Source organism: Macrobrachium nipponense, chromosome 6 (assembly GCF_015104395.2).
Source record: "Macrobrachium nipponense isolate FS-2020 chromosome 6, ASM1510439v2, whole genome shotgun sequence".
In the NCBI taxonomy this organism is placed as follows: domain Eukaryota; kingdom Metazoa; phylum Arthropoda; class Malacostraca; order Decapoda; family Palaemonidae; genus Macrobrachium; species Macrobrachium nipponense.
The window spans coordinates 57361542-57421541 of NC_061108.1; the positions used below are offsets into that span (position 1 = coordinate 57361542).

The 60000-nt window shown below is 37.4% G+C and overlaps 1 protein-coding gene across 3 annotated transcripts; it reads right to left on the minus strand.

Annotated features, from left to right (window-relative positions):
* Positions 1 to 4410: 4410 nt before the first annotated feature.
* On the minus strand, positions 4411 to 37979 carry LOC135216877 (uncharacterized). Of its 3 annotated transcripts, none has more exons than XM_064252395.1 (3): positions 26025 to 26223; positions 17102 to 17292; positions 4411 to 6796 (listed from the first exon to the last, which is right to left on the minus strand). In XM_064252395.1, exons 1-3 carry the CDS (start codon positions 26100 to 26102, stop codon positions 6301 to 6303), a joined length of 765 nt encoding a protein of 254 aa, XP_064108465.1. In that variant the 5' UTR covers positions 26103 to 26223; the 3' UTR covers positions 4411 to 6300. The 3 variants fall into 3 exon arrangements, with proteins under 3 accessions (XP_064108465.1, XP_064108467.1, XP_064108466.1); XM_064252397.1 differs by lacking the exon at positions 26025 to 26223 and adding an exon at positions 23745 to 23865 and having other exon boundaries at positions 4412 to 6796; XM_064252396.1 differs by lacking the exon at positions 26025 to 26223 and adding an exon at positions 37841 to 37979 and having other exon boundaries at positions 4415 to 6796.
* Between the last annotated feature and the right edge of the window lie 22021 nt (positions 37980 to 60000).

The window sequence follows — 60000 nt, forward strand, 5'->3', positions numbered from 1 at the left end:
GACATAGCTATACACATTCTCACAACTAAGACACCTTCTCATAGAATCTTGCTTAGATTTGGTCATGCTCACAAACTTGCAGATACTCCTGTGTATCAGGGTTTTTATACTTTGTAGGAATAAAAATCTTTAGGAAAAAGTTTAATAAAAGCCTGCGGATTTTAATTTTTCAAGGTAAATCAATAGATTTTGTCTTAAACAAAAGTTAAGTCAATATCCTTCATGAGATAACCATTAAGATCCTCAATCAATCCTTTGACTTCCACCACTCTCCTGTCAAAATGCTTGCAACAAATGCAAAAAGAAAACTGCCTTTGCACTCATTTCCTTTGCTTCAATCCTTCCATTGTTCAATGAAAGATGAGCCAATTTCCTTCAAGTTGGTAATCTGTAACAGCAAAGGCCAGAAGTTGGTAATCTGTAACAACAAAGGCCAGAAGTTGGTAATCTGTAACAGCAAAGGCCAGAAGTTGGTAATCTGTAACAACAAAGGCCAGAAGTTGGTAATCTGTAACAGCAAAGGCCAGAAGTTGGTAATCTGTAACAGCAAAGGCCAGAACTATCTTCTTAGTCAACCCCGTTCTTTAAAAAAAAATAACGTGGCTTGTAACATCAGGACCATGCATATAACCACACCTCCAAGCAGAAAATATGTTTTTCTATGTGAATTTAGTATGGTCATGCCTGTGGTCTTGATAACTAAATTTTAAAGATGGAGCAAAAGTTCTACTTTAAATGATTCTGAGCTCTCTTTCCTTCAAGTTGGTAACCAGTAATATCAGCTGCCAAGCCTTTAATCATCACCTATCAGCCACATGGGCCCCCATCCTTCCTTTTCCAAAGTTAGAGTTAAAGCTACAATTGTTCTTCACAATTAAAGCAAGATGCCAAGTCTATAGCTTCCTAGTGGCCACACAAAATACTTTTAAAGAAAGGCAATACATAATTACTTAGTTTTGTTATATTTACAGCTGGAGCTTTGAATAGTTTTAAATAAAGGCAGAGTAAAATCTCTCTGCAGACACTGCTGATATTCTCCAGCTGTGAAAGCAGAGTAACTTTGTAGACTGGTGCTCTATGTTCAGCATGTTCAGCTCAATAAGATGAGTTGGGGTTATTTCTTGCCTTCGAAACACGGAGTACCAACAGACCTGGATACCACTAACCTTTAGCCAACAAGAAGTCACCTGGAACATCTTGAGTCCAGTGGGAACATTCAGTTGATAACTGCAAATCAGGCTGAATAGAGGAAAGATATAAATGTCCAGATGAGCCTAAGGGTATTTAAAGGAGTGCACCAGAGCAGCCCAAGGGTCTGGAACAGTGGATCAGAATGCTTGGAACTATTTTGTTGAGCTGTAACATAAACGGACTGATCACTGGTGGTTTTCAGGGCTTTAACATCCTTTCCATTACACAAGGCTTTGGAGATCATCTTGTCCCTGCAACTTGCCTATGGCAGCTACCTATTATACTGAGGTAGTGCAGAAGTTGTATATAGTGTGACTAGGTCTAAACATTAGCTCACACTTGAAGGGCGGTCACCATTTTACAGCACAGACATATGAACAAACAGAGCAAAAGTATTTCCTAGATTCATGGTGGATGAATATCTAGATACATGCATCCTTCAGGTCTTAAAAAAAATAAATAAATAAATACACCATCTCTGATGGAATCCAACACATTCCATACAGTTTTCACTTGAAGAAAGTTTAATAAACAAAATCAGTCAGGGATGAGAGGTCAATGACAGTCTCCAACTTCCCTATCCTCTCTACTGTAAGAAGTTGGGGGTCTAATTAATAAAAATTCTCACACATTCCTCTCCAATATTACCACTTCTCCCAACAAGGCCATAGATTTGGGCAGCTCCACAAGTAGTCTGGAAAATTGATCAGTATAACAGAAGGAAAGTGAGGGGAAGGGGGCCAGGGTTAGCAGCCCTTGAAAAGTAGTCTGTCACCTTCCATACAGAAAGACTAACTGGATCTCCAACTGTTGTCACTGCCTCATTGCTAATTTGCATAATAAGCATCCCCCTATTCATGGCATCTTGAAAGGGGAGGAATACTACCACAGCATCAATCTTACTACTTCTTCCCCTTTCTTCCCTGTTGGGCTGAACCTGAGAGGGGAGGGCAGGTGTTGACCTGAAATGGCTATGGCTCCTGAACCTCTTTTCTAGGAAAGGGGAAGGCTAAACTACTTGTTTGGGTTCTCAGGGATAATCTGTCTGGAGACTAACAAGATACCAAACAGTAGAAAAGGGTGTCCTGACAATCAGAAGGGTTCTTCTTCATAGCTGGACAGTTCTTTAGATCCCCAAGTCTTGGATGGAGGTTCTGATCCTCTTCACATCGACCAGTCTGACAGCTATCGAGCTCCAGGATTTTTACCCTCTTGTGCTGATCATACAAAAATGGCTCTTTTGCCTAGATATTTTGAGCAACTATGATGGGCAAGACAGACAGACAGTTTAATGACAACCCTGTCAGAAGGCAACCAACAATTGAAACTTCTTTCTAAGCTGGCTCCCTGTTTTCTTCAATACAGGCAATTTAACCAGAGGGCCATTGTTGTCAGACAACTGTGACCCATATACCAAATTATTCAACATCTCCAAAGTCAGTAGTTGGAAATTTGTCTTGGACCTTTGTCAATCCAACTGTAATGCCAGTTAAATATCACTTTCTGTCTTGCTTTCTTTAGCAACCTGTGAAGGCCTGTATAGATGAAGGTTCATGGCCTCACCATGCAAACCCCAAGTTTCTCCTTGCTCCTTGAGACCTGGCAGAGGTTATAAATGCATGAGCTGTGAGGGTGAATACTCCTCCAAGTAGTTGTCCGACTGCAGCTGAAGGACCTGTTTGTTGAAGATTCTGGAAGACTTGTAACTTATGAACACTGCAATCTCCTGAAATCTCCTGATGAATTTTCTCTACCTGAGCTACTACTTAAGTCTTCTTCCAAACTTTGGCAAGACAGACCTAATATTCATAGAGAGATGGGGTACAAGGTTTGGCCCACATAACAATATCCCTAAGGACATTATCTTCTGTGATTAGAATCAGATTTTAAGCCTACTCTATAGTCTTCCAGTCCCATCTACAGAGTTGTTACAGAGTACTAAAGACTTAGGTTCTCATCTTCTATCAGTGTTAGTTTCATATACAAGTTCAGACTGCAGCCATTCTACTGAGTGGGAAGGAACCAACCTCATCAGCCTGGAGTGATCCTCCCTAGTACTGGTAAGCTCTTTATATCCAACTGTTAGATTCCTCTTTCCTTTGCCAGTCGTGTTTAGCATTCCTGACACTCAAGAAAATACAGGGCTAGCCACAGGCTGGACCTGATTGAATCAGACTGTTACTTCTGGTTGAAGCAAGTTACACATCAGCCTATTAAAATTTGAGGACAGTATTACTAACCCTTCATCCCTTCCAAACTCGTCTGAAAATGCAATGTGGGTTTTTCTTATTCATAATGAATTAATGATTATGTTTGTAACAACACTGTGTCGATGCTCTCCTCATATGGGAAGGAGTCAACATACCTCAGTGGTGTGCACCTAAATGTTGGAGTTCTAGATATGGTCAGAGAATGACGTTAGACTGATCCCCTGATAGATCTGGGACAAATAAAATATAGAAATAATTGTCCTCATCACCTGGGCAAAGCTCTACTAACCGAATGGCCTCTTTGCCAGATAACAGACTGCTGGCTAGTGTTCCAGACTCCTACACTAGACATAGTATCTAGCCTGGTTGCCTCTGCATTCAGTCACCCTGACTCTCTTCCTAGTTCTGGGAATGCACTTTAGTTCTTTCCCCTTGACCATGCTATTAAATTTTGAGCATCCACATGCAAACAGCTGGAGTAAGTCGGCGAAGCCTCATAGTCTCCTTTATCAAAGTGACAGACAATGGCTTGATTATAACAAAACTTACACTCTGCCAATAGCAGATGACATTTAAGGATATTGTCATTGTCTACCACCTAAGAGCACAGATCTGCCCCGGGGCAGCTAGTCAAAAGCTGATACATTGATCTAATGTATTCCAGAGAGGGTAACAAATATGCCACAATTTTAGGAGGAAGGTTTAATCAGGAATGTTGAGGCTGCCTTAGTGTATTTTTTCTAAACTAGGATGCTTGTCTGCTTCAACATATGCTTCCCTGGATCAATTTTTCCCCTCTCTGGCTTCCAAGGGACATCTAGCAGAATTTCCACTCTTTCTTTCAAGCATTTCACTCAAGTAGTTCGGAGAATATTTGCCTCGAGTTTTCTTGTCATCCTCGAGTCGCTTCACCTAATCTTTGCCCTGGTTGACACTAAAACAGGTAAATCTGAAAATCTTTTTTCATATCCTGTGACGGTTGCAATGATACATCCCATTCTGAACGATGAAGGTATGTATCCTAGGAGAGCGTCTGGGTTCCGAGCATCTCAGCTTTATGGACCTTATGGTGTGGAGCTATAACCTCTCCTAGCTCTTACCACTGTTATGGTTTTCCTTCTATCATGGTGTCTTCACCACAAGGCCCTCAGTCAACTCGCATAATAATTTAAATTTCTTCAACTACTAAATATGAAAAGAATTTTGATCCTTCAGTTGTAAAAGGCTAGAACTTAGCGGGTATGGGCAGTCTCTCATCTTAGTCGCCTTAGCAATACATTTCTTGAAGAGCAGAGCTTTAAGGGTATTGACTTCTATGCCTTGTTTATGGGGTCTTTATGTCTGGTTTTCATTTTAACCAGCTTTTAAAAGAATTTCTGCCGTTTACTACAAGGTTCTAGCCTTAATCTTGATCCCTTGTTAATATGAAAATCTTGTTTTCTGTGCTCAATCATGTAGAGGGTATCCTACCTCAGGGCTCATGTTCTATCATTCTTACAACAAAAGTCTTGCTCACCTAACATAGCCAGGTGTAAACCGATGGATGTATCTTAGACAAATACAACTTTGTCTTTTTCAATTTGTTATTAACAATCTTGTTTTCATTGCAAATTTACATAAATAATTTGTGCAGGTAAAGGAATTCAGCTATTGACTAAGTGAAAATCGAAAGTTCATGGACAGTGACGTTACCTATAGTACTAGCTTTTGTACATAATGAACTTTTGCATTCTTTAAAAAAACATTATCTGCTCAATGTATGCCTGATTGGTTTTCCTAAAGATTCTGCCACATCACTAAAAAAATTCAGGGTAGTTTCACCTTATATCTACGGAAAATAAATCTAAGTTGAACAAAAGAATGGCCACAGTACTTGAACAGAAAACATGTTTACTTATGAAAGTAAGAAGAAAGATAAAGATTGCTGGAACTTTAAGGAAAAGTATGCATTACAATGAATACTAATTTTGCCAAAAAAGTAAATACCTTTGTGTACCATGAATAAAAACATTCACTGATTGCTTTCATATTTATTTACAGACGACTATTTACATACTGTATATGACTCAGAATTTTCACATGAATATAAATAGCCATGCTGTCCATCTTATTCAGTACTATAAAACTCTTGTAACTTATGATTTATGTTTTGAGTATTTACTGGTATCTAGTACACTGGTGTAAACTATACTATCCTCGTCTTTATGTAATCAGTTGCATTTAATATGGTTTTCACCCATATCAATACCAGTAGTACATACTCTACTGATAAGTGCAAGACTCCATTCTACATATTTTGTATAATGCATGTCATGTATGCAGTGTGAGTACTGTAGACTATGACTAAAATTCTACAAATTTGAAAAATTCACAGCCTGCTTCTGCAATTCATATTCTTCGTTTTACAGTACGTACTATAATATACAGCCAGAAAATCCTTGTAATGGACAGTACTACAGTTAATCTCATTACTAGTTTAACTAAGTAGATTTTTGTTTTATATGAGCATAACAGTTTTCACACTATGTAGTAAATTTGCATATCCATATTGCTGACCAAACATTTTAGCGGTTCTCAAAACTGATCCTTGTATATCTTGAATACGTATATTTCTATGAAATACTACCCATAAAATATAAATAACTTGCCTTTACCAAATTTGGCATATAAATAATAATAGAAGATATAACTTTCAATCATCCGACTGGATTTGAATGCTTTGTGATAAACGCAGTTGTGATATTTTCTAATTGCAATATTGAGATCACCGAACAGTGTTTCATATTAATATTACTGCATTACTTGTATTTTTTGTAGAATATTATTACAATACTTAAAAGGGGTTTCATTGGAATTTTCCTTCAGGATAAGTGAAAAATATGAAAAATTAGATAACTGGTCAAAGCTGCACTATCATACTTTGATGCAATTCAGAAATGGGTTGAGGGGAAGCAATCAAGTCACAGCCTTGGTAAACAAATCTCAACAACTGCCGTCTTAGTTCAGGATTGCTCATGATTGTTTCTGCTACTTGATCTTCTTCTGAGTCACTGTAATCATCACAGTCAATATCTTGAATGTCACAGCTTTCTTCTAGACCCCCAAAATCATCCTGACTTTCATTCAGGGGTTCATTATCCTCACTTTCTTCTACTAACGTGACTTCAAACCCAGCAGTGACTGTTCTTGGAGATATGGGATAAAAAATGTCTTGTGGATACATCGGCATATGGGAAGTTGTAGCACTTTGAGTTGTTGTACAAGCCAATACAGCATTACTTAGCTCTTGTGACAGTTTACTAAGCTCCACATGAGCATGATCACGAGTCAAATGAGCTGCAAGACCCATTACAACAGGATGATCCAAGGACAGCTGCTCTTCTTCTAGCAAGAACCTGCAGTACGGAGAAAAAAAAATCATGCTGTAAAATGCTTTTAAACAGAAATAAATATAATATGCCAATACTGATTAAGTAAAATTTGAATTTTGAACTTTTCTTTAACAAAAATGAGAGGTGAATGGCTAGATTTAATAATTTTACAAATGCTTAAGTTGAAAAAATTTTTTTTCTTAAAATGTGGCAGGTCACTGCCACGTACACCAAGGTAAAACTCTGAATCAAAGTCCCAAGCCAGAAAAGTGGTTCTTATTTGTTAAGTAAGTCTGAGTAAATTTATGGTACAATGGGTTCATTTCAAGCACCCATCAATTGCAGATTTGGCCAATTACCACGAGGCACTGTAAAATAAGGTGTCCATAAGATGGACAAATTCACTAAAACAGAATAGCAAACAGGATGGTGAGACTTCAACTCCTTGTTTGAACTTGCTGGTGTCTGTCATCTCTTAGGATACCTTGAGCCATGATGCCTCATTCCTTTTCTGTCACTGGATGTTTCTATATCCCTAGCTCCATCCTTGGTCCTTCTAATTGATTCTTTGTCTTGTAACCACAACTTAATGTTCATAATCATGTGACTATGTTGTATGATCTCATAGAGATTATGAGTAGATTAATATCCATATGGTAAAAATGTCGTTTAAATAACATGACTTACCTCTGCAAAGTTTGAGAGTTGTCTGTGATAAGCCCTTAATTCTTCTACTGCCCTGATTTGTTGGCTGACAACAAAAGAGGTCTTGAGACCCTATCAATACTGGTCTTAATACTAAGCCTTAACCTTTATTGCTCTAACTATACATTCAGTCAAGATGGTAGTGTCCAAACAGAATTAAGACTTCACAGTTTATGTCGAAATTCCCCTTCAAGTTGCTGTCAATGAATTCAATCAAAGCATGATGAATAACACATTGGTAATGTATTGTCCTCCAACATCCAAAGGAAAATTCACTCTCTCTCCTGATTTCTCTGGCTTCAGAGTATTTCACTGCAGCTCACACCAGACTCAGTCTATGTACTGAATTTTGAGAAGATATTTCTATCTCCCAAGTTCTCATTCAGCCTCACTGTGAAGAAATATGGCACAAAACAAATTCAAGATCTGTTGCAAGTATCTAGGTACTGTACGTATTTTGGATGAAAATTCTAGTCCTATGTTTATTTCCCTACAGATGATAGTAGGAGCTTAAGTGCCCCAATATTTTACTTTCCCTTTCCCTAACCAGACCAAATGGTTTGAATTCTGCAGACTAGAAATCACTGTAAAAATGGCAACCACAGAGGAAAAGTATAATGTTCTGAAGAGAAGTTGCTTAACTGCAGAAATGTCACTTAATCTGTTAGAATTGGGTACAACAGACTTTAGTAGTTCTTTTGAAAAAAAAGCTTTATATTAAAATAAAGTGACAGATAAAGTCAACATGATGGGATGGGATGGGATGGGATGGGTTACCTTGTATAACCAAGCTTGATAAAAATCTTGAAATAATCTTATGCCATGCAGACACCTGTACTTGTCAGGACCATTACAACTGTTATGTTAGATTTGCCAAGGTTAAATGTGAAAAGAGTTTACTCCTCCCTGGTGTGTCTTGTATACTTTCTATCTGATAACCCCATTTGATTTGTCATCATCATTGCCCTTTCCCGTGGTTTTTTTATGATCGTTGTTCTGTCACTTCCTTATCTACTTCTCACTACGCATCCAACAAACTCAGTCTATACTCTCTTGACACCTCCACGTTTAGCATCTAACACCAATGAAGGACCCACTCTTTTCAACAAGCAATTATTCTCCAATTTATCCATGTGACAGAACTACCATAACACATTCCAGTCTATCCTTCGCCCAAAGATAACTTATTCATCACTTATCTCAAAACTTCTTACTCTTCACTACTTCTTATTAGACATAAAGTATAATGTGTCAAATGATTCATCTCAACAGCTTCAGACTTTTTTTTCTTTCATTCACTTTCAACCTACACAATTCGCTTCTAAAGAGGAGATTTGACTTAACAATCCTTCCTGTTAAATACTGCAAGTCTCTTCTCATTCTTTTGCACGGAGCATGCTATGTCGTTTCCCTTTCTTCACCTCTTCTCTCATCCTATTATCATAAATTCTGTTTACTCACTACCCATATAATCATTCATTGTCCATCTTTCCCGATTCCGTTTACCCTCACAACGATAATTTTGATTCAATTTACTCTCACCTTTTCCCTATTGCAAAACATTTCAGTATTCTTTCATGAGTTTCTGCAGTCTCATCAACATCTCCAATCAGTACTACTCTATTATATGCAAAGATCAATCATTTCACACTCCATTTACAACTTAATGTTTTATCCCACAACTTTGCGTCTATATCATATGTCCATTTTCTGTCTTGCATTACTCTCCATAAAAGTACTGAATATTCATGGAAACATTAAACAGCCTTGTCTTAGACTTACTTTTATTCTAAATCAGTCACTTTTCAGTGTACTACAGGAATTATTCTAACGCAAAAAATAATAAATATCTGAACCATTTTCAACAACTTTCCCATCGATCTGTCATCAATCTTACTTTCTCAGTTAACATATACAAACAATGGCCCTTTTATACTAAGTAACCGTATGCCCCTTAGACTTCTTACGAGTTTATTTATCACCTTTACCATGATACAAAAGGACAATCCTCTCATTTTTCCTACGGAATCTTTCCCCCATCTAAGTACTACCAAACACTTTAGTCAGCCACTTCCATCAGAAGATCCCTGATTTTCACTTGTATTATCAACAACTTCTGGTTAGTATCTTTCCTCTACTTAACTCTTCAACACTCACATCAACAATTAAGCATTCTCAAATTCAAACTAGCCCTTCCCTTCCACTTTTGCATCACTTGGATTTTCCTTTTTTCTCTCTTCCACATTCAATTCATTTCCAAATGTGCATTTATTTTAAAAATGACAGGGAAAAATGTTCTGTTATAACATAATTCCATCTAATAAAAGGAGCCCATAAAAATACCAAAATATAGAAAGTATATAGGTACTATATTTCAGAGACAGTGCTGTCTTTCTCTTCAGGCAAGTCATGAAAGAGAAAAATTACAGAAAAGGCAATATTTATACCAAGACAAGCTGTTTTGACTAAGTCACTCCGGTTGATCATTTCTCTTTATCTATGATATCTGAATCCCAAAGCTCTAAGAGATATTCATTACCTTTCTTTGTTTTTTCAAAGGTGACTCCACCATCTGGCTTTTGTACCAACAATTGCTGCTATAAATTATATGTGACAAATTCCAGCTTATTCTGTGGTTATGGTTATTCATATGGTTAAAAATAGCCGAGCTATGGTGTCCATACCTAACTGACCGTTTATGTTCTATTACTCTCTGGGGGAGTCATTTACCTTTAAAACTGATATAAGACTGGGCTGTCATTTTGTATACTTCTGTGTCTTTGGGGATTGGTTTTTGTTGGACATTAATCAGGGATTTGGCTAGGGTACTTGGCTAGCTAAAGGCAAAAGGGTTAGAATTTCTGAGAGTTCGTGTCACCGTCTTAATCCTGTCCAGGTGTGGGATTTTTATTTTATTGTTGGGTGTCTCTCTGATCTTATCTTGAGGAAGTTTGCAGATTACATTTGCTTCATGGATTGCTTTCTGAATTATATGGTCAGGGTACTTTAAAGATGAAAGCTGCTTACGAATTAGTTCAATTTCCTTTTCCAGGAAATACGGGGAACAAATTCGTAAGGCTCTTAAGAATAAATTGCTGGCTACGCCGATCTTGACAGAAATGTCATGATAACGTAAGTAGTGAATGTACGAAAGTGAAAACGTTGGTTTTCTGTATATGGCAAATTTGTATTCAGCCTTCTCTAATCATTAAAACATCAAGAAAAGGAATTTTGTTGTCTGTTTCCCATTCAACTTTGAACTTGATGCTGAGCACTAATGCATTTAAGTTTGAAAGAAATTAATTGAAACTGCCCCACCTATTTCCCAAAATATTAGGATATCATCTATATATTTCATCCACAGCATGTCTTTAAGTTTTATTGCATTTATTACAATAGTTTCAAAATATTCCATGTATAGATTGGCTAAAACCAAACTTAAAGTTCTACCCATACTACACCCTAAATTTTACTTATAGAATGACTTCCAAAATGAAAAGACATTATTAAGTCCTGTTTTAGCCAATCTATACATGGAATATTTTTAAACTATAGTAATAAATGCAATAAAACCTAAAGACATGCTGTGGATGAGGTATGCAGATGATATCCTAACATTTTGGGATAACAGGTTGGGCAATTTCAATTTATTTCTTTCAAAAGTAAGTGCATTTTTGGCCAGCATCAAATTCAAAGTTGAATAGGAAACAGACAACAAAATTCTTTTTCTTGGTTTTAATAATTAGAGACATGGCAAAATACAAATTTACTATATACAGAAAACCAACATTTTCAGTTTCATACAATCACTACTATAGTTATTATGACGCTTCTGTCATGACTGGCGTAGCCAGCAATCTATTCTTAAGAGCCTTATGAATTTGTTCCCCAGATTGCCAGGAAAAAGAAATTGAACTAATTCGTAAGCAGCTTTCATATTTAAGGTACCCTGACCATATAATTGAGGAAGCAATCCATAAAGAAAACGTAATCTTCTACTTACCCCACACTCCCCCAAGATAAGACCAGAGAGACACCCAACGATGAAATAAAAATCCCACACCTGAACAGGATTAAGACAGTGACACGAACTCTCAGAAACTAACCCTTTTGCATTTACCTATCCAAATCCCTGATTAACATCCAACAAAAGCCAATCCCAAAAGACACAGGAGTATACGAAATCCCATCCCTGGATTATGACCACTCTTATATCGAGTTTACAGGTACATAACTCCCCCAGAGATAAATACAACATAAACGGTCAGTTAGGTGTGGACAACAGAGCTCAGCTATTTTTAACCATATAATTAACCATAGCCATAGAATAAGCTGGAATTTGTCACATTATTTATAGCAGCAATTGTCGGTACAAAAGCCAGATGGTGGAGTCAGCTTTGATTAAACAAAGGTAATGAATATCTCTGAGGGTGCCTAGGATTCAGATATCATAGATAAAATCTTCCTCTAACCAACGCTTGAGAAGATTATAGAGAAATGATCAACCAGGGTGACTTAGTCAAAACAGCTTACCTGTAGATCTCTTGGTAAAAATACTTCCTTTTCTGTAACGTTTCTCATTCATCATTTACCTGAAGAGAGAGACAGCACGGTCTCTTAATTATAGTACTTATTTTCTATAATTTGCCGTTTTTATGGGCTCCTTTTAGGCAGTCCCTGGTTATTGGCGGGGTTCCTGTTCTCGGTGGGGTGCTCATAAGGGAAAACCGCCATTAACTGAAACGTGGCGATATATGGTGCTTATGGCGCAAAGTGTCCGTTAATGGCGCCTCTGTTAGGTATGTTATGGCGCCATAACTCTATTAGTATTGGCACCTTTTGGCGTCGATAACCAAAACTTGGCCCATTATGGCACCATTAATTGCCAATTTTATGGTTAGACAAGCGCCATAAAACTGGATCGCCATTAACCGAGTCTGCCGATAACTGGGGACTGCCAGTATATGTACTACATATTTTACTATATTTTGAGAAATTGGATACATTTTATATCTTGTATTTGCCATATTTGATTAATTTTTCAAAACATTTATTATTATTTTTTTAAGTTGAAATCCTATTAGAAGGCAAACTTTTTCACAGTTCAGCAAAGAATAAACAACTTACTCTGTGCATTTTTATCTTCATTAAATTACTAAAATACATGTTTGTTTTTGCTTTGCTCTCTGAAAAGTGCAATCGTGTACAGTACATAATCCTAAAACCCTGGAGCTTTCGAGGCTTTTGGCCCCTGGACCCCCACCAGAAGATGATGCAGAGAGTTTATGTTGCTTTGGTCTGGTACTAGAGCAGACACTGGTAGAGCTTTATGAAGAACATCTAAAGAGAGAATTTATCTCTTATTTACACACCTGGATTCACTTATAAGAGTACAAGGATGCACCTCCCCTGGATTCTTGCGTCAATATCAATCAAACCACTTTCAGCTACAAGAATTAAATTACCTGGAATACGCTAGAATTCACATAACAATACTCCTGCATTACTTTATTCTTGCTCTCTCTCTCTAGAGGTCTAGAAAAGGCATTCTTAGTTGAGCAGATCTCGAAAAATATACAGGAATCGGGATGAGTAAGATTCACTCTTACGACAAAAATACCCCGTCAGTGTGTTAATTGTTATCTACACAAAAGCAGATCTCTATACACAATCTGCTAAAACGGATGAATGCATTTGATATGCAAGACAAAAGTTCCCGTTAAAATCATCATCGTAAAATCAAAGAAGACGAATCCCTGAGGGTCGACGGTGCATAACGAAGCAAGAGGAAGACTGCGTAATCAGCAGTGATCAGCGAACTCCAATATTGGTGACGGAAGGAAAATGTGAAGCATTCAAGAGAATTCAGTAAATACAGAATAACAGTTAACCGAACGACAAAAGTAAGTCGTATTGGATTTTTTAAAAATTAATTCTCTCTCTCAAAGAAAGTATAATTCTTTTTATATTCTCTCTCTCTCGAAATTTTTTTTATTATGTATAATAGATAGGTTTAATAATACGCAAGATTTTTTGATGAATTGTTGAATACTGTTAGGAATAGTCCATACAATTTACGATCGATGCCGGACAGACATATCCGACTTCGAGTGCCAAATTCACGAATACCATTAGCTCAAGAAAATACTAATACTACTAACACAAATAATAATAATAATAATAATAATAATAATAATAATAATAATAATAATAATAATAATAATAATAATAATAATAAACACATTTCAATTTAGAACAATGGCACTAGCAGCAATCATTACGCAAGCCACTTGTTTCTGTGGAAGAGTAGATAATTCAAATCTTGACAAAAATGGTCTAGAATCATACTCTGTAAACCAGTGGCTAGCTGATGCAGACAGTCGCATATCTACAGGGGGAATAACGAATGAAAGAGCTAAAGTTCAGAAAAAGGTGATGCACTTAGGACTTTGAATTCAGTTAGATTCAGCAAAATAACCACATACGCTGACTTTAAACGAATTTGTTTATCAATATGGGAACCAGTAAGTCAAAGTGATACCATAAATAATATTGACAAATTTCTTACACAACATTTTGATGGAGAGTCAATAGCAAATCTTCAGACAGATGTAGAAGAATCGATACACAGAGTAGTCACAGATTTAAAAAAAACTAGTATCACCATAGGAAGGAAAGATGATTTTGGTGATGACGAAGATGATTTAGTTAGCTTAAGACACGTTTTGAATTATTTGTCATTTGGAACCATGTATAATGCCCTTGGAGAAAAGGAAAGAAGGCTTTCAAGAAAGTTTAAATTGGTCCAAATAATGATACCCTTGTAGCCTTAATATCAACGAGACAATAAATCCAAAAGAAATTTGTAGCGATAACAGAAACTCAAAACGAGAAGTAAGGTAGAAATATAAATAATTCATATAAAAAGAAGTAACCAGTATAACGATAATTCCAGACAATTAGGGAATAGACAAACTTTCCTTCAACTGAAATATGCACAATATAATAGAAACAAATGGAATCCAAACCAGAAAGGAAGACGGAATCATTCAAGGAATGGTCTACTCATAATAAGATATAATAATGGTCAATATTCAAACACAAATAATTCAAAGCCAGTGAATAATCAAGCTCAAGGAGCTAGACCAAAAGCAATATGTGAAAACTGCGGGTATACCAATCATTCCACTAACGAAAGCAGAAAGCCTCGAATCTGTGCAATTCGCAAAAAGGCCGGGCATTTGACTAAAAACTGTTGGTTCAATACTAAGGACGCCAATAGGGAGAGCGTCAGTAACAACATTTACCCAGATACAAATAAGTCTTCAGACTTCAAGTCAGTGACAAGTAACCCCTTTACAGAGAAATGAAATTAAATCCCTTCAGGGTGATGAAAGAGATAGAGTAGAAACAGTTACAATAGGAAATGAAGGTTCATCCGCATTTTCCTAATCACATAGCAAAGAAGTAATATTTTCCATGAAAGAAGAAGAAATAAACAGAAAGGATCTGCCTATTGTAAAGATTCGACTAAATGGAAAGACATGTACTGTACTCATTGATTCAGGTAGTACTGTAAATATAATTGGCAAAATAACTTTAAACCAGATATTTTGGCATTGCAGAAACTAAGATTCAAGGTCTAAGTACAGTAATAAGAGGAATTGTGGGGAAAGAGATTAAAGGTCTGGGGAATGAGAAACTAGAAATAGAAATTTTGTCACACAAGTTTATTGAAAGTTTTCTAGTTTTAGAAGACAATTTTTTTCCAGCACAAGTATTGTTCTCAATAATATTAGATAGTAGTGAAGGAAAGATTAGTCTGAAACAGGATAATCGGAAGAGCAGATGTTTTACGCTTGACTAAGAAAAGTCTCACCCAAATCTGATCAATTTGTCTGAGACAGTGTCGACAAGCGAGACAGACATATGGGAAGAGCAGATAAGTAACAAGAATAAACAAGATAAAGTAGAAACAGATAAAAAAGAGGAATTCCCACAGTTAAAGAATAACGAATTGTTGAGATGTGCACATACAGATGATATATACTCAAATAGAAATAATTACTCAGATATAACTAATTATGATGACCAAAACACTGATTCTAAGGAAAATCAAGGCGCCTCAGATATAAATAGTATAATAGAAGTAACAGAAGAAACCACTGGAGATACAGAACTCTGCTATTTTTCAGACATAGAAGAAGAAATATGTTGTGTTAGCACAGCTGATGATAATAAAGTAAAATTTATACTTAATAGATGAGTAACTTTGTATCCAAAATGTTTTTTAAAAATTTATTTGCGATCAAACGAGGATGTAGAAGATAAAGATGTTCTATTGTTGAATGAAGAATTGCCAGACTTTGTCAGAATGGATAATTCACTACTAGTCCACATGGATGGTGGTAACTGTGAAGTCTATGTCCAAAACTATTCAGATAACAGACTAACACTATACGCAGGCACCGTCTTTTGCATAGGAATCCCTATTAACAATCCTTTACTAACAGTAGAAGAAAAAGCATTTTTCTCTATAAATGGCCAAAACTCTAAATTAAATCAGGAAGTGAATAAAACAGATTTTCCAGAAACTAGAAACAAGTTAATTCAAGTGATAGAGAAATACAGAAATGTAATAGCTTTAGAAGGAGATAAACTAGGAAGAACAATGTTCTACAACATAGAATTTTGTTAGATGATGGAGCCAAACCATTTTTTATTCCTAATTACAGATTACCAATAAGCCAGAGACCCATAATTGACAATTTGATAGAGGAAATAAAAAGAGATGGAGTATTAATTCCTCCTAAATCTCCATATAATTCTCCATGATTACTTGTTCCAAAGAAGGATGGTAGTTGGACACATGTAATTGACTTCAGAAAGTTAAACTCCTACACAGTTCCAGATCAAGTGCCGATGCCGGTAATTCAAGATATGTTAGCTCAATTAGGAGGGGCCAAAATATTTTCATCCTTAGTGGATATTGGCAAATACCTCTCGATGAAGAATCAAAACAATTCACAGCCTTCAGCACACATAAAGAACATTTATAGTTTGAATTAATGCCATTTGGACTCACATCATCCACATTAACTTTTGTCAGACTAATGTTACAAATTCTAGGACATGACATCATACCACCCCTCAAGCTAACACAATTACCTGGGTCAAAAGTAAAGTGACACTCTACCCTTCGCTGAATAATAATTTCTATATATAAAAAAACCCTCAGATTTGTATATGTAGTTATGAAAAATATCAATTACTTTCAAAATTTGTCATTTCACTGACATTATGATCTACTTGGTTGCCAGCTATAACTACAGTTAGCTTGACATACTGTAGTTTTTGTCAGTCTGGAGTGGCCTATCTGGCTTTACCAAGAGTGGCTCAACTGCAAGCAAGCAGTTTGTAGAATTATGTTGAGTTCTTTACACCAGAGGTTGAGCAAATTTTCAACTGTTGTGATTTCAGTAGAATCTGCAATATAAACAAGTATGCTATAATTCATGTATCTTGGAGCTGCATAACTAAAGAACAGCCAGAGTTCTGGAATAAAGAGAAAATAATAATCTGGTTACAATATTGTCTATGCCAAGAAAACACTGGCTTACAAACCTGAGAGTTTCTTTTAAACAGTCCTGATAACCTGCAACAACATCTGGATCAACACTGTCTACATGTTGAGAGGTTGTTGTACTTTCAGGAGATTGCGCTGTCTCCTGCACTGGTATGGTCATTGCACCAGGGATGCTTGCTGAAGCACTCTGACTAGATTCGTCTTTACATGGTGACACTGGCACAGGCATCTGAAAATAAGTGAAGTTTATTTAAGATAAAAAACCCATCACTAACCTTTGGTCAATTCAAAGCATAATTGATGAGATTTTAATTTTCATTTGTATAGGTCCCCATAACCGTTTTCTGTTGAAAAACCAAACAAAAAAGTAAGAACTTGTAAATTTCTCTTACATTCTAGGTTCTTTAATAAAGCTATCTTAGTTTTGTATATTAGTTTAGTTTACAGAAATATTCACTAATAAAGTATTGGTGAAGTTTCATAAATCTGTAATTTAAATTAAAACCATGTAAAAAAGTATTTTCTCCAGGGTTTTAGATAATGTATTTTTCTGAATGAGTCTTGCTGCTCTATTATGATAGCTGTATTTTCCACGTTAGGGGAAATGATTTTTGAAAAATAAAAAATTAATAGGCTCATTTAGTTTGAACCATCTATTCACCCATCCCTTTTGAGTGGTTTGAGCATCTAAAGTTTTCCATTCAGTTTTTTCTCTGTCGTCGGCCTGTACTACAAAGGTATTGGAGAGTGTTCACATGATTTAATTGATTGTATCATTAGCTGAAATTTGTTTAGGTTTTTCTGTGTCGTATATTTGTCATCATATGATACCTTCCAAAGACAAGTCATTTCCAGACTGTAAAGTAAATGGGTGCATACCTGGCTTTACTCCTCACTTATGACATAAGGGCTTTTGATATGGCTATGGACACAATTAGGGCAGTATGATTGGAAGAGATTTGGTCATTAAATGAAACTGATTTTCCTTTACCTAATTTATTTCCTTAAAATACAGAACAGAAACTTCAGTTTTCTTTATCACGATATAATTCTTCAAGTCTTATCCTCCTTTACCTAACTTAATACTACCACGACCCCCTGAAGAACCTAAACCTAATTCCTAACCCTGAATCTATACTATTTCCTCCCTAACTATCAGAAGAACCTTAACCTAATTAAAGAACCCTAATCTAATTCTTCAATCTAAATCTACAATCCTCCCATTTTAATACTATCAAAAGAACCCCTTCTGGATACTAAAGTTTTCCCTAAACTATGGTCGTCGAGACTTCTTCAGATTGAAAGTGAGCTTGGTCTGTATCAATCAGTTTTGTTTTGTCAATATCCTTCTTTCTATTGGAGAGATCAACCAGTATTTTGTTTTCTCCTTTTAACTGCTGTTGAAGTTTATTTGCAGCAAGTGTCGAGATCGGCACCTTGTAAGGTTTGGCATCATATATGGAGGAATGGGGGGAAGGGTGGCACATATCATGTATTTGTTTCTGTAATCTAGCAGCTTTGCGTTCACTCCCTATATTCCTTATCACTTTTCTTTCACTTTTACTCTACTTTCAACCATACTCTTTTACAGTAATTGGCCTCTCTTATAACCATAACTTCTCAAGCTGCTTAACCCTTGGTTTGAAGGGGAGCAACAATCTTCTGACTCAACTGCAAGTAAAATCAAGAAAATAGAAAAATGATTACTCCCTCAACAACACATTCATAAACAACATACATATAGACAGACAAATAAATATTTAAAAAAATTCAATCACGTTCAGCCTTCAACACTCTCACTAAAATAAAGGAAATCTCATTTCCTTTTTTTCCTCCTTCTTTTTCAAAAACCCTTTCTCACCACCTATTCATACTCCAGAACTGGACCTTTAGTCCGGGGCCCAAACCTTTAATTTTTGAGGAACCTGGTTTTGCTGGATAAAGTTTTTTTCTCTGCTGTTTCTTGCAGCCTGGGAGTAGCTCTTTAAGATTTAGGGGGGTGCCCAGTCATATCCCTTGAGCATTTCGAGATATTAAGCCCTTTCCATCTGAATATTGTTGGATGCACCCATAATCGAAAAAAATAATTTTCTGTATTTCTCATTGAATTATATCCGCCTGGGGTTTAGGTATTTTCCTATTGCTTTCTGTATACTAATATTTTACAAAATATTTACTACGTATATTTTAAGCCATAAAATTAATAAAAGAAAACCAACAACTCTACAGAGTTGCTGTGCAGATTTCAGACCGGCCGAAACTTTCAAAGATATGTACCTTCGTCTTGGTGGGATGCATGCTCTGATGAGCTTTGTGGGGGCCACTGGGTCATTGATGACTGAAAGTGGCCTTTCTGATGTTCTTTCAGAAGTGTTTGGAGGGGTTCCTAAGATGCTAAGTGGCAAAAAGTTCCCTCAAAACGTTCATGCCCTTCGAATGATGGCGGAGGAGGTGATCCGCAGCCTGTTCATTGGTCATCATTTCATGACTGCAGATGACATGATGAAAGAGTTAGATCAGATTGCCACTGAGAGCAGGACAGTGAAACTGTGGGTTGAGATCTTGGTCAAGCCTGTATTGCTGATGATGACATATATCAGTGCTGAATGCGAGGGTGACTGGCTTCTTCATCTGGCGACATTCCGAAAGATGCTTCCGTATTATTTCGCAGCAGGTCATGTCAGTTATACTCGGTATGGTCTACACTATGTCCGTTCCATGGATAAACTCCCATCTCATGTTGAGCGCCTCTTCCTGAAATAACAACACATCACGCGCCAAGTACGTGGTATTCGGAATGGACTCTGGAGTGACCAATTCATAGAATCGACCTTCATGAGGTACAGACATAGTTCAGAAGGATCCTAGGCATAACACTTAAGCAGAATGCACTGAAAATATGGGCACTTAGTCGTCACATCTGCTGCAGGATGGAATCCCAGATGCTAGAAATGAAAGAGGAGACAGAGGCCACAAAGAGGAGGGCAAGTCAAGGATTCAAGCTGATAGAAAGGACAGGGATGGACTTCGAAGTAAACTTGACTTGAGCATGGATCCCCTTGACCCCAAGCAGCATCCAGATGGAAGCATTGTCAACATCGTCAGAGGGAAGATAGCCCCAGCATCTGTCAACGTCGAAAACTCAGTACTGATCGGAGAGGGAATGTTGGAAGGTTGTGAGAAGACTTGGCCAGGAGGGTTTTACAGCACAATCTCCAAGAAAGTGGAGACTATGGCAGCATCATGCAAGTCTGTCAAGATTGGTGACTCAGAAGTGTATGATCTGAATGCCATCTACTCAAGAGTCATTGCATCGTTATCTAGCGACCGAGAGATTGATGTGAAGGATGTCTTCTCTTATGGGCTTGCTCCTGTCCCAACTGCAATGTTCATGAAAAATGGAATGAGGATTGGTAGATCAAAGTCCACACTCAAGAGGTCACTCCAGGTAGAAGTCTCTCGAAGGAATACTGGTAATGCAGATGTCACTGTCATAGATGGATCGGCCCTTCTTTGGATTATACATTCGTTGTGAATGTCAAGAAAAGGATAGCTTCATATCTAATCAATAGTGATGTCTACCTCATCTTCGACAGGTATCATGAGTATAGCATTAAGTCCACAAAACAAGATGGATGAGAGACAGGAGTTACACGGAAACATCACCTTCTTTGAACAACAAAGTTGCCTGCCCAGAAGGTTGTCCTGTCTTCAGTTGTAAACAAGAAACAGCTGATTCAAATCCTATTTGATGAGCTGACTCAAGATAGGCTGTTCCATCTGCAGAGTACCAGAGAACACAAGTTGGTTGTCACAGGCGAGGATAGTTGTTCCCTTCAAGTCAGAAACGAAGAAAGAGAGACTCGGTACGATCTGGAAACCCACCAAGAAGAGGCTGATATAATCATAGTCCAACAAGTCTTGCATTGTGTTGGGGAGGCCAGACAAATTGCTGTTATCTCTGACGATACTGATGTTTTCGTTCTGCTCCTGTATCACTACCAAATGGCAGGAGTGGAATTGCCACTTACCATGGAATCACCGAGCAAGGAAAGGGCAATATTGGATATCAAGGTGACACAGGCTCAGCATAGGGACATTGTGAAGAACCTGTTACCAGCACATGCTATATCAGGAGGTGATACCACGGCTTGCTACTTCGGCATTGGTAAAGGAACAGTAGTCAAAATCCTTAAAGACGGATGTGACCTATTAGCTATCGGAAATGTTGATGCATCCCTCCCAGAAGTGATTGCTCAAGCCACTCATTTCATTTCAGCTTGTTATGGGTTCAAGGAAAGCCGAGATATGTTACACACCAGAGTGCTTGTATGGGGAAAAAAAAGAGTGGGAAAGACCACACGTCTTCTCCCGATTTAGCTGCCCTACCACCTATGAGAGAGGCATTCATCAAAAATGTGAAGAGGGTACATTTTCAAACAGTCTTATGACGATCAATCGATGCCAACCCAGAGCTAAGACCAGAGGAATACGGATGGAAGAGGGACAGCAAACAAAACACTATGCCCCACTTCTTTACCAGACAACACAAAACCTGCCCCTGACTACTTATTAGATATGGTCAAATGTGGATGCAAAACTGATTACCCTTGTAGCACCAAGAAATGCAGTTGCAGGGTTAAAGGTTTACCTTGCACCATGTTTTATGCATGCTTCAGTGTCGGGTGTTCGAGACTTCAATAGCCTGAACTAGCCACCATGCGTAATTTAGATTGACAGGGTTTCTCAATGTCATTCTGGCAACAGATTTCAGGACTTATTAAATGATACTTTTGAATCAGATAGTTGGCAAGAGGGCTCAAAATAAAAGATCTCTTCCGTATACCATGTAGATAGCTAGCATTCTTCTTCGGCCAGTTAAAAATATTGCATGAAAGTAAAGTTGTCTGATTTCTCTTACTTGAAATGACTAGAAAAGGGTTAATTCACTATAGTTTACATCTAGACTTAATGTTGCTGATTGTATTGTATGAATAAATATCAGAGACAATAAACTGAGTGCATTTTATCTGAATTTTTAACATGAAAATATGGAAAAAAAGATGTTTGATGAAAATATGAAGTTTTTTCTCATTATTTGGATGTGTCCGATAGAAAGGGCTTAATATCTCGAAATGCTCAAGGGATATGACTGGGCACCCCCTAAATCTTAAAGAGCTACTCCCAGGCTGCAAGAAACAACAAAGAAAAAACTTTATCCGGCAAAACCAGGTTCACCCCTCTGGGCCTTGGACTACTTGACTTCGGGTCCATGGCCTCTCATGCACCACCTCTTCGTCACTGATCCCTACTCCAACCACACTAGACTCACCCAGCCTTGGTTTGTCTCTTTCAACCCCACTAACATCTGACATGGCTTCTATCATCTCTTCTATACTCTCACTTCACACTTTCAGGCTTCAATTTAAGTTATCCAGTGTGTCGCAAAAAATTAGCGCACAAAATTTCTGAGATGTATTTCCCATCCATCCATCATTTTTTTGCTTTTAATGTAAGGTGAATTGCCATGTATCAGGCTGTCTGGTAGCTGCAGTGAAATGGTTCCTTTTTGTATATGAGCATTTATCAGTCATCGCCTCTCCTCCCTCATTGATTAATAACAAAATTCTGTTATCTTATAAACTATATGAAAAACGAAGGAATGCTTCATTCTTGAAGAAAACAAATTCTGATAAAATTGACTAACCCGATCCACTCGGGTATAAAACCACCCTGCACACTGATCTCGGACATTACGGGCTGCTCTAGGAGCAAGAGCCCGTGTCAGCACAAGGCTGGCTTAATCTTCAACAACATCTCGGCCTCTTCTTCTAATTAACGTAGTAGAGTTAACAACCCTTGTGGGTCTTGAACGTGGTGTGCGGGTGTGAGCTAGGGCATGGAGGGAGGCGACTGACCAGAATTTCACACAGTAAGTAATTGTTCCTTTTTGTAGCCATGGTTGGGCTAATTGAACTTAATCATTGCTTAACTTGTTTAGTTACATTTACGAAATGTCTTGTCATTTATTTCATTAAAAGTGTAACTTGATTCTATGAAATTTTCAGTGTTTTTGAGTGGTCGTGTGGCTACATAGAATTTGTCCAAGTTTAGGGTGCTGAGCCACCTAAGATCACACTTTATTACTTTGCCTTGTTGTTTTTAATGAAGAGTTTAGTTTTGTAATAAAAATAGTTAAAATCAGACATGTTTACCTATCGAGTTGTCCTTGTGTACGGGCTGGAACCTGTCCATTAAAGTAGGGCTATCAGCCGCATAACATCTGGCACGAACCTTGATGAAGGTCGCCATAACATTCGCGACACAGTGTTTACAGAAAACCTACTAATATTTCTTCCTGTGTGCATTTCTATTCTGGACAAAGCAAGGTTAAAAAAAATCAGTGTTTTCATTTGTTTCTAGGAGCATTAAGTGTATGTAGCCCAGAATATATAGATAAGGAAATAGATAAGATTCGGAATATAGGCAAGAAACTGAAATATCCTGACAGTGCACTAAACAATGCATTAGATGCGGCAAAAAAGATTATGTATCAAAACCAAAAAGAAGCTTACAACATAAAAAAAATTTGCTTGTACTGCCTTATAATAATAATATAAATGATATCCCCATCTGATGAATTTTGGTGTTAATGTCGCCTTTAAAAACAATGAAACGTACTTATTGCCGTGGAAAAATGTGTGCACCATTTTCTCTCGACTTAAATCTGTTGTCTCTAGTGAAGTAATGAAGAAGTAAGCTGGCAGAGACGAGGAAAGAGATGACATTGACTTCGCCTGCCGAACTATGCTATGAAACGTGTTGGAATACGTACGCAGTACAGCAAATCCTTTTCAAAAGCTTGCATGTCTAGAACGAGGACATCACTTATTTTCAGTTTGTAATAATTTAGAGAATGGGGTCGAGGTGCCCAATCATGTTCATAATTTTAGAAATCAATTAGGATTGGTTATGGCTGATCAGAGTCATACTGGAAGTGGGTTGTATAATATGTCAAGGAGTGAAGCTCAGTTCCTATTGTTACCCTATAAGGGTTTGTTAGTCCAGCATTGTTTACAACAGTTACATGTAGCCAAGATGCATACTGGGCAAAAAACTGATTACTATTTTTCGACAGGAATGTTGGAGCCCAAAACTGAGGACTACTGCAAGGCAAGCGACGACTCGCAACGGCACCTTCAAGCCTTTTCTGAGTTGACCATCAGGTCCCGACTGCTCGAACCCAAATGCAACAGTGCCGGAATCGACTGCCACGGACCCACTCGAGTGGAAGGAGGAGAGGGATACATAATGATCATAGCATGCATGGACAGCTGTGCAGTCTATCCTTACTTTAAATGCTGTTGGCAGCGGGGTCACCTGAGGTCGCTTCAAGAGCAACACGCCCTTCAGGTGAGCCCGGCAGCTGCACTACAGGTCGAGGATACCATTTTTAGTAAAGATCAAACAACGCTGACGCAATGACTGGCCTCGGGATGGACTCCTTGAAGTCTATCCTGACAAGGAAGGGGCCATGAGGTCAGCCAAAGTTCTGCGATGGCAAGAAAAGCCTGAGAACCGTTGAATGCCAATGAGGAAGCACACAAGGATGGAGAGGACGATGGGGAAGCAGCAGATGTAGGTAATGAGAATGGAGGAGGCCCGAGGGCACGGCTCAGAGTGAGTTGCGTCAAATGTGAGTGTGTTTTTCGAGAGACTGATGGTCTCGAGTAAGGCGTAACAGAGTAGGAAAACGTTCAAGTTGAACAGTGTGCTAGAGAGAGAGAGTGAAAGAGACGAGAGGAAGGGCCGCTGGTGCCCATAGACAGAAAATGTCAGAGTGGGCAGGGACAATGATATGTGTTCAATGATTGAGAGATGTGTAATATTCAATGTGTTGATAATTTTCAAATATGATACGCATGATAACTGTTTTGGCCAGGGATTACTGAAGAGGTGAACTCTTGAAGAGTGGTGTTTCGAGAGGAGGCTTGAAGGTGTAGGATTAGTTTGTAAGTTTACGTCTCGTGCATTCAGCTCAGACGGATGGCAGACTGAGAGAGTGGGAAGAAATATATGCATACTATTGTATTTTTCTGTATTTTTTCTACTGTATCATTGTGTAGCTCATGATCTGCTCAGGATATGACGTTATCCCTCACATGTCTCCAAACAGAGCGTTATGTTGTCTATTTGAAGCGACATTGTGCAATGCGTACATCTTTATGAACATTGGCGAGTTCACACTCTATTTTTGTACAGAGAATCTCTTGCTGTTGCCATGATTGAAATGTCTTGCCTGTAGAGGAACCTATTTCCCTACTAAAATAACCTTTAGTCATTTTGATGAACACTGCCATTTTCCACTGTATTGCAATCCTGCGCCTTGTATGATGCTCGTAGTAGAGAGCCATTTTTTTCATTATGATTCCCAAGGGGAACATTGCAGTTCTGATCCATAACATGCTGATTCATTCATGATTTATGCTACCGTATATTTAATGGATGATGATGCCTTATTTATGATTTTCAGTGTTATACATTCGATTGATGATACTGCTTTATTACATGATTAGAGTATTACACATTGATTGATGAAATTAATTTGCCTTGCTGCATGATTTTAAGTGCTGCTTATTTTCATTACAGAAGCATTATCCTATTGCATGATTTTGATCATTGCCTATTTCAAATGCTGATGTGTTATCCTATTGCACAATTTGATAATTGCTTATTTCGATTGCTGATGTGTTACCTTATTGCACAATTTTGAATATTGCATTCTGTATTGAAGTATTGCCTTATTCCCTAATTGATGCACCTTGCATGATTTATGTTTGGACAAATAAATTGAGTGATCACTCTGATGAGATATATGTCGATGTCGTGAGCTAGACTTGAGTCGTAGCACCTTGAACGAGCCTAGGCCGCGACCAGGAAGACCCATTCGTCCTGCCTCACCTGTCTAGACCTCTTCCGTATCGGGTCCCTTCCATCTAGTAGTGGGCGGAGGATGTCGTGTAAAAATGTGTGCATCATTTTCTCTCGACTTAAATCCGCCGTCCCGAGGCTGAAGTAATGAAGAAGCTAGCTAGCGGCAGCGCGATAGTCCTTCCTCTGATGTATGTGTTTATGTATGATTTTGAATCTGCTTTTGACAGAGCCGTGGGTGCTTCTTTCATATTTGATTTTATCTGTAATTTGTTTTGAAACTGCTGCATTAACTAATGACAGAGTGGTACTTGAATTCGAAAATGCCTAACTGGCTATCGTAGATAGCGTCACCCGCGAAATGGCTCGTCCTTCCTTTGCAAAGCATTTGAGAGGTAAGCCGTGTTTTTCTCGAGCCCATATGTTCACGATCAAATCTGCAACTAGTGTACTCGTTTCAATATTTATTTGTATTGTGTAAATCGTTTTTATTAAGTGAGTAGTGTTAAGGTAAGTATTGTTCCTCGACATGTGTCTTTTTTTGTGATTTTTCAATCATTTGGTGATTGTTGAGATTGAGCCGGTCATGGACTCCTTAAGGATCACGTGGTCGTTAATTGAGACCTGGTACAGGTGTGGATTTGTAGTCTCCTACACTGGATACGTTCATCGATAGTGTCCCTTGAGAGTATATTGTGAATTTTAGCCAAATGAGTTTTGACAGCCGCCTGTGTGTGGATCTGCAGTCTCAAACGGTTGTGTATGTTCGTCAGCACTGTCTCTATAGTATATATGTATCAGTCCTTCGTCAATGGCTTGAAAATAAAGTTAAAACCAGTCAGGATCTACACGCCGTCTCTTACTTTTCACCTGTGGATATGTGTGATAAATGAATCATGTGCTAAAGTGATTCTAATCACTCACACACACACACACACATATATATATATATATATATATATATATATAATATATATATAATATATATATAATTTTTTTGCAGCTTGATTACACAGCTTAAGGTAATTGATGTGTGTGTGGGTTGGAAGTGGTAGTTTTCTTTGGTAATATTTCACTGCTTAAATTTCATATTTGTTTGTATATATGTATATGTGTACTAAGGTAAATGACCGGGCTGCAAACACTCAATTACTGAAAGTTTACCTTTTCACTCAATATTCAATTGGTGAAACAACAACTAAATTAACCTTCAAGCAAACCTTTCAAAAGATCGAAGTTTCGTTAACAAAATTTGCTATAGGAAACTGCCATATAAACTATATTAAGCATGTGAAGTCTTCGTAAAATATGTGCTGAAAGCAGTTTTGAATCCCATTATGCCGTCTCGCCAAATAACTATGAATCGTCATCGCGATTGGACACTTCCTACCCAGTTCTCATTTGTCTGTGTACTGAACACTAATTGCATATACATGTAATGTTTCTCGATACTACTCATGATTTTAGTTATAATCAGCTCAATAAAACATTTTGTTACCTATACTAGTGAAAGTATGAGACATGGAATTTTCATGGGCCTTTTCCTGAAGTCTGCACTAGTATAAACACTCCCCCTTGGCCAGGCTCCACCCCAAAGAGTATAACCAACAATGATTGCACAAATAATCTTTGAAAACGCACCTGCAGCACACTTATAGCTGTTTGAACAAAGGGTACTTTATATGCAATTAATGCAAATGTACAAGACATGGCCTTATGCCATAAATTTCTCCCTTCTTAAGATACACTGTAAAAAAGGCACATGGTGTAATAAGTTTAGGTGAATGGTAACACTTGTCACTGATCACACATCCAAAAATCGGATCACAACCCTTTACATTGAGTTAAGTTGAATATAGAATTTAGGCCAAAGGCCAAGCACTGGAACCTACAAGGTCATTCACGCTGAAATGGAAATTGACAGTGAAGGGTTTGAAAGGTGTAACAAAAGGAAAACTTCGTCGTCGCACTGTGAATAAAGTGTTAGGAGAGGGTGGAAAGTACGATGCAGAAAGAGAATATGAAAGGAGGTACAGTAAAAGAAACGAAAGTGCTTGCAGCTAAGGGCTGCAAAAAAAACTTAAGTAATGCCTACAGTGCACCACATGAGCTCCACTGACAGCACTACCCCCCTATGGAGCCTTAACATTGATCACAGGCATGAAACTTAGTACAGTTTTGTGTGTGTGCGTATGTATACCTCTGTCTCTGTCTCTCTCTCTCTGACTGAGCAAGTTTTATAACATAGTTATATTTTTCATTGTATAATTATTATTGAAACTAGTCATCATGAAAGGAAACAGTACCTGATTTTTAATATATCTACGCCTAGATGAGGCTGCAGACATGTTTGAATTGACAGTAAATAAAAAGAAGTATCTAAAAGAAAGCAAGAATAGCTTAGTTACATATTTATTAGATGTTATTCATAGAGAGTAGTTGGGAAACTATAATTTTGAAGCCATGTTAATCAGGAGCATCACCTGGTCTCTAAAAGTGGCAGGACATTCTGAGAATTATGCAGTTAATACTGACGAGCAAAGCCAGCATATGCAGCTGGGGAGGTTCAGGGGGGCGGGGGATGAAGGGGTGTAACCACCCCAAGAAATATTTTGAAGAAATGAGCAAGATTTGGTGTATTTTAATGCCATAGCATAAATATGTATAAATGGCTGATATTAAGGGAAAATTATGATTGAGTTATCAATATTAGTAAGTCAATGTTTATAAGTCCACAATTTACAGACTGGCTAAAATATGGTACAAGTCTTCTGTGACATACTCAATACACTTAACTCTTTAGAAACATGATCGATATTTAATATTACAGACTTTTACAGTATAACTAATAAGGATAAAAAGAAACTTATTATTTTATGGCGCAGTATCTTATAGGATTTATAGAACTCCATTGAGAGTCTAAAATAAGAGTGTCCTGTAACAATAAACTAAGGTTAGGGGTAGTAAGTTAGTGAATGACAAGTAATAGTGGAGAAACATGAGAAAGTATAGAAGGGGACAAAGCAGAATGAATTCATTGTTGAATGTATAAAATTAAACTTTTGCAAAAAATAACATAAGATGGTTAAGCCGTTTTTGGGTCATGGTGGAATGCAGCCAAGTTTTCATGTGCCTGAACTTGCTGGAGACCAAAAGAAGTCTCAGCAAGCTATTCAACCTGTGGGAACATTCTTTGAACTTCCGGCACCTTATTCCCAAATGCCTTTGGTAGTCCTCAACATTTGCACCATTGTACTGATTATGGAAGATATAAATTTCTTACATTAAGGAATCAGAAAGTTCTGAATATTTCTTGACTGACTCCTCCTTGAATGACCCAGTTAAGAGCATTTCACTTAAGTTGCAGTACATTGTGAGATCACATGAAGTGAAATACTCATTTAAATACTCTGAGGCACTGCCAGTAACATTGAAGAACTACTCTAATACTCCCCTGCTCAACCAGGAGTATAATCCCAAGAACCATCATCAAGCCTCTTTGGAATCCATAAATATTAAAAAAGTCATACAACATATCTGTATATATATGTCTTAGCTAAATATGACATAAAAATGTTATGCATTCAAATTCATTATCTCGACTTTGCGAGATGGAATTATACACAACATTGGCAACGTGTATAGTGTTACCATTCACCTAAACTTATTACACATGTGCCTTTTATACAGTGTACCTTAAGATGGGAGAAAACTTAGTGGCATAAGTCCATATCTTGTATATTTGCATTAACTGCTTATAAAGTACCCTTTGTTCAAACAGCTACAAGTTCGCTACAGGTACATTTTCAAAGGTTAAATATGCAACTATTGTTGGTAATAGGCTAGGAGCATGTTTATACTAGTGCAGATTTCAAGACAATGCTTCCTGGGGGTCATGGGTTAAATTAAAATGTGTTCTTACGTTGTAATCTGCAGTTTTATCTTTACTGACATCACAACTGAAACTCCTCAAAAATACCACTTAAAATATGTGAGAATGGTTAATTACAGCACTCTATCAAAGTAGCGAAACTGTGGCAGGAACATTTTTCCCGCCTTATCATACATCTGGCTGCCACAAACATCTGAGAGCAGACGATGCAAATTGTGAAGTAATAAAGATATTATGCAAGCATTATGAGCATAAGAATTACATGAATAACTGGTAAACTCCTCATACATGTAATGTGTATATATGAGTGTTACCACTTTCTGCAAATGACAGTTTATCTAGAATTGGTACAACAGTCAGGATGTCATGGCTAGATCTTTGTTAACCTCTGTTCAATTGGAAATATGCCACTATTCATAATTTAGTAGAAAGCACTTATTTTTATAGGAGCGTAGAGCTATCAGTGCATTGCTTAGAAGTGTCATAACTCTGACTGACGCTGATGGTGGCGCATTCATGTGGTTTTCTGGCAGTGGTCGCAGCCCGGTGGAATGACCAACTGTGTTGTGGTTCAAACATTTACCCTAGTGGGTTTTTCTGATGTGAAGGGGCCAAAATTTCATCTGTTTTTGTAAAATTTGGGTTTAGTTAGTAATAAATTAGTTCTAACATTGAGTTTTTTTGTAAACCTTTGATAATTTTATTTAGAGTCATTGACATGGTTTCTTATTTGGTAAGCCCCAACAACATGTAGTGCTGTGCCTGCCTTGTCTCGAGTCTCCTCGGATACTCACATACCCAACCCATGGGCTGCAATAGAGGATGCCATCCAGCATCCATGGGACAACCTAGATGCTTATGCCTTTCCACCGTTCCACACATAGAATGGTTCCACCAGTCAGTGGAGTTGCTTGTACTTCATGCCTGGATACTGTCCAGCATTTCTTGCAAATGAGAGACTTTTCTCACCACACAGCAGCAGAGATGTCTGGATATCTGCAACAGTCCTCTGCCACAGTCTACCATGGGAAGTGGCCCATTTTCTGTGGTTGATGTTGTGGACTGGTTTTCTCAGAGCTACTGTTAAGCAGGTATCATATCGGACTTTTTCGTCTTCCTTCGCTGCAAGAGGCTCCTCAGTTTCAGTTATTAAGGGCTATAGAGCTGCCCTGTGTAATGGTAATCGCTTCATAGCAAAGAATTACGAGTTAAAGGAAAAGGAAAGGAAAACGCATCTTCGAGAAGTTCTGCAGCAAGGAGGCATTCGCGCGTGTGTTGGAGGCGCCTGTTCTCATGATGGTTCAAGAATCGGCAGGAGTGTTGTAGAACTTGAGAGGCTCCAACGTGACGTGAGGAACGCCGCGATTTCTGATGTAATACTTCGTCCAGATCCTTCTAAGAAGTTCTATTAATCTCGGGAGTCTGTGACGTTCGTGCTCCACCTCCCCCCGTAGGCCCCGCCCCCAGGTCACCGTATAAATACGACTGACGAAGTAGGAGGGATGAGATCATCAGTAAGAGTTACAGAGGAGATCATCAGTAAGAGCCACAGATCAGATTATCAGTGAGAGCTCAGCAGCAGAGATCAGATATCATCATAGAGAGATAAGAGAAGAAGAAACGGATGAAGGATCAGAGAGAAAAAGGCGCTCGAGAGTTTAATCGGTATCTGGTCAAGTCGTCTGGGAGTGGAAGACCGAGGCATTTAGACATAGAGCAAGACTTCAGAGAAGAAACGTTATACAAGAGGTTTTGAGGAGTTCCTGCCCTTCAAGCATCAAGAGTATACATTATTTTCTACAATACGGAGTCAATTAGATGACAGAAGTTACAGTTCTCCTTGTATGAAGCCACCGCTTCAAGCATAGATCTCCGACAACGCAAAACTGGCCGGCAAGTACTTTCATTACCCCACCGTTTCCCCAGTTCACGCATTGTAAGATTTTACTTGTGGTATGTAAATAGGAGAAACCATTCTGCATTTATCTTTGTTAGTAAGCTTGTAAATAAACCTTTGTTGTGTTAGTGTTTCTTTCTATATTTGTATCCCCAGTTTCAACTGTTGGTGTTGAATTCTTTTTGTTTATTTTCATATCGAACCTGAAGCGGACCTCTCTCAGGGTTCGTAACATTGTGGCGACCTTGCTTAGTTTGAAACGGGGAGAATATAGAAAGAACCAGAATGAGTGAGATGGTGAAAGAGTTTATCGAGTCGGGTAAGCTTCTAGGTCTAGAGGGGAATGATCTCTGTGAGTATGTGGAAAGGAAAGAAAGAGAAAAGTATGAGAGAGATGAAAGAGCAGCTGAGAAAGAGGAAAGAGCAGCTGAGAGAGAAATGCAGCAACAAGAAAGAGAGAAAGAACGTATGCATGAGTTGGAAATCGCTCGGTTAAGACAAAGCACTCTTAACAGTCAGTCAGGCCAGAACGAAAATGAAATTGATAGGTTAGGTATGAGTGCAGTGTTGAAATTAGTACCAAAGTTTGATGAGGAAGATGTAACGACATATTTCATGTGTTTTGAGAAGTTAATGGAAAGAGTAGGTTCTCCTAAAGAAACGTGGACTTTATATTTACAGTCAGTTTTGAGTGGTAGGGCATTGACTGTGTATAGTTGCATGTCTAAGGAGGAATGTGAAGATTATGATATTGTGAAAGAAACTGTTCTTAGCGTGTACAGGTTAGTACCGGAGGCGTACCGTAAGAAATTTAGAAGTTTGAGAAAGGATGAAAATATTACGTATGTAGAATATGGTAAGAAGTTAGAAAGGCTGTTTTTTTATTGGTTAACTTCTGCTAAAGTTGATGATTTTGATGGTTTGAAGAACTTAGTGTTGTTAGAAAACTTCAAAGATAACATATCCCCTGAGATTAAGCTTTATATAGAAGATAAGCGAGAAGTATCTTTTGCAGGATCAACTAGGTTAGCTGACGAATATGATCTAACTCATAATTTGAGTGTTAGTATGAAACGAAATTATCCTTCGTCTGGTAGAGTACAAAGCAGTAAAGGTTTCAGTTCTAGTAATAGCAATGCGAGTAAAAGTGACGTGACTATTCCTGTTATACATGCAGAAAACCTGGTCATACATCCAAGGTTTGTAAGAGTAAAGTGGCATCTAGTGGCTCAGAATTAACTTGTTTCTGATGTAATGGGAAAGGGCATTTAGCAAGAAATTGTGCAGTAGAAAGGAAGGACGTTAAGAAACCAGTGTCTCTAGTTAACCTTTTGTCAAGTAGGAATGATGTGATGAGAGAAACTGGGAAAAATCTGGTGAATTTCTGTCAGAAGGTGTAGTTTCCTCTTTTGGAGGAGTGTGTTCGAGAGAAGTAGTCTTGCTTCGAGACACAGGAGCTGCTGTCTCACTGATTAGGAGAGTGTGCCGAACAGGGCAGAAATCAATATGGAAGAAAAAGTCATGTTAGGTGGATTTCCTAACACTTGTGTTCTTTGTCCTTTGTTGAAGTTGAATTTGGAAAGTCAGGTAGTGTCAGGAGAAGTGAAACTTGCAGTTGTTGACAGCGTTGACATTATTGTCGGTAATGATTTAGCTTTATCCAAGAATGTGAATCCTGTTGTGAGAGAGATTCCAGTGCCTGAAATGGTAGTAACAAGGTAAGGTTTAGAAACAGACATGCACTACGGTCATAATTTGTTCGTGGATTCGAACGAGTGTGAGTTCGTGGATTCGAACGCAAAGAGCTATGGAAAGAATAATGATGGGAATAACACTACGAGACAGAAAAAGAGCAACATGGATACGAGAGCAAACTAAAGTAAAGGATATTCTAACAACGAGTAAGAAAAAGAAACGGACGTGGCCAGGACATTTAATGAGAATGTCAGATAATAGATGGACAAAAAGAATAACAGATTGCAAACGAAGCAGGGGAAGGAAGAGAACACGATGGATTGACGAGATATGACAATTTGTGGGTATACATAGGCATAGAAAGACCATAAACAGACGGGAGTGCAAGGACATGTCTGAGGCCTTTGTCCTGCAGTAAACTACAGCGGCTGATGATGATGATGATGATGATGATATATATATATATATATATATATATATATATATATATATATATATATATATATGTATATATAGATGAGTGTGTGCGCGTACGCTGTTTTTGTAAAAGTAACTTTGAATCAGCCCATTGTTGTTGCACTCTTCCTCAGCGAAAGTACAGCATAAAACATGAAAATTGCCGGGGAAACAAACAAACTGTGCAATTTGTAACTTGGATAGTATCACTTTTTTTCTACTCACCGAAGATTCTTCCAAAGGTAATTTGTCAAACAATATCTATGAATTGTGAATTTGTGAACTATAGCATCGCATGCGGCTCATTTATTCTTATGGGAGATAAATATCCTTCCGTTACCAAAGTCCCATTTCCCGCAGACGAAAAAAATAGCTCTTGCAAAATAAGGGCAATTTCTCAAATAAAGTCGTACTATATGCTACTTTTAATCATATGCAAATCCATTGTCGACTGACAATACAAAATCTGTTCACTTTTCCGGACCTTTTCAAATTCAAGGTGCAACTGATCGATAACACATGTCGCACGCTGAACACCAGCACATGATATGTTCGAGTACCTGAGACAACATTCGATATTTCCCTACCTGAAATCAGAAGGCGACTAGCCACATTGAATGTTACCAATCATATTAACATTTTAAAACGCTGATTTTCGTACCACTCAAAATATTGGAGATAAAAGCGTTCGACAGTTATACATCATTTTATTGACAGAAAATATCGATCGGCCGTCAAAACCTACTGGCCCATGGTACGCCAAAAGCCATCCAAGTTGGGGTACAACGGAAACTCGTCTAGCACCCACCTGCTCTCCTACCCCTACCCCCAACCCAACACCCCTCGATAATCCCACCGACCATAACCCCCAGGGAAGACTCTTTCGCCACATCCACAGCATAACAGCTGGCTTGCAAACGATATCTCCCGTGGGAGGGACGCAAGACTCAGGGCAGCAGTAGGGAAAAAGAGCGGGAGGGGGAGGGGGAGGGAGAAAGTATTTGGAAGGGTCCAGTGGGTTTCATATTATATATGCTGAACCTTTTCCTTTCAGTTCGAAGGTTATGCGGCACAAGTTACTCGCGGTTACTATCAGTAGTACTACATATCCTCAGTTTAGATAAGGAGAAAAGCAAACCATGATTAGCTTATTCAAGTTTCAGTTATAAATCGAAATAAAAATTACGTCTCCCGGAAGGTTACATGCAGATCTAACTGCAAACACATACATAATAAACACATAAATACACACACACACACACACACACACACACACACACATATATATATATATATATATATATATATATATATATATATATATATAGATATATAATATATATTAAATTTGTCACTTAAACAATTGTTCTGTGCATTAATGCAGGTACTAACAGGACCTCATTTAAACTGGTTGGTATCTAGCGAAGATAATTATATTTGAAAAAATTACAAGCTTTCCTGGACTAACAAACCTCATTGCCAAGTACCCTTAACAATGAGTAGTGTTAGTCCAGAAAAGCTTGTAATTTTTCTGACTATCTTCGCTAGATACCATCCAGTTTCAATGAGGTCCAGTTAGTGTGTGTGTGTATATATATATATATATATATATAATATATATATATATATATACACACATATCTATACACATACATGTAATGAAGTAGGACCAGGTCAGTGAAAACATCATTAGTAGAATAAATCATCAAAATTCAGTATATATATACTGTACAGAAAAATGATAACTAAATTAATTTAAAGAATTTTAATGAAGCCACAAGCAATGCATGGACAAATTGACTTGGGGACCAGGTCGTGTTTTAAATTGAATTTGAACTTGCTCAAAAATATCACAGATACGGATATATAAGTCTTGTTCATGATAATTAAGGCATTTATGAAATATAAATAATTTACATTACAATTGCACACATATATATATGTATATATAAATATATATACACACACACACACACACACACACACATATATATATATATATATATATATATATATATATATATATATATATATAAATATATATAAAACAGGAAAAATCAAAAGCTGGGCCGGATGGACTTTTCGGTTGTAATTCCCCCTGGTAAGCTATTTCCTTAATATATATTAACTACGACAATAAACGATATTTATGATTTAAATGCCTGTGAATATAAAGAAAATCTTCGTGTATGACAAAAATGTGCGCTCACACAATATATATACATATTTATAATCATAAACGGAATACCTCAGGCTTTCGTTGGTTGCATATATACTCACACACATATATATATGTATATATGAGTATGTATATTTGACTTTCACTCACACATTCACACTAAAGCTGCTTTCGTCGATAACCTTCTCTACTGAAGGTAATGAATGCAGTTTTCAACTCTTGCACCAGCAGTTTCCAGTCTACTTTTTGTCTTTTGTTTTCGTAATATTATATTTAGACCATTCCGCACAGGTAAAGTTTAACATACTGAAATTAAGCACCTTTGATTCTGAGTCATACAGTATTTCTGTAATTGTGTATGCCATGCCAGAGAAATACCCATTAAGTTCCTTCTGGTATTAATGGTTAAAAAAAATGAATGGTATACAACAGAAAGAGAAGTTTCTATGGATGGAGCTTTGAAGAAATTTGAGAGAAAATATATTCGCGTGAAATATGGTTTACAGCTATAATCACAGCACCGGGGTATAACTGCGTGTCCATAATCACAAACCGTGTAAACTATATTTAAATAACGTAATATACGCCAGAAAAATACGCTTTGTTTAGATCACGCCATATATATATATATATATATATATATATATATATATATATATATATGTATATATAACAAACTCTTCACTTCCTGCTTTTAATAGTTTCAAATACGTTATGAATTCGAATGAACATGTTTGAAAGGAAGGAAACTATCATGCAATATTTGGATATCTATGGGCACCGTTCCAGTGAATTTAACAATTTGATGTTTCACATTATACTACTATATATAATGATCACAAAGGGAGCAGGACATACACAGACGTACATACGGGTTGATTCATTATACTATAAGCTATCTAGCTTAGTATAATGAATTAGATATGTAGCACGTTTGTGTATGTCCTGCTCCCTTTGTCTTTGTGATCATATATATATATATATATATATATATATATATATATATATATAACTTGAATTCTTTGCTCTTTTTTTGGATACGCTTGTCACTATAGCCTGAATATCCAAGTCCAAAGAAATTTTTGTAAGAAATTGTTATGTCCAGTACCGGGAAACGAACTCAACGTGACCTCTTTGTGATTTAGGACTTGGGTTCGTTTCCCGGTACCGGACACCACAATTTCTTCCAGAAATTTCTTTGGACTTGGATCTTCAGGCTTTGTAGTGACAAGCGTATACAAAAAAAAAAAAGAGCAAAGAATTCAAGACGTTAAGAGGGCATGGTGGCTATTACATTTTGTGTGAGTATATAGATAGATATATATATATATATATATGAAGTTGAAGACACGCAAAAAAGGGAAACTTTCGTGATTCAATTATATATACTATATATATATATATATATATATATATATATATATATGTGTGTGGTGTGTGTGTGTGTGTGTGTAATGTCAAATACGTCCTATGGCTAATGTATCAGTAAAGAAACTTCTTTGTTGAGATCCTCCATGGCTTTGTCACAGATTCGGACGGTATGACACTAGTGCTTTAGCTTTCTGCATCTATATATATATATATATATATATATATTATATATATATATATATATATATATACTACAATGCAATATGTTGAGGTGCTTCATTTGGCTAGTCTAGCTAGCCAACTACAAGCAGTGTCAGATTACCTTAAATTAACAACGATACTTTAAAAACACTCACTTTTTACACTTAATAATACTGACTAGAATGGAAGACTAATATACTGGATAAAGGAAATCCGATTCCTTTCCAGCAGGAATTCGTTATACGAAGGCAACAGGGACGTTCCCTTCTCACTGACACCAGCAAAGTCACGCTTACAACTACGACCGTGACTTGGTTGTTGGTTCTCCCCACCTCACCGTCTGTCCCCAGACATCTGTCCTCATTGAGTTGGCAACTAGTAAATTATTGGTCATTGTTGATATTTAATTCCATCTACCACTGGACTAAATTTACGATTAGCATAAAACTGACCAGTACATAAAACGTAAAATTTGAGATGATATTTGAGTTTCGCGTAGGTCTAGTAAAAGTACCGAGTTTTAGCATAATACACCAACTTGCAAACCTGTTTGTGCTCATCTTCTCAGCTGCTTCTGAACTGTCCCCATCTCAACCAACGCTGAACGATATATTTAGAATTTGGTCTTACTATTGTATTTGCTCAGAGAAAAAATATATACTATTTATTGGCTATGGATCACTTTACGGTTTTAATTGTGCTAAATCTTTATCAGAACACAAAAATAACTAATAAGGATATCTATTTGGCCACACCCCCAAAATAAAAAGCAATTTCAAAACACCATTCAATTGAAATGAATATGATAAAAAGTGAAACTTTTCTCGGTTACGCAAACGAACCACGCGCTATATAACGTGCGGCAAAACCAGACACGCGCCTTTGGATGTTTTTGAACAATCACCGTCCACGATTCAGTGTTGAATGAAAAGGACGTTAGCAGTGTACGACGCTTATCCTTGCAAGAAAGTCTTATTTTGTGATACAGTCTGATTATTACACATAAATCAATGTGGAAAAGTGAGATGAAGGAAAATTATTCGGATCTAATTTGAATACAAATTATTCTGAGAGCAACTTCATTCAGTAAATTTGCAGAATCATCCTGTCCAGCTTGTCTAAACATTCAGGGAAACTAAAAACATCGGGTGAAACATCTACAGCAAAGTAAAGCAAACCACCGAGGTAAAAACCTCCACGAATGATGGAAAGAAGTCTATGAAAACCTCATCGTTCAAACGAAATGACAAGAACGTGCGAAAAGTAGCATTGTCGTACAAAGAAATCTCGTTCAAGTGGTGCCTGAGAAAACTTCTTTATGGTGTGTGATGTATGTCTGCAGTTTGGTGCCTAAATTAGACGATAACTTAAACTATTAAAAGAATTGCCACAAAACAATTTTATTTGAAAGAAGGTTGGCCAGTGAATTTGTGCATTATTACATATGCACATTATACCTACTCTCTATTGTGCGGCGCGCTCAGACGAATGAACCAACCAAATCATAGTATTAGTATTTATGTTTAATTGAACAATCGTTTCTAGGAATTTGCGGAAGGGTTCGGACAATCAACCCGCAGCTGACATCGGGTTGGATTGGAACACCGTCTAAGCCTAAGGGATACTCCTGTTCTTGGACTACAAAGGTCAAAGCAGCTCTTGTCAAAGAAAATGGTGTTTGGGTTGGCCTTCTTGGGAAGACTCAAGTGTTTGCTGAGTTTTTGAGGTAGCCCCCAATATCTAGTGCATCAATGTCGTTCATTTTACTTTCAGCATTACCCTTGATTGTCACCGATAGGCTTAAGCATCTTTGGTTTCTTGTTTCTGTAAAATGGTAGGAAGAATAGTGTTGAACAGTTTGCTAGCCAAGACTGGTGGTCTGTTTCATCCAAATCTAATTGGGTTATAAAATGAAGTAGAAGAGTACAGCCGCCTGTATAACATTCCATGCTAATAATTCTACAAAATGCTTTTGACAAAGCAAATTAGACAAACAATCCTTTATGAGTTGACAAAATTAGGTGTAAAAGGTAAGCTCTTGGCATAGATTAAATCATCTAAAGGGCTAAACAGACGATCAATATTATTGACAGTATTTCCTGTACTGTAAATCACTGTCCGGTGTCCATCATACGGACTTAGTGTCAGTACCTGAAAATGGTGGTCCTTGAAATCCAGTTTCAGTAATCAGTATGTGGGTGGGGCTTAAATTAATGATGGTTTGTTCACTGGACTGTCAGTATTGTCAGAAATCGGAAGAGGTAGGCTACAATGTCTGACCAGCAAGGGAAACTATCCTTCGGGAATTTATTTCAGCTTTTCAAGGATTACCAGAGTTAAGGGCTGTACGAAGCGAAAATTATATAAGAACAAGAAAATGGCTGCATATGAGAAGTTATTGGAGGTATATAAATCAATCAAAGCTGGCGCAATTGTAGAGGATGTAAAAAAGAAGATGAATACATTGAGAAGCAACTTTCGGAAGGAGTTGAAAATAAAACGACTCTAAAACATATATCAATCGTCCACATGGGTTTTTATGAGCTTTTATTCTAGAAAAATTTGGAGAAGCCTGTGCAGCCAAGAAATTCTATTGAAACAACAGTAGAGGTAATTGCATTTTATTGTTTAAACTATTACATTTTACTCCATAACCATGGATTGGCTACTTTTGCAATAACTATAAGTTAACTAAAGCATTGAATGATTTATATATATATATATATATATATATCTATATATATATATATATATATATATATAATATATATAGATATAATATAAATATATTAAAATTTTTTAATTTTATAAATATGTATAATACTAATATATATATAATCAGAAGGCGTTGAAGAAGACAGCATTAATCATGTGTCACTTTATTCGTACCGCGACGTTTCGAGGCCAATGTGTCAACATGCAGGCCAAAATAAAAGATTAAAACTGATAGGTATACAATACAGCATAAAATTACTTTTGACAACAAACACATTAAGTAATACAAAGAAAGTTACAACATTGAAATACAAGTTACTCTAAAATTAAAATAAAATAAAACAATAAATATATAAATAAATAAAAAGGCATTATTAAAATTAGGACCAGTTAAAAAAAAAGAGACCTTGTCTCAACGACGCTCGGATGCTGTATGGAAAACCTATCGAAAATAAACCAGAAGATGGGCGTGGTTTAAGCTATGTAGCTACTAGGGAACAGATGAAGAGTGGATGTTTAAGGAACTAGTTTCTTTACAGATAGGATTCTAAACTTGGAACAATATCTTGAAATCATTATAGTTTATACTATTTATTTATTTATTTTTATTTATTTTTTTTTTTTTACAAAAAATATTAGATAGTTCTGGGTTGGACAGTTTACACCCTGTACGGAAACTAATACCCATATGTACATCACATCTCAACTTTAGCAAGCGGCGCATGTTTCCAAAGTAAGTCTGCCTATTGCATCGGCAGGAAATATATATATATAGACAACGCCAGATTGCATTAAGGGAGGTAATCTCTCTTTATGACGCAACACATTACCAATAGTCCTAGGGTTCATTAAGACAAGCTTAACATCAACAGCTGGAAAATTATTAATTAAAATTCTCCTTAAGTGAGGTAAAAAAAAGAGGTTTTCATGCATATAAGGAAATCATAGATAAAACTTAAGTTTCTGGGCCAAATGTATTGCTGCTGGAGGATGAAATGAAATTTCCAGAGTTTTCCTGACTTATTTCATAATGAGATTAGGGGGTAACAATTTGATTTAAAATAATCGTATAGGATTCCGATTTCTTTGTGGAAAAGACTCCAAACAGAAGTTAATGTCATGACTCTGTGGAGCAGGGTAGACAACGAATTTAATTTAAAATTGGAGAAAAAAAAAAACTATAAAATTGAAGACCAATGCCTGTGAACGTTGCCTTTCAAAAAATACCTGTGTGAAAACGGTCATCTCACGGATAACAATCATATCTAAGAAAGGCAGTTGGTTATTGTTTTCCAATTCATACGTAAATTTTATGTTGGGATGTAAAGAATTGGCATGTTGCAAGAACTAGTCACAGTGCAAATGGTCCTTAAAAAGAACAAAAGTGTCATCCACATATCGGCGATAAAATAAGGGTTTTTATAAAAGAAGAGGGACAGCCGTCCAACAGCTCTCTCTCAAATTTGTGCATAAAAATGTTAGCTAATGTGCAACTCAGTGGGTTACCCATGCCCACACCTTCAACTTGCACTTATACCTCATCATTAAAAACAAAGGCAGTGTCCCGCACTGACAGCTCTAACCACTTCTTAAAATCAGGACGGTTAAAATCATGAACACTTTCATCATCAGTAAAAATAGTATCTAAAATATACTCATTTGTTTCCTCCACGGGTGTATTAGTAAATACACAAAATACTGTTTTTAAATTCTAAGGAATTAGAAAGACTAAGCTTATTATTAAAAAAGCTTTCCAATAAAGGGATGAGATATTTAGCAATTTTATAGCCAGGCTTGTATAAGACGAAAGGATTGGCCTCATAGGAATATTTTCCTTATGTATTTTCAGGAGCCGATACATGACACCAAAAGAAGAGCCAGTGACGAAAAGCTCGTCGTAATTAGCCTGATTAATTGTATGCTTGTCCTTTAGGGCCTTTAAAAGACGGATGATCCTGTCCTCGTTTCTGAAAATGAGTTTAAAATCCTTTTACCAATCTTCAGAAATTTAGTCATCCGATAAAAATTTTGCATCTTATGAATTTAATCGACCCTGTTTAGAATAACGGTTTCTTTACCTCTATCTGGTTTTGAAAAAATCAGGTCTTCCTTTTTACTCAATTTACGAAGTGTTTAAATCATCTTTATTAAAGAAAAAGGGCCATCTAGTTTTCCAAACAACTTCAATAAAATTAGAGCTTTCTTCTTGTCTGATTCCAGTCCGCACATACTCCTATGGATCAATGAGTACATCCAATGACGTCTTACACACACACACACACACACACACACACACACACACATATATATATATATATCTATATATTATTTATATATATATATATAGATATATATATATATATATATATATATATACAATATATATTATATATATATGTATATATATTATATATATATATATATGATATTTATATAATATATGATATATATATATATATATATATATATATATATATATATATATATATATATATACATATCATATATATTACACTACCATCATAGATTCAAGTTACCTCACAGCAGCCAGAAACTTGAACTTTCATAACAGATGAAATAAAACTGAGTACTCTAAAGGCAACAGAAATTTCTTAAAAAGCTTATTAAACATATGAGAAATCAGACTAAGTTCATTGAAACAAGTGTGAGGTATTCATGTAGGCTTAAGTTAATCGCTGCGGCTAAGGTTACAGTAGAACACGACTTTCCAAGGCTATGTTTACGACAGTTTTTTTACGCGCATGCGCTTCTATTTTCTCTGCCCCATAGCTTGTGACATAGGGCTGCTCGGCCAAACCGCAGCCCGGAAAAAGTTATGTATAATGACGCCATTTCCCTTTCTGCCAATTTTCGGAGGATGACGAACGATGCTGAAAAAGTTTTATGTACTTCACAAAACCCATTTAGTTGTATTGACCCATTTGGCTTTGTTCAAGACTATCATCATTTCTACGGGTTGCTCTAGGATCAAGAGCCCATGCTGGCATAAGGCCAGCTTGATCTCAAACAACGACTATCATTCACTCCCTAGAATATCAATTGATTTTTTTTTCTAACTAGGTATGAACTGCCTTCACGTAAGTCAGTTAGAAAAACATAAATCAAATATTTAAAAGAAGAAGGAATTTTCATTTGCCGGTATAACATTATGGTCTGCGCTTAAACATATTATTTGAATATGCATGGAAGCTAATTTCTTGCTGCCTCATGAAGTCACAATGTATTAAATTGAATGTACTGTGATGTCTGAGCAATACGAGGAGAGCAAGCGAACTGATTTTATTCGGCAAATGAGGCTATACATAGGGCGGCGTGCGGACAGAAGTATAGTCCGTCACACACGCAGGAACAAGCATAAACAAAAAGGGATAGAGCCACCGCTGTGAATACGGGAATAATATAACATAGAGGGAACGGATTCCCAACATATATACATCAAAAGAAAGGACATAAAATGCTCTAAATTTAAGTTCCTGGAAGAAAAGAGAGAACATTTGGATATAAAGATTTTTACAATGGAAGGGCGAACATTCGCCCGAATGTCGTCCTTACAAATACTAACCCCCCCAGACAATGATTACGTAGAATCGTTGGATGGCTGCTGATTGACACGGGGAATGCCTTCTCCTCCAGATGGACGACTCGGTGCAGGACCCAGTAGGGCCTCGTCAAGGGTGGGCGGGCAGCATCGTTCCTCACGAAGAAGAACCTGCAGGAGTCCAGGGCTCATGGGCAGAACTGCTTTGTCCTGTCGACATATGTCTCTTACCAGGGAACGAACTTCTGGGCGGCTGCACGCAACCTAGCCAGGGGAATATCAGGATCATTGCTCTTCAGTGGGGAAGAATTCGCCTGGCACTGCCAGGGTCTCCCCATACACCTCCTCTGGTGAGGGAGGGTTGCTGTTGGCTCTTGGGGCGGTATGGAGACCGAGGCGGACCCAGGGAAGCTGTGCCCTCCAATTGGGGCCCTGGCAGCATGCCGTTAAGGAAGCCTTTAGGGAGCAGTGGACCCATTCCACCATGCCGTTGGCTGCGGGATTGTAGGACGTCGTGGTGTGGTGCTTGGTTCTCATTAGGCGTGACAGGGAAGACCAGAGCTCTGATGTGAAGGCAGGTCCTAAGTCCATCATGACGTTGTTGGGCACTATTAAGCGGCTGATCCAGCTGGTCAGGAGGGCTTTGGCACAGGCATCTGTGGTGGCTTCTGACATCGGGGTGGCCTCGGGCACCTGGTAGACCGGTCAATCACTGTCAGGAGGTATCTGGCACCGTTGGATGGAGGAAGAGGCCCGACAACATCGACGTGGATGTACGAATCTTTCCCTGGGAAAAAGAGCCTACCCCTGATTCAGTGTGCCTTCCTGTCTCGCTACTCTGGCACGTGATGCAGTTTCTGGCCCACTCCCAAGCATCCTTCCTGATGCCGTGCCACACAAACTTCTCCATCAGAAGCCTGGGCGTCGTGCAGGGTGACGAGTGCAAGAGGCCATGAATGACATTGAACACCTGTTTCCTCTGGGAGGCGGGTATCAGGGGATGAGGGCATTCTGTGCTGGTATCGCAGAGGAGCGTTGTCCTGGAGGGGCTGAAGGGGATGTCCTCCCAGTGAAGGGCGGTGATGGCGGTCCGGTAGGCTGGTACTTCAGGGTCGGAGGCTTGTTCACGTGCTAAGTCTTCGTAGTCAGCGCCGAGGTAAAGGGAGTTGACCTCGACCCTCAATATGGCATCGGCTGTGGGATTTCTTCCGCCGGGGAAATACTTGATGGAGCACCCGAACTCGGAGATGGCCGCGAGATAGCATTGCTGCCTTGCAGACCAGGCATCACCAGCCTTGACAAAGGAGTGGACCAGTGGGTGGTGGTCTGTCCTAATGGTAAAGGGGACGCCCTCCAGGTGATATATGAAGTGGCAGATGGCCTGGTAGACGGCAAGGAGCTTGCGGATAAAGGTGCTGTAACGAGTCTCGGCAGGTTTGAGCTTCTTGCTGAAGAAGGCCAGTGGTGTAGGGACTCCGTTGAACAGCTGTTCCAGGACAGTGCCGCATGCGATGTTGCTGGCATTGGGGGTGAGTGTCAGGGGCGCATCAGGGTCCTGGTGAGCCAGGGTGGTGGCCCTGCTGAGGGAAGACTTGGTTTGGGGGAAGGCGAGCTGCTGGTCTTCTCCCCATGTCAGCTTCTTAGGTTTGCTGTTCAGGACCTTGGTCAAAGGCTACATGGTGCAGGCGATGTCCAGGATGAACCTTCAGCAATAATTCACCATCCTGATGAATTCTTGGAGGGCCTTGATGGTTGTTGGTGTCGAGAACTTCTCCACTGTGGCCACCTTTGACACCATGGGACGAACTCCTGCTGCTGTAATTTCATGGCCGAGGAAATCCACCTCCTCGGCGCTGAAGGTGCATTTGTCAAAACGGACAAGTCCGTTCTCCTGTAGGTGCTTGAGGATGGCCCTGACTTGGTTCAGGTGCTCCTCCGGCGATCTGGAAATGATAAGATTATCGTCCACGTAGCAGACGCAGAAGGGCAAGTCACCGTGGATGCTATCCATGAGGCGTTGAAAGGTGACCCCAGCTTTCCATAGGCCAAAGGTGGAGAAGGCAAACACAAAGGATCTGAAGGGCGTGATGATCGCCATCTTTGGAATGCAATGATCTGGGCCCTTGTGGTGTAAGTGCGGATGGGGGTCCTGTTTGCAGCTACGAGGGCGGTCAAGTCATCGGGGGCGCAGCTGCGATCCTCTGCAGATGAAGGGAACACTGACTGCATGGCACCTGTGTCAACCAGCATCCTGAGGCCGGAGATGCTGTCCTGGACGTAGAAGCCCCTGGGATGGGACTTCGTTACTGCCGCTGCCATGGGGGCTTGTTTTGGGCGCTGCCTCCATCATTTTTGAAGGGTGGAAGGAGCAAGAATGCACTTGCACTTCCGTGCCTTGCTGCCAAACTGGTGGTGGAAGCGCCGCCACCTTACGTCTGGGAGGGGCTTCAGCGATCCTGGTATGCTGCACCAACCGTGTCCTCCTGCTGTAGGCTGTTGGCTGATGGAGGAGGGGAAAGTTTTGCAGCTTGGGTGGCAGAAAATAGTGCGAAAGCCCGCTGCACCAGACTTTCCAACTCTATGGTCTTGGCATTAGGGATCTGGCTTCGGACTTCAGGCGCGAGGTGGCGAAGGAAGAATTAGCGAAGGATGCTCACCTCCTGCCTTCATCTTTGGTGGTCCACCTCTGGCAGTAGGACCAAGTCCTGCAATCACCCTTAAATTGCTATCAAAGTTGTCAATTAGTATATTTTTTTGGCGTCACTTATATACAAACTGTTTCTGGAGTCAAAATATTATTCTTTTAAATAGACCTTATTACATAACAAAATGAAGCTTATGAAAAGTACTTTTCATTAAGATATAGTATGTTTAAATATCTTGCATATATACAGCATAATGTACATAAAAATATTCAAACATAAATATTTTTGAATTGTACAATAAAATATCTTTGATTATAAATGTAAGTGTTTACATAATAAAAATATGGAATGTTAGTCCATATATATAAAAGTCTAAAACTAAGAGGTCAACCAGATTGCTTGCAGGAATGTGATCAGACTAGAGACGCTAAAGATGACGTATACAATAAAAGTAGGCTAAGATAACATGCCGTCACCTGTAGTCATTCAATTGTTTATAAACATTAGTCCAAGCTCCCTGCTTGAGACAACTACCGCCTACGTGATCTGTAGCGTGTCTCATTCGATTGTGTGTTCGTATGAAACTATGTCATTTGGATTGTATGTTCATATGTTCGAACTACTGTCTGTTCCTTCATAACTTGTAACAGAGATGGTAGACAGGCAGAACAGAGTTAGCGATCGTTATTAGAAGACCTGTACCTCTTTACCTAAGCTTTATCATGTAGAGGAATAGGATTAGCCATCATCATTGGCAGAAGCGATCAAGCTATCGTCATAGAAGACTTGTACAATCATATCTGATCTTCAGCATGTAAAACTTCAAGAATATATCTATTTTTATACTTAGTGTTTTCTACAAGAACCTCACCGAACCATGAGTTTAACACATCGTCGTAAAGATAATACCGACTTCGTAAGTGATCTACAAAACCCCAGACACTCCATTGAAGATGGAAGTGCAATACCAACCGACTTAGCGTATAGATTATCGCTAGTCTAACATTACCTCATAGGGCGCCTTATCATACAAGGCACCAGCCCTAATATTGGTGGCCAGCGGACCAGAAGAACTCTACAACGTCCTACGAAGAAAAAACAGAATAATAAATCATGAAGTCAACGACGACGAAAGCAGCAGATTCTTCAAGCAACCTAGTATCATCATTAGTGAGCGACTTCAGAAAACAACAAGATTCGTCAAGCAACTTAGTATCATCGTTAGTGAATAACTTCAAGAAACAAAACCGACGTGTCCTTTTCCTACGGCAACGGAAGCTTCGTCTCTCATTAGAATCATTCAAGAAAACATCGTTAGTGAGCGTTTCCGGCACTGCAAGAAACAAACCGAACGCGTCTGCAGCATCGGATTTTCAAGGGCTCGAATCATCGAAACAACGCGCACGGGGGAAACTGAAGCCAAACCAGGTCATCCGCTAAATAGAGAAGGAGGACCAAGGCCGTGTGTCGTTATCGGAACACCGTGACTTCCCACAAAAGCAAGCTAAGTACAATTTTTTATTCATTTGGAGTAACTTTGAGTGTTTCCTTTGCAGGTCGAATTTCGTTATTCCTGTGGCTGAAGTTACGAGACATTCTTAATCTTACTTTTTTACAGAAATTATCTATATCATTGAGATTTCGCTACTGCTAGTTTTTATCTTTGAGTGTCTGTTTCCAGAAGTTCTACTGAAATATCATAATCATATACTATGTTAATTTTATCATTTTGGGTGATTATTAATCCCTTACGTAACAAATCATATTAAACAGTGAATATGCGTTTACGCAGTGGACGTCTGTATTTATACAGATGCATGGATAGGGTCGTTAAGCACCGTAGTGATTAGAAAACACACAAAAAACAAGTGGAACACCCGTACAAATCTATATAAATTAGAGGTAACACTATTTCGGGTCATGACAATAAATGCTCCTTTGCAAAGTCCCGATCGCAGTTTTAGCCTTGAGTTTTTTGAGTTATATAAAATATCGAACCTCAATGACTCAACTTAACTTTAAAAATATGGCTGGATTGCAAGGAATAACATGTCTGTAAAAAACTTTCATCAGGCTAAATGCGCTGACCAGGATCCCTCACTATTTCAAATTTTAGCAAAGAATGAAGTACAAACAGTTAATATCGAATGCAGTAGTGATAACTTGTCTTATTAGTAATCGCTCAGTTCCTAATAGTTCGTCATTCATTGCTTTATACGTAACCAGCAACATAATGCTAAAAACACACAATACGTTGCCGATGGTAATAAAGAGAAGGATCCTAATTATTACAAAAAGAAATAGAAACAGTAGCCCGTTCAGAATCAAACAAGCAAACTCGGTGACTGTGTCACCTAGTCAAGCGGTCAAGGTTAGTTAAATCTGCCGAGTTTTCAAAGCAAAGCAAATTCCACACAATAAGCGACTCTAGCAGAGTGGGGAAAAGCGATACCGATATCTTTTTGAATTAAAAAGGATTTTTCCTATGAAACACACGACCGTAAAAAGTAATCAGAGCAGGTTTTCGTTTCTTTTTAATACATAAGTTTATAATAAATACTGGTGGATTAACCCAACTGTACGCGCCGTAAAAATTAGAATATCTTGTTTTATTTCATTAGTACACGTATTATCCTGTATTTACGGACTCACCGTCTGTTGTTCGAACTTCCCTAATGAGAAGTCCGGATAAGCGAGCGCTTACAGATACCTCTATAGTTATAAAAAACATTGATCTGTATCTAGTGTAATTGTAAGATCCATCTAGGGGTATACAAAATATTATCTTACATCCTGCAAAATAAGGCGTGTTTATCAAAGGGAAATCCTATAAACCTTCAAACATATTAAAATCCGTTTGAACAAAAATGAGACAGTTAATCAAATAATAACTTATGTAAAGGAACTATACATTTGTCTCATAAATCGTAACATTGTTCAAATGACCCAACAGAATTCTCCCACAACCGCAGTCGCACTTTGCACGCAAAATCTCGAGAAGCATGCACCCTCGAATGTCTTAGTGCGTGTAAAAAGACTTTGCTGGGAAATGAAATTTTAATCCTTCCCGACACTCTGAAATATAACGATTTCCGCGAACAAAGCCCTAAAAGTATACATATCGTGGATACGGAAGTTATAAATATCGCATTTTTTATTGTTGCTAATTTTTAATCACGCCCAACCAGTCGTGGATGAATCTCTCTGATAATCTATCTAAAGTAATATCCGTAAAGTCATTCAAGCAGAGGTGATTCAGCAGATTTTTTTTTAATTTTCTACCTGAATACCAGGAAGTTTCTCCACTGGCGAGTGATCTCTGGAAAAAAACGGATGTAATTTAACACAAAACACGGTCTAAGGACAAACATAAAGCTATTTACGTACCTTCGTATAGATTCTCAATGAAATTTCAAAATAGAGATAAATGACGAAGTTGAAAAATGTTAGTAATAGGAGTCATTAGGAAATCAAATAGCCCATATAATTTTTCCCTCAAACGTCATGCCATAAAAGATCGGACTTGGCGTATCTGCGCAGATTACGGTCGCTTAAACAAGGAAACGACTTCCGATAGTTTCCAGTGCGATGTACCGACGACATCTTATCTCTGTTAGGTTAGAATAAATTTTTTTTTCACCAACTTGGACTTACTTAAATGCTTTTACCAAATACCATTACCTAAGTGATTGTACCTCATACACCGTTTTCAGCACACTCAGGGGACATTATCAATTTTTACGTATGCCTCCGGCTTACGTTGCACCCCAATTACAATATAGTGTTTGGAGACTTTTAGGGGATAACCTACATGCCTATATGGATGATCTTGTAATCTTTTCTAATACCTTAGAAGTACATTCACATAAAGTAGAGCTAGTGCTACAGAGACAAAGACAAATAATCTCAGAGTAAAATATCTAAATGTGAGTTTTTAAAACCGAACATGTATATCTAGGTTTTATGTGTCTGGTCAAGGTCTTAAAGTAGTCCGTGGTAAGGTGTCGGCTATTCATAACTTTCCGGTACTTATTAACGTAAAAGGGGGATACAGCACTTTTGCGCTGTAGTGGGTATTACAATCGTATGTAAATATGTAACTCTTCAATCATGACAGCTCCTTTAACAGATCTTACGAAGAAGAACGTAGATTTATTATGGTCTGAAAAGCATCAACAGGCGTTCGATATCTTAAAAGCGGAAAATGCAGCTTACCTAACTTAAAAAATCCCTGATTTAAATAAGGAATTTTTTTTTTTATTGCAACAGACGCCTCAGACCAAGGGGTAAGAGGGATACTACTTCAGTAATATGATAAACAGTTCTTCCCTATAGCTTTTTATTCACGTAAACTAAAGCCCTCTGAAAGTAAATATGCAGTAATAGGCAAGGAAGGGCTAGGTATCTTTAACACTAGTACATTTTAAGTTCATAATCTATGGCTATCCTGATAAAGTCCTTACTGAACATGAGTCCTTTACCGAGTTTTTTCAAAGGCTTTAATCACAGTCCAAAAGGAACTCGGTGACAAATGATCATTCAGGTCTTTGGAGCCAAGATAAGATATCTACCTGGGAAAGCAATTATCATAGCTGACGCATTATCCCGCAATCCCGCACCATACTGCAAAGAACCATTAATTAGACTAAAAGATATAGAAACATCCGTACCTATTGTTAAAACCGTATCTAAACAAGAAAATTCCTTAACCCAAGAGATCGCGAGCATTGAATATCTGGGTCGGAGCGCAGAACTGTTACAAACTGAACAAAGCAAGCGTCAACAGACATAACCCAAACAATAAACACTTCGAATGGAAACAGAGTCAGCAGCTAAGCAAAAACAATACACACTTCGAGCAGAAACCCTAAAGCAAAAGTATATTTAAAGTATGTGTATCAGAATAATGTAATCAAATGTAATATTATATGTAGGTCCGTGACGAGGAAAACCCGAAGAACACAGCAGATGACTAACGACCAGGTAGTAGTAATAATCTCTCTCATACCAATCGTCATAAACTGGTTGCATTCCGTCATCCAGGGTTCCCTCCTTTTTCACAGAAAGCCAAATCACTGTTTTCTGGCCTACAATGCTTACAGATATAAAAAGCACATAACTGATTGTAACACGTGTCATGAAAACAAGGGACACACTAAGACACCTGTCAGTTTAGGGGCCTATCCTGTGCCAAATCAATCCTTGAAAGAATATACTTAGAATTATTAACAGAGTTACGAGTCTGACAGAGGGAATAAACACTTCTTAGTGTTAATAGTTCCTTGACACGTTATATAGAATTAATAGCACTAAACAAACACCGCAATTGAGTGCGTTAGGAATATTTATGAGTGCTAAATCAGTAAACATGGGATTCAACACATGATAATCTGACTCGGGTGGTGTAAATCAATAATAATCTCCTTAACACGTTGTGTGAATTCCTTTCCATTAAGAAAACCAATAATATATTTGATCACCCAGAGTCAATCGGTTTGGTAGAATAACGGATAATTAAATAGGAAGTGTCAATGTCTTACGAGTTACAACTCGTGATATTGGATCCGACCGGATTATAGCGGTTCTCGCGTTTTAAATACCTTTATCATTTATATCTTGTATCTATAGAATTGATGCCGCAAGTAGCCTTATACGGTACGCCGCTAGAACACTTTTCCACATATTCAAGCCAACCATTAATTTATCAAATATATATAAAAAAATATATAAATAAATAAATATAAAAAAATAAAATAAATATGGATACAAGTGGAGTCAATATAATACACTCCGTAAGAAGTCGGAAGGGTTACAAATTATAATAAAAAAGGAATCACGATAAAATCAATAAGCAAAACGTAACCATAGATAATTAAATATCCATATATGCGTAAAGATTTGAACTCTAACTTAACGCTTTAGTAATGACAAATAAGCTAAAAGTTCAAACACATATCCAAAATCTACTGACATATTGTCTGTCCCGGTGATTTATATTCGTAGTCAATGAAAAAAAAAAAATAAATAAATAAATAAACTAATAATAAATAAAATAAATAAAATAAAATAAAAGAGATTTTAAAGTCAGGAAGTCTAGAAGTGAAAATGTTATCTATGGAATAATCCTATATGAATCTTATACAGGGCTAATAATATATATAGAATTCGTATGGAAACCTTTTTCATATAGTTTGAATAAGGAATATTTATTTAACATAATGCCAACATGAAACTAATATATTGTTCAATTTTGGTACTGTTGTTTTTTTTTTTCAGACATTCTTCTCATGCGGGTGGAGAATTAAAACACTAAAATATCATTTGAAAATACTAAAGTCGTATCTCTTACAGCAAGTAACGTAACTCTTAGCTGGCTGAGAGCAATCTCCTGCCAAGTGACGACGTCATCATTGCCGTATCAGCATTTGTTCCTTTTAACCTCAATAATCTGCTTACACAGGCTTCATCTGTGTGTCGTCTCTGCTTGCAAAAGCAGATTGACTGGAGAAAGGAATGCTTAGTTCATGAACTTCACATGTGGTTCATAGGTCACATGACAGGCCACATAACATATTCTTATCCGTGTGTGTAATGCAATTAGTTAAGTACTTGTAATCATTTTAAAATTAATGAACAATATAAGCAAATAGAATTTCTATAACAACAAAATGAATTAATTTTTTTTTCTGAACCTCATAGACAATTAGAGTCAATAATTCAGCTTATGACATGGGTAAACGGACATTTAGAATTATCAAGTTGTGGATAAGAAATATTTACTTGCAACATTAGCTTATTACAATTCAAGTAAAACATTCATGGGAAAATGTCACATTTTCTTGAAAAAACCCAAAGTTTATTTAGAAATTAGTTACATAGTGGGTTTTTTTCGTTGCATCTCCTACCTATTAATAATGTTTTAAAAGTTAACCTCAGAGGATGCGCACGAGAAAATTGAATATGAAACTTTTGTTAGGGCACATAGAATCATGATTAATCTTCTCTTTGACTCTTATGTTGCCTGGCAATCTTACAATTAGCTCCGTTTTCCACTTCTTTGTCTAGTAACTTACTACCAGTAATATCGAATTTTCTTTGAGATTCGTAATGATATCTATTTATTTTTTATAATTCTGGATATTTTTACAAGTCATCATAGACCTGGATAGGTTCACTCATTGTTAATGCCATGGATAAAAAAGTTTGTACAGCGGACTCTTTTGAATTCCAAAATATCAGCGAATTCATGTGGGTTAAGTCTGGTCTAAATGGCTCTCTCCCCTCCCCTGTATTTGGATGTCGTCTGAATTTACTTTGCCCTTGTGACAAGTATAATTTCACTTGCAGGCTGATTAATGGAACCGGTTACAGTATCCTGCAGTACGAGAGTTTCACATCGCAACTTCAAAAATCGTTCGTCGCAGCGGACGACTACAGTCAAGTAACAACCGCCTACAATGTGAAAGGAATTTCATGGACTTCTTCGACCGACACCGTATCTCGTCGTTAATCTCGTTTTAATGCGGAATGCTCCGGCGGCTGTCGGAATCGACTACAAAAAGGGACATACTTCCGACAATTACGACCCGAAGGTTATTCGATTCTACTAGAAGTGAAAATGTTATCTATGGAATAATTCTATATATATTATTAGCCCTGTATAAGATTCATATAGGATTATTCCATAGATAACATTTTCACTTCTAGACTTCCTGACTTTAAAATCTCTTTTATTTTATTTTATTTATTTTATTTATTATTAGTTTATTTATTTATTTATTTTTTTTTTTTCATTGACTACGAATATAAATCACCGGGACAGACAATATGTCAGTAGATTTTGGATATGTGTTTGAACTTTTAGCTTATTTGTCATTACTAAAGCGTTAAGTTAGAGTTCAAATCTTTACGCATATATATTTGGATATTTAATTATCTATGGTTACGTTTTGCTTATTGATTTTATCGTGATTCCTTTTTTATTATAATTTGTAACCCTTCCGACTTCTTACGGAGTGTATTATATTGACTCCACTTGTATCCATATTTATTTTATTTTTTTATATTTATTTATTTATATATTTTTTTATATATATTTGATAAATTAATGGTTGGCTTGAATATGTGGAAAAGTGTTCTAGCGGCGTACCGTATAAGGCTACTTGCGGCATCAATTCTATAGATACAAGATATAAATGATAAAGGTATTTAAAACCGCGAGAACCGCTATAATCCGGTCGGATCCAATATCACGAGTTGTAACTCGTAAGACATTGACACTTCCTATTTAATTATCCGTTATTCTACCAAACCGATTGACTCTGGGTGATCAAATATATTATTGGTTTTCTTAATGGAAAGGAATTCACACAACGTGTTAAGGAGATTATTATTGATTTACACCACCCGAGTCAGATTATCATGTGTTGAATTCCATGTTTACTGATTTAGCACTCATAAATATTCCTAACGCACTCAATTGCGGTGTTTGTTTTTAGTGCTATTAATTCTATATAACGTGTCAAGGAACTATTAATACTAAGAAGTGTTTATTCCCTCTGTCAGACTCGTAACTCTGTTAATAATTCTAAGTATATTCTTTCAAGGATTGATTTGGCACAGGATAGGCCCCTAAACTGACAGGTGTCTTAGTGTGTCCCTTGTTTTCATGACACGTGTTACAATCAGTTATGTGCTTTTTATATCTGTAAGCATTGTAGGCCAGAAAACAGTGATTTGGCTTTCTGTGAAAAAGGAGGGAACCCTGGATGACGGAATGCAACCAGTTTATGACGATTGGTATGAGAGAGATTATTACTACTACCTGGTCGTTAGTCATCTGCTGTGTTCTTCGGGTTTTCCTCGTCACGGACCTACATATAATATTACATTTGATTACATTATTCTGATACACATACTTTAAATATACTTTTGCTTTAGGGTTTCTGCTCGAAGTGTGTATTGTTTTTGCTTAGCTGCTGACTCTGTTTCCGTTCGAAGTGTTTATTGTTTGGGTTATGTCTGTTGACGCTTGCTTTGTTCAGTTTGTAACAGTTCTGCGCTCCGACCCAGATATTCAATGCTCGCGATCTCTTGGGTTAAGGAATTTTCTTGTTTAGATACGGTTTTAACAATAGGTACGGATGTTTCTATATCTTTTAGTCTAATTAATGGTTCTTTGCAGTATGGTGCGGGATTGCGGGATAATGCGTCAGCTATGATAATTGCTTTCCCAGGTAGATATCTTATCTTGGCTCCAAAGACCTGAATGATCATTTGTCACCGAGTTCCTTTTGGACTGTGATTAAAGCCTTTGAAAAAACTCGGTAAAGGACTCATGTTCAGTAAGGACTTTATCAGGATAGCCATAGATTATGAACTTAAAATGTACTAGTGTTAAAGATACCTAGCCCTTCCTTGCCTATTACTGCATATTTACTTTCAGAGGGCTTTAGTTTACGTGAATAAAAAGCTATAGGGAAGAACTGTTTATCATATTACTGAAGTAGTATCCCTCTTACCCCTTGGTCTGAGGCGTCTGTTGCAATAAAAAAAAAAATTCCTTATTTAAATCAGGGATTTTTTTAAGTTAGGTAAGCTGCATTTTCCGCTTTTAAGATATCGAACGCCTGTTGATGCTTTTCAGACCATAATAAATCTACGTTCTTCTTCGTAAGATCTGTTAAAGGAGCTGTCATGATTGAAGAGTTACATATTTACATACGATTGTAATACCCACTACAGCGCAAAAGTGCTGTATCCCCCTTTTACGTTAATAAGTACCGGAAAGTTATGAATAGCCGACACCTTACCACGGACTACTTTAAGACCTTGACCAGACACATAAAACCTAGATATACATGTTCGGTTTTAAAAAACTCACATTTAGATATTTTACTCTGAGATTATTTGTCTTTGTCTCTGTAGCACTAGCTCTACTTTATGTGAATGTACTTCTAAGGTATTAGAAAAGATTACAAGATCATCCATATAGGCATGTAGGTTATCCCCTAAAAGTCTCCAAACACTATATTGTAATTGGGGTGCAACGTAAGCCGGAGGCATACGTAAAAATTGATAATGTCCCCTGAGTGTGCTGAAAACGGTGTATGAGGTACAATCACTTAGGTAATGGTATCTGGTAAAAGCATTTAAGTAAGTCCAAGTTGGTGAAAAAAAAAATTTATTCTAACCTAACAGAGATAAGATGTCGTCGGTACATCGCACTGGAAACTATCGGAAGTCGTTTCCTTGTTTAAGCGACCGTAATCTGCGCAGATACGCCAAGTCCGATCTTTTATGGCATGACGTTTGAGGGAAAAATTATATGGGCTATTTGATTTTCCTAATGACTCTACTTTGCTGGCGAAGGACTCGTGCTGGGATGATCTATTCATCGCGAACGGAATCGTGTAGCTTAGGATGCAGAGAATAAGTATGAGCGCAAAATAGAACGTTGGACCCGCCCAGGCAAATTTTCCCCTTGTTTTAACCATTGAAAAAGGCCGTTTCAATTGGCTAAAGGTGGTTGTCTGGAACTGTGTAATGGACGAAAAGTTGTTCGAAAGCTAGTTAAAAGTGAAGTAGTATAACCTCGGTCATGTATCCTATATATATAAAGTATCATGTATCCTATATATAATTGATCATAAATAACAGAGTTGAAATATATCTTTGCGTGTACGCAATAGGAATCTCTTATATAAATGATCATAAATAACAGAATCTAAATATATCTTTGCGTGTACGCAATAGGAATCTATTTAAAGTGCACATATATTAATCATAATTATATGAATCCATATACATATGTATAACAAATCAGGTAGCCTATAATCAATCTGTTACCTTTTATCTTACCAATATCTGCAGTTAGTATATGAATTAATGAATCAGATATATAACATTTAGCATAAAAATCAACGAATCAATCAGCATAAACATTAATAATGTTATCAATTCATATATGAAAATTTTTATCAGTTAAAATATGATTTTTATCATGTTAATCTTCATTCTATGCAATTATCAGAGTACATTAGTATTTTCTGTAGCATAAGTATCTTAAAGAGATGAAGTGAAAAACTGTATCATTATATGTCACGTGATCACTATTATTTACCAATATCATTGTTTTATATTTTATTACTTGAATCAATTCATGTACACAATGAATTTTTATTTACTTATATATATATATATTCACATAGTGTCTGTATCACACTCCTATAAGTCAAATGCAAGTCAAGTTTGAGTAATATTCAGTGGTTGGTTTTGGTAGCTGACCGAGCTGATGTAAGTGTTTACATAATAAAAATATGGAATGTTAGTCCATATATATAAAAGTCTAAAACTAAGAGGTCAACCAGATTGCTTGCAGGAATGTGATCAGACTAGAGACGCTAAAGATGACGTATACAATAAAAGTAGGCTAAGATAACATGCCGTCACCTGTAGTCATTCAATTGTTTATAAACATTAGTCCAAGCTCCCTGCTTGAGACAACTACCGCCTACGTGATCTGTAGCGTGTCTCATTCGATTGTGTGTTCGTATGAAACTATGTCATTTGGATTGTATGTTCATATGTTCGAACTACTGTCTGTTCCTTCATAACTTGTAACAGAGATGGTAGACAGGCAGAACAGAGTTAGCGATCGTTATTAGAAGACCTGTACCTCTTTACCTAAGCTTTATCATGTAGAGGAATAGGATTAGCCATCATCATTGGCAGAAGCGATCAAGCTATCGTCATAGAAGACTTGTACAATCATATCTGATCTTCAGCATGTAAAACTTCAAGAATATATCTATTTTTATACTTAGTGTTTTCTACAAGAACCTCACCGAACCATGAGTTTAACACATCGTCGTAAAGATAATACCGACTTCGTAAGTGATCTACAAAACCCCAGACACTCCATTGAAGATGGAAGTGCAATACCAACCGACTTAGCGTATAGATTATCGCTAGTCTAACATTACCTCATAGGGCGCCTTATCATACAAGGCACCAGCCCTAATATAAACACTTTGATATTCCTAATAATGATATATCTATTATAGATATATATTTTACATATTATTAGCTATCTTTTGACATCAACATGACACCATTAACGCCAAATAAATTGTAATTAGAGCCGCCTCATTACCAAGAAATCCGCAAATATTGTATAATTCACATTTTGGGTAAAAATGTTTGTTGGAGAGCTGAGACCTTGAGTAATTATATGTATCCACCAAATATGGCCAGAAATACCAAATTATAGTGGAATTTGAGTAATTAAAAGTCTATTGCTTGCTGAGTGATTTAAATATGTCCTTTTATTAATACATATAATTACTAATAACAATAAAAATAACTGTCAGACCACTAAAATTCGTTTATATGTCAATAAAATAGATGACAAACTAATTAATTTGGAAAAGCAGCGTCCTAAATGTCGTCCAAAAACTGAATGCATAGTTCACGATGATGCTGTGAGAGATGATAACTGTACTCCATTGACCTCAAAGTCTTTCAGCGATACAGAGTGATTCTAAAATCAGACAATCTTTTGGGCGCACAGACTATGAAAGACAACATGACATCTGCCATAGTCTTCCATCTGCTTTGTTTCAACATCATGGATATCATAGACAATGCTATTAAAGGTTTACTGGTGCAAGTAGACTCCAAAAGCGTAAAGATGGTGAGGATGGTTCTGATTCTGAGCAGGCACCAAAATATTCTAATAAAAAGAGGAAGTGCAGCCATTCGTCTAGTGATCATGACTTATTACCACAGAGAGAGTGCATATTTTGTGATGAAAAAGTAAAAAGAAAAAATGTTTGCCAAAAAATTTGAAGCTCTGAAAAGAAAGTTCAGTCCAAAAGCCGTGAAGATGCTATCTTATCAAGAGCCTACAAGCTATAAAACAAATTGATAAAAATTTTGGCAAAAAAATTAAATTTTGTTGGCCAAATTATCACAGTGAACTCGTCTATTCCCCTACTGTTCCATCTGGTCAAGCTGTGAAGGCTGCTTTTGAAGCTGCTGGTTCTGACTGGAAGAAGCTGCTCTTATTCTTTGTCAGACAATTATGTCTTCCTACAGCTCCTCAGAGAAGCTGCCTTGGCCTCTTCCTCCAGGCAAAATTATTAGACATCACTCCCCCTCCAACATTGCTTCAGCACTTCACTGAATGTTTAATTACTGGTAAAGCTAAAGGCCATCTCATTGACTCATTATGTCATGATATAATGTAAATTGTTTTGGTCATGGTGTTTCACATTCAAGAGTCCTAGAGACATTGACTGCAATATTCCTTCAAGTCAAAGATCACCCTGGTCTCATAACTCCAAATGTTGATAAAACACTGACTTCTCTTGTTCATTTTCGGTTTGACAACTTT

Coding starts and splice junctions, on each gene's coding strand:
- LOC135216877 (XM_064252395.1), bottom strand. CDS start 26,102: ATGATGCACACATTTTTACACGACATCCTCCGCCCACTACTAGATGGA. Junction 17,293..26,024: donor TACGGAAGAGGTCTAGACAG/GTGAGGCAGGAC, acceptor ACTTATTTTCAG/ATGCCTGTGCCAGTGTCACC. Junction 6,797..17,101: donor TGTTTAAAAGAAACTCTCAG/GTTTGTAAGCCA, acceptor TCCGTACTGCAG/GTTCTTGCTAGAAGAAGAGC.